The 72,089-nt window shown below is 38.6% G+C and overlaps 3 protein-coding genes and 2 non-coding genes across 5 annotated transcripts; 3 read left to right on the top strand and 2 right to left on the bottom strand.

Annotated features, from left to right (window-relative positions):
• Nucleotides 1-21,158: 21,158 nt before the first annotated feature.
• LOC145571194 (uncharacterized) lies at nucleotides 21,159-22,423 on the top strand. The gene is made up of 2 exons (XM_081630267.1): nucleotides 21,159-21,490; nucleotides 22,060-22,423. The coding sequence occupies exons 1-2, from the start codon at nucleotides 21,159-21,161 to the stop codon at nucleotides 22,421-22,423; spliced, it is 696 nt and encodes a 231-aa protein (XP_081486393.1).
• Nucleotides 22,424-22,750: 327 nt separating this feature from the next.
• LOC145571189 (uncharacterized) lies at nucleotides 22,751-23,410 on the top strand. Its single transcript, XM_081630262.1, has 2 exons — nucleotides 22,751-22,963; nucleotides 23,072-23,410. The coding sequence occupies exons 1-2, from the start codon at nucleotides 22,751-22,753 to the stop codon at nucleotides 23,408-23,410; spliced, it is 552 nt and encodes a 183-aa protein (XP_081486388.1).
• A 12,276-nt stretch (nucleotides 23,411-35,686) lies between these two features.
• Nucleotides 35,687-41,800, top strand: LOC145597991 (uncharacterized). Its single transcript, XM_081654278.1, has 4 exons — nucleotides 35,687-36,244; nucleotides 39,061-39,144; nucleotides 39,218-39,307; nucleotides 41,232-41,800. Exons 1-4 carry the CDS (start codon nucleotides 35,828-35,830, stop codon nucleotides 41,493-41,495), a joined length of 855 nt encoding a protein of 284 aa, XP_081510404.1. The 5' UTR covers nucleotides 35,687-35,827; the 3' UTR covers nucleotides 41,496-41,800.
• Nucleotides 41,801-50,116: 8,316 nt separating this feature from the next.
• LOC145606855 (small nucleolar RNA R71) lies at nucleotides 50,117-50,223 on the bottom strand. The gene has a single exon (XR_014105449.1). It is a non-coding gene; the product is annotated as a small nucleolar RNA R71 (small nucleolar RNA).
• Nucleotides 50,224-66,679: 16,456 nt separating this feature from the next.
• LOC145607109 (small nucleolar RNA R71) lies at nucleotides 66,680-66,786 on the bottom strand. The gene has a single exon (XR_014105504.1). It is a non-coding gene; the product is annotated as a small nucleolar RNA R71 (small nucleolar RNA).
• Between the last annotated feature and the right edge of the window lie 5,303 nt (nucleotides 66,787-72,089).

Here is a 72,089-nt window from a genome sequence, read left to right as displayed (position 1 = left end):
TGAAGGAATCCACTGGATGACGTCTGTTGAAACGCTTTCCATGCCTAAGGAAAGCTGACTGAAGAGTTTGGTACCTTTCTAAGCCTGAAGAAAGCTACCGGATAATACTTTCCATGCCTGAGGAAAGTCGACGAACGAATTTGGTGTCATTCTATGCTTGAAGAAATCCACCGATAATGCCTTCCATGCTTGAGGACAGCAGACAAAGGAATTTGGTGGTTTTCTATACTTGAAGAAAAATCCACCGATAACGCTTTCCAAGCCTTAGGAAAGCCGACTTGGCGGTTTTCTATACTTGAAGAAAAATCCACCGATAACGCTTTCCAAGCCTGAGGAAAGCCGACTTGGCGGTTTTCTATACTTGAAGAAAAATCCACCGATAACGCTTTCCAAGCCTTAGGAAAGCCGACTTGGCGGTTTTCTATACTTGAAGAAAAATCCACCGATAACGCTTTCCAAGCCTGAGGAAAGCCGACTTGGCGGTTTTCTATACTTGAAGAAAAATCCACCGATGACGCTTTCCAAGCCTGAGGAAAGCCGACGATTGCCGAAATTGGTAAGTGTATGATGGTTCGGTTATCCCCGAACGTGGGCCGCAGATGATTCACAATTTTAAGCCGATTATCCGACCATATTAAATGCTTAAAATGCCGAAAAATAGACTTTGATGCTTGACAGAGGTAAAATGGTAATTTTAGTCCCCTTTAAGTATCAGTTAGAATTTTCCGCGTAATTCTAGCGAAAAATAACTGTCTGATTTATGCAAGAAATCGTGCAACTTCAGTCAAAATGTCAGAATATTCGCAAATAATTTGAACAAAAACGTCGTGTCACAAGAAAATATTCCCGTGACACGGTCAGGGGCCCCCGTCACGCGGAGCTACTTCCCGTGACACGGCAAGGGGGTCCCGTGTCACGGGAACCGAATGGCTGAAAAACGGTCAAAAGAGCATCTTTGACCGGTCAAAGCTTGTGCACCACACAAAAATCTGACCGTTACATGGGAACGGGGTCCGTTGCACGGGATTTCTTGATTTTAAATATCAACATTTTTTTCATTTTAGCCATTCTCTTCCTCGTCTGATTCTCACTCAAAAAAAACTCAAAATTTTTTCTTTTGGTTTGTCGTGCCTCGTCGACAGATCACCGGGGCCCGGTTTTGTTTCCCGTCGGCCGGAGTTCACCACCGTGTCACGACGGTTTGCCTCTTCTCTTTCATTTTTTTTTATTTTTTTGCAACCCGCTGCTGCTGTCGTTTCGTGCTGCCTACTACTGTTGCTGTTGTTCGAAGTTGATGACAGAGTCACTGGAGCTCCGGCAACTTCAGTTATTGTCGTGACACGGGACTAGGCCCCCGTGACACGTCACCCTTTCACCGTGCAGCGGCCAAGCTCAACCGTGTCACGACGGCTGCGCGTTTTTTTTTTCAAATTTTTCGAGCCTTTGGAGCTCGAATTTTCACCAATTTTGCTCTAATTTTCTACTTCCTTCCTCATTTTCGACTCTCTACAAGGATCTATGTAAGTTCCTCTTAATTTTTATCTCAAATTTGCTTCAAGAAATTTCATGAAAAACCCTCAAAAATCAATTTGGGGATTTTTAATTTTGAGGTTTTATGGTGAAATTCTTGCCATGATTTTACTTTTATATGTATATATGTGTGTTTGTGAGAAATTTGAGACAAAAAATTACATGATTTGATGGAGAATTGAGCAAATCACCATTTTTGGGTACTACTTTGTGAAATGATGTTCATGTTATTTCTTTTGTACTTGAAATGGTGAAAAAACGGTGGTAAATCTTGTGAAGTGTTTCATGATATGTTGATTCATTGTTTTTGTGCAACTTCGAAACATATTTTTCGTATTTACTATATCATCATGGAGAACATAGTATCATGCGGCTAGGAGAACTGTAGTATTAGTTTGTCATGGAGAAACTAAATACCATAATTTTGCCAATTTTTAGCCTGGAGGTAAAAATTTAGCATATAATTCAATAAATAACTAAATAACTTAGGAAATGATGCTAAGTATTTAGATTTTTATAAATATGCAACTTGAATTAAATGTCTTAGGAAATGATGCTAAGCATTTAGATTTTTATAATAGCATGCCTAGGCGACTAGATTGCGATCTTTCTACCCACGGCCGGCGTCGGGCTTTTCGGGAGGACACTCCCAATGTCCCTGAGGGCATGGACGACGATGCCTTAGAGTCCGAGCCTCGAGCATTCGCGAGTAGAGGTAGGTGGGTTCCACCTCCGTGGACTCCAGACTAGTTGGTTTTCTGCCGTGAAAACCATGTCTCTCATCGCCCACTCTCCGGCATAGTCGATGGCACGCTTCGCCACCACGGTTCTGGAGCCGGGGATTTGATCCCTCGACTTCACCAGATCATTACGAGGGATCCTGCTACGAACGCCCTATGGGAATCGGCTGGTTTAGTAGATTTCTATACGACGGTTGTAGGGTTTCGTAGCCCCCGGGGTTGCGGTGCGACGGTCGTTCGCGCATTGTTGGAGTATTTCTGGGATACTACCAACACTTTTCATTTTGCTTGGGGGGAGATGACGGTGACCCCTCTAGACTTCAGTATGATTAGCGGGCTGCGCTTCACCGACCGGGCTGTAGGTCAGATGTCCGGTCTATCTTGGGGATCGGCTGAGGCAGCTAATTTGTTGGGTCCGATCGTTCAGCACATCAGGACCCGACCAGTGTCTCGAGGTGGCCCTAGGAGCGGACGATCGGAGCTGGCTTCAGTTTTAGCTCGTGGCTTCGACATGGAGGATACGACGGCTGAGCAGCGAGTGCGGATCTTCATCCTGATCCTGAACTCTATGACCCTTTCTCCTGATAGGAGTTCACGCGTACTCCTTTGCTACCTCCCCTCTTTGGCCAGGATCCATGAGATAGGATCCTATAGCTGGGCCAGTCTTGGGTATGCGGATCTTCTTTTATCGTTACGTCATGGCTGTCAGCAGCTGAATAACGAGTCTCCCATCACCGTCTATGGTCTGTGGAGAGTCGTAGAGGTGATGATCTTTTCCTTTTGTTTCACTTTATCTTGTTCGACTCATGTGCTAAAGATTACTTTTCATCGCAGCTATGGTTCTACGAGTACTTCCTAGGCTTGGCTCCTCGCCGCCGTCGTGGAGCGGTCCATGATTTCCCTGTCGGGGCCAGCTGGCGTGATCGAGGAGAGTCGCGGGTGGAGTCCGTCCCTGCACTGCGTGGGATACTACGCCGAGGCACCTCTTCTGTCGGCGTAAGACTCAGTTTTGTTGCTGTTATTTTCCCTCTGACGTTGTTTCTGTTGTTTCACGCCGACTTTTTATGGTTTTCAGGTTGCCATTGATGTCCTGTATCGTCCTTGGGCCGGGATGACTGATCTACCTGAGGCCTTGCGTCTTTCTGCGCACCGCACCATTTTGGTTGGTACTGGACGCTTTGTCTGGTATTTGGGGGAGCGAGTCGTTCGTCAGCATAGCGGCGATCGTTTTGTGGTGCCCTCATCTCCACCAGAGTCGATGCAGGACTCACGCTTGATCAGAGAGTTGATCAACAGGGGAGAGCGCTATAATTTTCCATGGCAGGAGCTTGTACACATGGAGAGTGACTATGCGCGGGATTTGCTTCCGTCTCTGGCTCCTCCACCCCGTCTTCCTGAGGTATGATTTCTTTTGAGGATCTTCTTTATTAGTCTCTGTTTTAAATAGTCGAATAACTTGATTATTCGATCGTATTTTCAGACGACTATTCGCCCTGTGGGGAGGATCGAGATTCCTCCTCAGTCTGTCCGCTATCCAGGGCCGATTGGTATCACCGAGGACCATATTGCTGATGTGCCAGAGGGTTACAGACAGGCGCAGGAGTCTCTGCCCGAGGTCTTTGAGCCGGTGAGTTTTCTTTGATGCATTATTCATCCTTTTAACACTATTTGTTACTGACTTTTCTTTGTTTTATCCTCAGCCTAACCGCCCGAAGATGATGGGACTCATGAAGCTGGTTGACGCCCTGAAGTATTGCATCATCAAGCTTCGTCGTGGTGCGAGTTGTCGGAGCTCTAGCGACGTTCTTGAGGTATCATTCATTTTTTTACTTTACCATTTGTTTTATTTTGCATTGTTGACACCTTTTGATTTTGTATCTTTCAGGAGCGACGGAGGTCCCGCTCGCGCTCGAGGCCTAGAGGCTCGAACGAGGAGGAGCTTGGTCGTGGTAGACGATCTCCTGAGATTCACCGGCGTTCTCATTCTCAGCGAGAGCCTCAGACTACTCAGCCATTTCAGGAGGCTCAGTGGCAGCAGCCTCAGTCTTCCCAACGCTTTCCGGGCTAGAGTCAGGGGCAGCGACAGTCGTTTTCACAGCCTCCACAGCCTGAGCTTGGGTCTGTTTTGACTCCCTTGGATCCTGGTTCATTTTCAGCTCCATTGTCCGGGATTCCTCCACCGGTGTCGGGTTTGTTCTCAGTTCCGATGTATGGGACGATGCCTTCACTGACGATTCCTGCGTCTTTGAGCCGGTCTACCCCGTTTTCCGGCTGGACGGGTCCTCCCTTGAGTTTGACTACCGCTGGGGTCACAGGGACTAGTAGGGATACTACTCCCCGTACTCGGATGATGGAGGGACTCTTCGGCTCACTGTTCCCATATTCGCAGGGTGGAGATGATACTGATTCTGGCTCTAGAGACTTTTGACCGAGGGTTTTTATTTGTACATACTATGATGACACTTGACATGTTTATTTATTACGACTCTTTTGTACATTATTCACGGTTTATGTATTTATTATTGTGTGTTAGTGTGTGCTTGAAACTCCTTGTGTGTGATTGTGTAATTATTAATGACACAACAAAAAAACATAAGTGGAGTAATGGATGGTACCGACCTTCCCCAAAAGAAAAGGAAATAAAAAGACAAGCAAAAATAAAAATACCTTCCATAAAAGAAAAAGGAAGACAAGCAAAAATAAATAAAATGATAAAGAAATAAAATAAATAAATGAAATTACCTTCCCCAAAAGAAAAAGAAATAAAAAGACAAAAAATAAATAAAGTGATAAAGAAATAAAATCTTAAAGTGATGAATAAATAAATAAATAAAATAAAGATAATAATAATAAGAAGAATATAGATAAAAAAAGGTAAGAATTTTATTAGAAATAAAACTCTCAGAAAAACTGAAAAATAAACGGTGAAGATAAAATACCATAAAAAATCCGGATAGATACGGGAAAAGATGAAAAAAGAAAACGCGTGAAGTGCCGTGACACGGCACTGTGCACCGTGTCACGGCAGAACTTGCCGTGTGACGGCAAAAGTTCCCGTGACACGGTGGAACTTCCCGTGTCACGAGACGCGTATTACTCAGCGGTGTGTTTTACGCGCGTGAAAAGATAATTTTTGGGCAGTTTCGAGCGCTTTTGCTATAAAATAAGACCAGTTTATTCATGATATGCATAATTACGAAACACAAAATAATTTAGAATTTCATATTTCAATAATCATGTCTCAGAATTTTGATAATACATTGCGCGACTGGTCTTATTCTTTGACCAATGCTGAAAAAAGAGAGTTAGAATTATTTCACGTCAGGGGTTTGCTAGCCCTGCGACACGTAGCTATTGAACATGATTTTCTTAGGGCAGCATTAGATTATTGGAGTCCAGAAACACACTGTTTCAAATTTGATTATGATGAAATATGTCCCTTGCCGGAGGAATTCGGCGCAATCTTTGGATTTCCTGCTAGAAATCTTATTGCCATGCCTACCCTACGTGAATATTATTACCAAGATTTTGAACGCCATCTGAATCTAACAGATCTAGATTTAAATAGAATTGTTTGTGGTAATGAAGTAGACTTAGAAAAACTTGCTAATTTATATTTTAATCGCCCTATCTCTGAGTCTTATCATCTATATCGTAGAAGGGCATATATTTTTTGCATGTTTAGCAAGCTCTTATTCGCAAACGGTAGGGTAGGACATGCTTGTCTAGCGTTTGTGCTTGAACATGTCGAATCGGGAAGATCTCCTATGCCGACGTGCCTTTGAGAGACATTTCGTGGCCTTGACGAGGCAAAAGCTGACCGGAAAGCCATCAGGAAGGGCTCTCTGGTACTACTGCAGGTAAAAACACGCTCCGAGTAGCCCCCGTGACACAAAACAGGCACCGTGTCACGGTGGGTGTCTGCCGTGACACGGCAAAACCTTCCGTGTCACGGGAATCTGCTTAATAATTTTTTTTTTTTTGTCGTGACACGGGAACTTCTCCCGTCAGACGGGATGAAATCCCGTGTCACGGGAATATTTTACATTTTTTATTTATTTATTTATTTATTTTTTTTCGATTGATTTTTTTTTCTTTCTTTTTTTTTTTTTTTTTTTGCAGATTTGGTTGATGGAGCGTTTGGAACTATTTGAAGCCCCCGACGATGTTAAAAAATATGGCCCTAACGACCTAGTCCGCAGGAAAAAGAATTACTCTGCGAACATGTCGTATGAAGATTGGAAAAATTTCTTTGCAAAAAGAGAATTTTCCATTCGTTGGGTGGTGCCTTGGTGGAGGCTTACTAGGATGGTTGGCACGAATGATACTCCATATTGCCGTGTTCCTAGTATCTCAAAACTGACCTTTTATTGCCCTTCTCGACTGATGCGGCAGTATGGACTTGAACAAGTAATTCCACGCTATAACGATAGTCCTCGTGAAGTATCGTTGCATGAAAGTAACATTCACAAGTACGAGGCTTATTGGATTGGAAGACCTTTGTGGACCGTTTCTGCAAGTGACCAAGCTCCTCCTCCTTTATCTAGTGCATACAAGGCATGGTTGAACCCTAGAAGTAGGAGGGAACGATTCGGATCACGCAAGTCTGATGTGAAGGGTTGTCTTGGAAATAAGAAAGCTCCTCCTAAAGATCGTCTAGGTCCGAGAACATAAGGGATTGAGTTTAAGACTACTATAATGCCAAGAAAGAAGAATTATGTGAAAGGAAAGGGTAAAGAAAAGATGGTCTACAGGGAGAAACAACCGAAAAGATTCAAGAGGGGTGAAAGGGGTGAAAGTTCGACTAGGGGTGTGACGGTTCGGGCTACGAAAGACACATTAATGGTGAAGGCCGACCTAATTGACCAAGAGAAGGATATTCCTAAAGAGAAGAGAGATTAGATCAATAGTGCTTTGCTTTTTATGATTTATAATTTTTATTTAAAATAAGGCATATGATGCCAATATTTGTAGTCGCATTTAATTTAATAATAATAGCACATTTATTTCAGCCTTAAAAAAAATAAAAGTTACAATGACTTTTATTTATTATTTATTTATCCGAGTCAAGGAATCGGACGCAATGGAAGAACGAAAATAAAAAAAAAACTTGTACAAACAATGAATTCGCAACGAACGTGTCACAAAAAAAAACGGAAAATCTGAAATTCCACCGTGTCACGGTGAAAAATCCCGTGACACGGTACAAATTCCCGCGCCACGGCAATTCCCCTTTTTTTTTTTTTGACGCAATGCTGAACTAACGCGCATATTTGGTCAAAGAGGGAGGATTTTTATTTTTTAAAGTGGTCGGGCCCCCGTGAGGGGTTGCCTACGTATCCTAAAAAGGAATCAGGCCAAACGTAGCTCTATTGGGTCATGAACCCATGCGACTACGCATAGAATTTCTTGAGTTGATCCAAGTTGGTTAAATTATGGAAGCCGTTACCGTCAATGTCTACCAATTGTGCCGCTCCGCCAGACAGGATGACTTTAACAATGTACGGGCCTGACCAGTTCGGTCTGAATTTTCCTCTTGGATCTAACACATTTTTACGAAGTGCCTTAAGCACTAGGTCACCCTCCTTGATATTCCTGGTCTTGACATTTTTATTAAAATGTCGCGCCATACGCTGTTGGTAGGTTTGGACATGATGCAAAGCTGCCAAGCGTTTTTCATCAAGTAAGACCAGTTCATCGTATCTTGCTCTAATCCAGTCGACTTCATCTAGTTGGCTTTCCAATGCGATTCGAAGAGAAGGGACTTCGAGTTCGATTGGTTGTACAGCTTCAACTCCATAGACCAAAGAGAAAGGGGTAGCCCCCGTTGATGTACGAACAGAGGTTCGATAACCCCAAAGGGCGAAATGTAGCTTACTTGGCCAATCCTTGTAATTTTCTGTCATCTTTTCGATGATAGTTTTCACATTTTTGTTGGCCGATTCGACTGCACCATTTGTTTGTGGTCTGTAAGGTGATGATCGGTGATGCTTGATATGATATTTTTGTAATAATTCCGCGCATTCGGCTTGGAAATGTGTTCCATTGTCACTGATCATCTCATGTGGTACCCCATAACGGCATATGATATTTCTCTCAATGAATTGAGCTACATGTTTCGCTATCAGCTCAGCATATGAGGCCGCTTCGACCCATTTTGTGAAATAGTCGATTGCTACGAGAATGAATTCATGCCCCCCTTGTCCCGGTGGTGTTATTTTTCCAATGATGTCGATGCCCCAAGTGGAGAAAGGCCATGGAGAAGTATATGTGTAGAGAAGCGAAGTTGGAACATGCTGTAAATTTGCGTAGACTTGACACTTCATACATTTCTTGACGTAGTCGTGACAATCTCTCTCCATAGTAGTCCAATAGTAACCTTGTCGTTGAATCTTTTGGACTAACATTTTCGCATTCATGTGTGTTCCACATATACCGGCATGAAGGTTTTCCATGGTTTTATGTGCTTCTCTCTTGGCTATGCATAAGAGATTTCTTCCCATTGCAGTTCTCTTGTGGAGTTCTCCCCTGATGAGCACATACTGTGAGGCCAGGAGCCTCAAAGCACGGCGTGCCCTTTTATCAGTATTAGGAGGGTATTCTCCTCTTGTCACATAATTAAGGATGTCTGTATACCATGGCTCTTCATCTTCTTCCTGTGGTTCTTGTTCATCGTCCAGTGCGTGAACATAAGCCGGCTCATATCTTCTTTCTATGGTTAGTGGAATTCTAATTGTATTAGTTGGAATTCGCACCATTGATGCTAATTTAGCTAGTGCGTCGGCGAATTGGTTTTCTTCTCTTGGCAATTATGTATATTCCACTTCATCTAGTTGCTCCGTGAGAGTTTCTAGATGAGCTTGATACGTGGCGAGACTTTCGCTTCTCACTTTCCATCTCTTGGAGATTTGGTTAATGATTAGTGAAGAATCACCATAGATTCTAAGTTTCTTAATTCCCAAGGCGACAGCTGTTTCTAACCCCAAAATGCATGCTTCATATTCTGCGGCATTGTTGGTGACATCAAAGTCGAGCTTCATGGAAATTGGGATGTGTTCTTCATTGGGTGATACGAGCAAGACTCCTTCACTGGTTTGAAGCTCCATCGAAATAGAGTGTCCAGCTATCATCTTCAGTCATGAGTAAATCTTCGTCAGGGAAATCGTACTCATCTTCTTCTTTTTCAGCTTCTTCTAGCGGAAAGTCTGCTAAGAAGTTAGAAACCGCAGAACCTTTGATGGCTTTTTGTGGCACAAATCTCAAGTCAAACTGAGCAAGATTGACTATCCACCTTGATAATCTGCCATTGAGTGTTGCTTTTTCAAACAAGTATTTGAGAGGATCCATCTTGGACACGACATGCACTGTATGAGTGAGCATGTAATGTCTTAGTTTCTGTGCGGCCCATACAAGTGCGAGACACAACTTCTCAAGTGGTGTGTATCGCGTCTCATATCCTTGAAGTTTCTTGCTCAAGTAATAGATTGCATTCTCCTTGCTGTCGATCTCTTGTGCTAGCATTGCCCCCATCGTTTCTCTTGTGACCGTAAGGTAGAGTCGAAGAGGAAAGTCAGGTATTGCTGGCGCTAGCACGGGTGGGTTGGCCAAATACTCTTTGTTTTTGTCGAAAGCCTTTTGGCAATCGTCATCCCATGTGACTGGGACATTTTTCTTGAGCTTCTTGAATATAGGTTCACATATCGCTGTGAGCTTTGATATGAACCTACTTATATATTGCAACCTTCCAATGAAACCTCGGATCTCCTTCTCATTTTTGGGTGGTGGCATAGCCATGATCGCCTTTACTTTTGTAGGATCTATTTCAATTCCTCGAGAACTGATTACGTATCCAAGTAATTTGCCTGACGTGACTCCGAATGCACATTTTGCTGGATTTAATCTCATGTTGTACTTACGGAGTCTTCCAAAGAACTTGCGAAGTGCAATGATATGGCCTGGGCGATCTTTAGACTTAACGATCATATCGTCAACATAGACCTCCACCTCTTTGTGCATCATGTCGTGTAACAATGCTGTAGCTGCTCTTTGGTAGGTGGCACCTGCGTTTTTCAACCCGAATGGCATTACCGTATAGCAATATGTACCCCATTGCGTGATGAATGTTGTTTTCTCCATGTCTTCTTCGGCCATCAATACCTGATTATATCCGGCGTAACCATCCATAAATGACAGGAGTGCATGATTTGCTGTATTATCGACCAGAATGTCAATGTGAGGTAGAGGGAACCCATCTTTTGGGCTTGCTTTATTGAGATCCCTGTAATCAACACACATTCTGACTCTTCCATCCTTCTTTGGAACTGGAACAACATTTGCTATCCATTCCGGATATTTGGATACCCTGATGAAACCTGCGCCCTACTGCTTCCTGATTTCTTCCTTGATTTTGAGAGCCACATCCGGTTTCATACGGCGCAGCTTTTGTTTGACAGGCTTCATACCTGGAATGAGTGGTATCGTATGCTGAGCTATATCCCTGTCAATTCCTAGCATATCTTGGTATGACCAAGCAAATACATCAACAAATTCACTAAGCAAGTTAATTAGCTCTTTGCGTTCATCTTGACTTAGTGTTAATCCAATTTTTACTTCTTTAACAGTCGTATCATTGGAAATGTTAACTGTTTCTGTATCTTCGATAACTGTTGTTTTATTTTTGTGTTCTTCCATTTCTTTTATTATTTCTTTGTCATTTTTATCATTAGCAAAGCAATATTGATCATGGCTAGGGGAATGACACGCATCATAAGCAAAGGTACTCATTTTATTGAATTCATTGGCTAATACATCAAGAGAGGCAAGGTCGGCTGCGACCTCACCGGAATTATTAGGACTAGAAAGAGAGGACTCAACAAGGGACTCAGGATTGAACTCTATAGCAGAAAGAGGGTCGGCCTCAGACTCTAAGGACTCGTCTACAGACTTAGACTCAGACTCGGACTCGGACCCAGACAATTAAGACTCATCAAACATAGGACCCTCGCCAGCGGTTATTTCCAACTTCTCTCCACTCGGCGTAGTGATCCTCAATGTCTTGCGCCATCCCCTTGAAATGTCGTCAGCTTGGACGATTAACTCGAAGGGGTCAAAATCCTTGTTTGCTATGACAGCTTGAACGAGCTCGAAGTTACCATTGCGGACCATCTTGGACTCATTTTTCTCCATTCCAAAAAGAAGGTTGATTCCTAGATCATCAGAGTTCAGGCTATCTGGCTTCTCGGTTGTGAAGAGCTCTTCGTCTTCATCAACGAAGTCACAATCGAGGAACACCTCGAATCCTGGTTCACGGATCCCATCATGGACGAATGGCTCAGGGAATTCATAGCATGGGAAGTCTTCCCCTTCTTTTATGTACTGGCCATTGAGGGTGAACGGATATGGATCCATGGCCATTTCTATCTTCGTGATTCGAGCATTATTGCGAGCCTTCATCTTCAATGAATCTTGTTTCAGATCTTCTTTTGTTGGCTTGAATCCCAAGCCATAAGTATCCTTCTTGAGTGCACCAGGATGGCCCCAAGATTCAGCCATTTTCTTCTTGAGTCCAAGGGTCATTCCAGGGAAATGACCTTGCTTCTTCAGAATGGCATTGATACTGGTGTTTGAATAGGGATCGAAGTCGAGATGGCACTTTTCCTCCTCTTCAATCACGAGAACATCATCTAGTGAAAACCCCCAAAGATCTTCATCTTCTTCGTCTTGTTCAACATGGACGATAGGAGTATCAATAACTTGAATGCGCATAGGAGAAGCATCGATAGTAATTGGAACCCCTCCAACTATGGCTTTCACTTTCTGGTGAAGCGATGATGGAATCGCCTTTAGCTCATGAAGCCAAGGACGTCCTAACAACAGATTGAAAGAGGCCTTAATGTCCACCACCTGAAATTTGGTGCGACGTTCAATGGCCCCATTAGTTATATTCAGTATGATAGTACCCACGGCTTGACGGCGAGTATTATCATAAGCACGAATCCCTTGAGTGGAGGGAGTCAATTCTTCATTCTTTATGCCAAACTTCTTTGCAGTACGGAGTGGGCACACATTGATTGTAGAGCCATTATCAACCAGGCTCATAGGAACATTCATCTGCCTACACACCACAGTGAGGTGTAAGGCCTTATTATGTTGATCCCCTTCTGGGGGCAGATCCTTATCAGAAAACGAAATCAGATTGCTAGTACTTGGCAACTCAGTAGTGAGAAAGTTGACCAGTCCTTGAGGAGTCATGTCATCATCAACTCCTATCTTCACCAGAGCATTCATCACAGCCTTTCGATGCTCGTGGGAAGTAGCCAAAAGCTTCCATACATTCATCTCCACCTTGGTCTTTTGCAGTTGTTTGACCACATCGCTGTTCACAGGATCGATGGGATCAACTATCGGATGTGATTGTGGTGGAGGTGAAGGTGGATTAGGTTGTTGCAACCGTCCACTTCTGGTGAGAACCTTGACCTCAAAGTCCCCCCAAACGTCTTCACTGGTTCCAAGATATGAACAGGCTATATCCTTGAGATAGACGTCTTCATCATCACAATCCCAAATTCCATTCACTTCTTCAGTACTTGAGATAAATACAACTTCCGGCAGAGGTTCATTCACAGGTTGGATGAGTATCGACGGATCAAAGGAGACTTCATCTCCCATGATAGCCAAAGTATCAGAAAGAGGACCTGTTTGAATGTTAGGCTTCTTGCCCCCTGGAGGGACAGTAAGTTGATTAGCATCGATCAGGTCTTGGATTGCATCCTTCAGCCTCCAACACTTCTTAGTGTTATGACCCTTGCCTTGATGAAACTTGCAATAAGCATTGGGGTCAAAGCTAGCGGTCCTATTCTCAGGTCGAGGCTCTGGAAATGGTCCGATTGGCATAATCAGTCCTTGACCATGCAAACGGTCATAAGCAGTGTCATAAGTCATTCCCAAAGGCGTGTAAACCCTCCTTTGCCTTTGAAATCTTTGGGGAGGAGCATTAAGGGTCAGCACATCATTGATACTGATATTATTGGTAGCATTATTGGGCTTAGAAGACGAAGAAGAAGGAGTGTCGTTCTTCTTGTTTTTTCAAGTGCTGTTGTTATTGTTGCTACCAACAGACTTCATCAGTTCATCTTCGATATTGATTCCAATATCGTATACAGCTTCAAAGGTACTCAGAGGCAGAAACTTCAAGTGTTGCTTGTACTTATGAGTCAGATTGGCAATGAACAAGCGAACCATAACGTCCTTCTTCTATATATATGAAAAAGATTCAGAAAGAGGTTTATCAAAATAATGGCGTGCAAATTCTTTCAAGTTAACTATGTTTCCATACACTATTTTTGATAAATCCCTTTCCTTTAAATTAAAGAAGCGCTCAAAATCCTTATAATAGTATGCGTCTACTCTAGGGATTACTACAAGGTCTATTGCAGGGAAGCCTAAAATAGCACCAAATTCCTCTGGCAAAGGGCTAATCTCATCATACCCTATTCTGAAACAATGAGTATCAACATTCCAAAATTCTAGAGCGGTATGTATGAAGTCTAGGTCAAGATCTACCCCTTTGATGCCATAAATTCCACCCAAGTGAAATAAATCTAATTCTTTTTTGTCTCTAGCATTAAGAGATCGACACCATTCATGAGTGTATTGGGTAAAGGTTTTGGTGACTAAAGACATGATTATTATTTTTTCTAAAGCAGAGAATTATTTTTTATTCGCTGGAATTACGAGAAGAATCGGTTGGGCAAGGGGATATTTATACACAAATTGCGAAGAATTTTAATCAGAATGAAATACAGAATCAGCGTCAATTGGCGTCAAAACCCCGTGATTGGCGCCAACCGCCAGCGCTTGGCGCCACATGCTAAGTGTAGCGCCTGGCGCCACGCGCCATAGTGTGGCGCCAGCTGGCGCCAAGTTGCCAAATCAGCCGCGCGTGCTCAACTTGCGTTTTTAATATTAAACTCGAGTCGGTTAATGACTTTATGGCTCCGTTTAATTCTCCTAAACATCCTTTTTTATCCTTTTTCTTAATTAATTAAATATAGCTATTATTTTTAATTTATATTATTCCTTTTGGAATTTATTTTAAATTCCAAACACCCGACATTTTATTCGATTTTTTCCTTTTTTTTATTTTTTCTTTTTTGGGGGAGAGAGTCGGATACCCTCCATCAATAATAAAAATGACGGAATATTTGCGCAAAATTGTTTGTTACACTTTCCTTGCACACACTAACATACACATAATAATAACAATCAAATAAACTCATAATAACATAAATATACAAAATGTATAATGAGTTTAAGGCAAAGTTCTAGGAAAAGTCAAAATAAAATACACACAGGAACAAACTACGGCGCCGGAGGACGTAGGCCCATCATATCATAAAAATGCGTTGTACGAGGAGTCACCTCTCCACCAACTCCAGCTCCAGCTCCAGTCTCCGTAGGAGGAGGAAGACTCAATATAGGACCACTCCAGCCAGGATCAACCTGAGGCTGAGGCCGCAGAGGCTGTTGCGATGACGAGCCTATCTCGTACATCCCACCACCTCTGAAAGCCGAGGTAGCCTCTCCTACCGGTGCAGCGTGAGCACCCTCAGAAGAAGATCCCGAGCCCTCTGCAACGTCAGCTCAAGCAGCCTTAGAGCGACCGCCTCTATTCCCTGACGAAGTGCGGCGACGTCTCGAGCTAGACCTCGCTGGATCCCTCCGCCCCTCAGGTCTTGTGCGGGTGTGAGAAGCAATAGGCTGGCCCTGCAAAAAGAATTAAATCAGAAACAAGGTAAAATTGAAGCAGCAATGCAAAAATAATGAGTAAAGAAAGGCTACATCTCGGATGACGTCATCCCGACGGCAGGTGGCCGCATTCCTCATCCGGACGAGTTGGCTCCGGAAGGCATCTATGCATCGTGCCATCGCTGAAACCACCTCGCGTGAAAACTGTCAGAAAAATAATTCAGTAAATATGCATGATATATGAACACAAAAATTCTGAAAAAACTAGGCTTACTCCAGTCTGGTGGCGAGGAATCGACCGCTCTACGAAGCTCTCGCCCTCGGGAGCCGGAGGAATCATCTCCTCGATCGGCCCGTACATCCCCTGGTAGTGGATGGACATACGGGGTGGCACGAACTCAGCAGCACCGTCCTGATAAAACAGAAAAAATCAGTAAAGCATAACTTGGGGGCTACTTAGTGGAAAGTAAAGCTGAAAAAAAATCTTACCCTCACATCCTCAACCGGTACGGGGGCTGGAGCTAATAAAGGTAGTAGCTCCTCAGCATAACACCGCCCGAGGATCACATGGGACCGCCAAGGGGTACCAGCTCCCTCAGACATGCTCGACAACCGCGCCTCGTCGAACATATGACGTGGTGGAGCAGCAGGAACGACGAAGACATCAGAAGAATGATGTCTAGCGACCCTCTCTCCCAAGTACGCGATCGCTCTATAAGTCCCCAGAAAATAGCGACGCTCAGCAGAATACTATGCGGCTAACCCAGGGACTGTCCAACCACCCCACGGCCGGTATACCACCTCAGGTCCCTATAAAGAGCATCAATCAGGTAAGAATATGTCTAAAGCACCGCGGAAAATCAAAATAAACAATAAAAGTTGTACCGAGATGATCCAGTTCCGGACATGTGCAGTAGACATATCCACATGATGACTGCCCCAAGAGGCGCTCACTGGAAATCCCCGCGATGATGGTCTCGCCGGCACAGCATAAGGAAAGTACTCATAGAACCAGATCTACAAGGGTTTAAAAATGTGAGTAAATGCTAACTAATATGTAAAGCTAAACCTTATAGGGAATAATGTTTACCTCTACGACCTTCCAAAAGGTAGATAAAGCGACGTTCGTCCCAAAGGACCGGTGTCAACACGAGTCCCTCAGCGCACGAACGAAGTCAGCATAGGCCACGCTGGCCTAGTCATAAGTCCCGATCCGGTGAAGATCACGGACAGCAGGAAGATAGTAAAGCAACGCCCTACTACCTTTGTTAGGGGAGAATGTCCCTGACAACAACATCAGCGCAAAGATGCGCACCCGCTGCTCTCGGGTGGTCGCATCGTCATCAAGAGCCGCTGCTAGTGTCGAGCGGCAAATTCCCCTAGCGCTAAACTGAGTCGTCTCGACTTCAGCTCGGGCCCAAATAGCGATCGGCCCCAACAGCTCCTCGGCCTCCGAAGAGAAGACGTCGACTCCACTGTCAAACGACAGTGGCACAGAAGTGAACTCCAGTCCTGTGATGAGACTGAAGTCCGTAGGGGTGACCATCATCTCGCCCCAGGGGAAATGGAAAGTGTTAGTGGTGTCCCAGAAGAACTCCACCAAAGCGCGCACTACGTGGTGACCCCCGCTGGAGGCAATCATAGCCTCGGAGGTCTCGAACAGAGTAGCTAGTCCGCAAGACTCCCATAGGAGCCTCGTCTCAAGATCCCTGGCGATGTACATCCTGTACAAATTGCCTAAACCATCACAGCCGGAGCCGTGATGCCGCGTCCTCCCGGGCGTGATGCCCCGTCTCACCCTCTCAGAAATGTGGTGGACAGGGGCGAAGAACAGGGTCCGCTCATCCCACTCCGGAAGCTGACCAAGCGAAGTGGACGGCTCAGCATCGTCCTCCACGGGCTCATGCTCCCGTCTAGTGTTTCGGGACCGTGAACCCGAGCCTCGTTGTCTAGCCATGCTACATTCTGCAGAATCATCATAAATTAAGGTTCTAGAGTATCTAAGGTTCGCCTAGCCGCATGATACTATGTTCACAAAAAAAAAAAAACAGAGCACAAATTCGAATTGAGCATAACAGCATTTTTCAAGCAATCAAACAATTTCTTGCAACACTATAGTGATTATTGTGACAAATTGAACAAGAATTGCTAGCAAAAAACATCAAGAACAAGTCACATTGTTCTTCACGACCTTAAGAGGTCCAACAATGGCAAATTGCTAATTTCTTCACCAAATTGAGTCAAACAAGTCTCAAATTACTCCCAAGGCAATATACAAACATAATCAAGCAATTTCATGGCATAAAACTTGACAAACAAAGCAAATTGAGCATTATAAGTTTCGAATTTTCATGAAATTCGTGAATAAACATGCCAAGAATTCATAAAAACTAATGTGAGTTTGAAGAAAACTTACATAGATTAGGAAAATAGATGAAAAGAGCTTTGATTTGCAACAAATTTGAGCGAATTCGGTTGAGAAACGAGCAAGCACCGAGCAATTGAAGTTTTCGGACTTTCTTTCGAGCAAAATCGCGACGAGCAGCAGCAAAATGAAGGGAAAAGGGGTATTTAAGGAAGTCCCCATGCTGGCTCCAAGCCCTATGCATTGGGGTCACAAATTAGGCTTGGCGCCTGGCGCCAATATCAGCACCTGGCGCTAATGCTAATAAGGTGGCGCTGATGGTTTTTCAGCGGCGCCAAAGCACCCAGCCACCTAATGAGGTTGTGCTAGCCTTATGCAACATATTTTTGGGTTTCTTGGTACGCCAGTTAGCCCCTCTAAGCAATTTGACATGATTTTGTAATCGGCTTGATTACATGAAGTGATCGACCTGATAAGAGATCATCTCACTTAGCTTAAAGCGCCTAAGCATTGGCTCATTAGCAAAAAGCACCGACATATAGGTTCAAAAGAAAAAAAGCGCCGACATACAGGTTCAAAACAACGGAAGCGCCGACGTACAGGCATAGCGGGAGCAAAGTTCAGGCGAACTTTTAAAGATCGACAGACGTGGATCTTCGGTAATTTCTTTTGGAAAATTATCGCATCAAATGAGGATGACTTCAAGAGAAGATATCTTCGACAGCATTCCCTAGCTTGCGGAGAGTTGTCACGAACAACTGGAGGTAATTTCGGGCGAAGTTATCTTCGATAGTATTCCCTTGGACGTGGAATATTATCAATACGGATGAGGGTTTGTTTCAAGAGAAGCAATCTTCGATGGTATTCCCTTGGACGTGGAATATTATCATAGCGGAGGAGGATCGTTTCAAGAGAAGCAATCTTCCAATTTGGAAGCAGTTACAGGCGTAGCGGTTTTCAAGCGGGATGGCATTCTCTAGCTTGCAGGAGGTCATCGAAACAACAGTAAAGCGGCAACAATCAGTTACTTTCAGAGACGTGTGCTCGACGGTGCAAGATACGCGTTTCTTAACTCTTTTATCTGTTTTAACTAATGCTAGTTTTGCAGGTATCGGCGTTACAAGATTGATTTAGGATCGCAGAACGTTCTGAATCATTCTCCGTCCCTATCGATACTTTGACTTTTGTTTTCGAAACTTGCGTTTCTCCAAACTCAGTCAAAGTGGGGGCTTCTGTAGACACCCATTTGTGTCTCCCCAAAATCAGACCCGGTGATGAGTACCTTTCACGTCGAATCATAATCGAATGAAGTGAAAGTGTGGAAAGTCTAGTGTTGCGGAAAGTTTTAATTCTTTTCTCTTCTCTATGTTTTTGAAAACTTATTTTAAGAAAACAGCCAATCCAGTTTGGTTGGTCCATGATATGGGTCCAATAGTAGTGTAGTTGGATAGGGCTTGACAAGAGCTTTCCAACGATATATTATAAGCCTAATTCCGATGAATATTGAGGAAATTATGGCCAATTTACTAAACTGGGCCCGGTTTGAGCCTTATATGCGGCCCAATGATCTAGGGGAGGGCCTAATGTGATTTATCATTCCTAATGCAATTAGGAATGGTTTTAGTCTTCTAGAATCTTCTAGAAGGTTCTTTTCATTCCTAATTCAATTAGCATTGATAAATTGACTTTTGACTTTTCAGAGTTTTAATTAAAATCAAATAGCATTTTCGAGGAAATTATATGATTTTATCCTCCAGTACGGCAAATTTATCTGATTTTCGAAAACGCGTTAAAATCAGGCTTGGCGCCTAACCCAGGCCTTGGCGCCTGGCGCTAGTGTTGGTGCCTGGCGCCAGTTAGCCAAGGGTGGCGCCAGCTCTGTTTTCTGTGCGTCAGACTCTGTTATGTTTGTTTTATCTTTTTGGCTGATTTTCTCTATAAATATCGTATTAAAAACTCCGTTTTCATTCATTATCTACATCCATCATTCACCTACAATCAGTTTTCATTCATCATTAAATCTCTAATTCTCTCTTAATTCATTCATCTCTTTCTTTCTTTCTTTAAACTTTGTTTTCTCATACAAAATTCCGCATTCACAAGATTTAGAAACACCTAGCCATATTCGAAGTTGCCTTTGCCCTAGACGTGAAAGGTTTAATTTCTGGGGGTTTGGTCCCAAATCTCTATTTCCATTATTTAATTTAATTGTTTGATTATTATTTTCCTTGAAGTTACTAACGTGTGTATTTTGTTATTAGAAAGAAGTACGAGGCATCAAAGTAAGTACTTTATTGGTTTTTATTGATGTTATAATGTAGAAATCATGTTTAAATTGTTATTATGATATTCCTAGTATCATGTTTAGGGAAAAGGTTATAATATTAAATATGAATCCTACGATGCTTCTTATGTTCTTCCTAATATTTATTCATGTTAGTATCATGTTAGGATTAAAGATTTGATTTTTATTGCTTAGTGACATGCTAGGGTTTGTTATTAATCTTGTTAGTATCATGCCAAGGATCTTGCTATTATTATTATGCTTTAACATGATCTATGATTATATTTATAATTGTTATGATTATAATTTTATTGTTGTTATAATTATTATTATTATGATTAACATGATTATTATAATTATTATTCATGATTATGATGATTTATTATGTTACTTGATATATATTATATATTTATTGTTATTGCTTGATCACACCTTTTATGCATGTTTAAAGGGAATTTGTATTTGTAATCACGCTTAATAAGATAATTATTAATCTTGTTAGGGTTAATATGATTATAATTCAAGAGATCACCAATAATAGTTTATTTGTGCATTATATTCAACCAACATAGATAAACAGGTTTAGGGTTAATCCTAATGATTGCATGTTAATTAAAAAGCTCACATGAATACGATCAGAATAAAGTAGAGGTCTATTATTAGGGCAGGTTCAATCTCTTTTAGGTTGGATTTGTACCTTCATCCCCGAACCCTTATTTGGTTCTAGACCTTATGGAGTTGACGATCTCTTGGATCGTTAAGGGGTGTAACCTTCATCCTATGAACGGTTTACAAGTTCCTAAAAAACTTGTTGGCGACTCTTTTGCTCTATCTTCTTCCCTTTTGGACGCCACCGTACTTAGTGTATGATCACAGTGGGGTTCGAGCTAGTGGAATTAAAGCTTGAAATTTATTCCCTACACCTATTAAAATGCGACACGTGTCTTATAACCTTAGAAACCGGTTACTAAAATAATCCAACCGGTTAGGGACTGTTATTGGAAGATGGGGGTCAAAGGTTGGATTGTTTCTGGAATTTCAAAAGGTGGGATTGTATATGGAATGCCGACTAAAGGTGGGATTATTATATTACATTTTTTCATTTTTAAATGAATTAGGATATGTCAAGTTCTTCAAGCAAGTCTAGGACAATGGGAAAACAAGTAGATCTTCGTCAAAAGTTTTTTAAAAAATTAAAATCACAAGATAATTCTTGTTCTTCACCCACACAAAGTGAGACACCTCCTAATCATAATATGCAAAATGGAACCATTAGTATTGAACCAACTGATGTGGATGAATTAATTGATGTGAATGATGTGGATGAATCAATTGATGTGAATGATGTGGATGAAGAATTTAATGTGGATATAGAAATGGGATATTCAAGTACTAGTAATGAATCGTTTGAGGTAGAGGGAGAGGAAGAAGAAGAGGAATTGGCTTATGATGTTGAACTTCTTCCTCATGATCCGGGACTAAGAATGGACTAATGGACTATCCCCCTAACCAAAGAAATCTGGTGAGGAGAGCCTACATTCTTAAAAAACCTTGTCTACCAAAAACTCATAATTTCCCTCAAGGACAATGCTCCAGAAAATGTCGTGTTAGTGTGAACTGGTTTAATAAAAGAGATTGGCTTGAATATAGTATTTCAAAAGATGCCGCATTTTGTTTTGTATGTTACTTGTTCAAGCATGAAGTTGAAAATAATTGTGGCGGTGATGCATTTGTTAATGGAGGATTTAGAGCATGGAATAAACCGGAGAGGTTTGATAAGCATGTTGGTGGAGTGAATAGTGCTCATAATGTTCCTTATGAGAGGTATGTGAATCTAAGAAGAGGAAAAAAAATCAATTGTCAAAATATTTGACAATGCAAGTGAGGCATAGTACAAATTCAAAAATATCATATTCATTTGAAAGCATCATTAATATGTTTGAAATTTCTTTTGGGGCAAGGTTTGACATTTCGTGGGCATCTTGAAAGTGAGGAGTCATAGAATCAAGGGTAATTTCTTGAACTTTTGAAATGGCTAAGGGGAAAAGTGGAGGAAGTTAAAAATCATACTCTAGAAAATGCTCTTAAAAATTGTGTATTGACTTCTCCTAAGATTCAAAAAGACATTATAACTTGTTGTGCAAAAGAAACAACTAGGCGTATAGTAGAAGAGGTTGGTGATGATTACTTTGCAATATTGGCGGATGAGTCAAGTGATGTGTCCGAAAAAGAACAATTAGCTCTTGTGTTTGCGTTTTGTTGATGGAAAAAGTGGAGCGGTAATGGAAAGATTTTTAGGCATTGTTCATGTTGGTGATACTACTGCTTTATCTTTTAAAAAATGCAATAATCTCTTTGCTTATGGAACACAACTTGAGTCCATCAATTATTAGAGGTCAAGGATATGATGGGGCTAGTAACATGAAAGGTGAAATAAACGGGCTTAAGGCTTTGATTATGAATGACACTCCTAGTGCATATTACATTCATTGTTTTGCACATCAACTTCAATTGACTCTTGTTGGCGTTGCTAAAAAAAATTATAATTGTGGTTGGGTGTTTGAGATTACTACAAACTTGTTGAATGTAATTGGGGCTTCTTGTAAAAGAAGAGAAATGATTCGAAAAAGTCAAGCTCAAAAGGTTGCTCAAGCATTGGAAATAGGGGAAATTGATAGTGGGTCGGGATTGTATCAAGAAGTTGGTTTGAAAAGACCCGGATACACGTTGGAGATCACATTACAAATGTGTTCTTAGCATTATCTCCTTCTTTCCTACAATTGTTGAGGTACTTGTGCACATTGGCAAACATGGTTCATCGGAGGATAAGTTCAAAGCTCAAATTGTGTTGGGTTCGTTAGAATCATTTGATTTTATTTTCATGGCTCACTTGATGTTGACTATTTTTTGATACACTAATGATTTGTGTATTGATTTGCAAAGAAAAGAACAAGATATTGTTAATACCATGAGACTTGTTACTTCTACAATGAAAGTGTTACAAAAAATGAGGGAACAAGGTTGGGATATTCTCTTGAAAAAAGTAACTTCATTTTGCAATAAACACAAAATTGATGTTCCAATATGGAAGCTAATTATGTTCCACATGGAAGATCAAGGCGTTTTGTTGAGAAAGCTACAAATGAACATCATTTTCGCGTTGGAATTTTCTTGGAAGTGATTGATTTGCATCTTCAAGAACTTGATAATCGGTTTGATGAGAAGAACATGGAGCTACTTACTTGCATGGCTAGCTTAAGTCCTAAGGATAACTTTTCATCCTTTGACAAAGAAAAGGTACAAAAGCTAACCTCATATATAAAAGATACTTGTCTTATTGTTATTATATATTAATACTTGTCTTATTGTTATTATATATTAATACTTGTCCATTTTTCTTACAAGGTGCTTAAACTTGCTTCTTTGTACCCCGAAGACTTTTCACATAATGAGTTGTTGAGTTTTGATGATCAACTTAAAGTGTTCAAGCAAGTCATGTTAGATGATGGAAATTTTCGAGATTTGCATGACATTAATTCTCTTTCAAAGATGCTTGTCAAAACCAAGTTGCATGAGACTTATCCTCTTATTTATTTGCTTATCAAGTTAATGTTGATTCTTCCCATTGCTACGACAAGTGTTGAAAGAGTCTTTTCGGCAATGACATACATCAAAAATAAATTGAGAAATAGTATGGGTGATCAACTTATGAATGATTGTTGGTTACTTTCATTGAGAAAGTAGTGTTTTTACAAGTCCCCGATGAAGATATCATTGATCGATTTCAAAGAATGAAGACTCGGAGGATATTTTATTAGTAAATGGATTTTGGGATTGTAACTTTTTAGTATTAAACAAGTATGTACCCGAACTATTTGTATATTGTACCCGTTTTTTAAAAACAGGTTTATGTTAGTTGAATTATCGAAATTGTCCTCCCTTTGTCAAATTTCTAGGTCCGCCACTGCCCGGATCGCCCATCTTCAGCGACCTCCTCCACCACCAGACTACCCTCCCTTTCCCCCTGATTACATCCCAACAACCATCTCCTTGATTTTGAAAAACCCTAGAAAATTGATTTGGGGGTTTTAAATAAATTTTGTGCATCTTTCTTGCAATTGATGCTTGTTTTGGCTTTGATTATGTAAGTATGTGATGCTAGGGTGATTTAGAAACAAATTGGACTTGATTTGGATTTGATTTGAGCATGTTTAAGTATATAAGATCCAAATATTCGAAGGGAGGTGGTAGTCGCTGTAGGGAATAATTTCAAGCCTTTAAAAATCCCACTAGCTTGAACCCCACTGTGATCATACACTAAAGTACGGTGGCGTCCAAAAGGGAAGAAGATAGAGCAAAAGAGTCGCCAACAAGTTTTTAAGGAACTTGTAAACCGTTCACGAGGTGAAGGTTACACCCCTTAACGATCCAAGAGATCGTCAACTCCATAAGGTCATGAACCAAAATAGGGTTCGGGGATGATGGTACAAATCCAACCTAAAAGACATTGAACCTGCCCTAATAATAGGCCTCTACTTTATTCTGCTCGTATTCATGTGCGCTTTCTGATTAACATATAATCAATAGGATTAACCCTAAACCTGTTTAATCTATGTTGGTTGAATTTAATGCACAAATAAACTATTATTGGCGATCACTTGAATTATAATCAAATTAACCCTAACAAGATTATTAATTATCTTATTAAGCGTGATTGCAAGTACAAATTCCCTTTAACATGCATAAAAGGTGATCAAGCAATAAATATAAATATCAAGCAACAATAATAATAATCAATCATCATCATAGAAATAAATTATAATTGAAATAATCATGATAATAATCATAAAAGAAAATAATCATCATATTAATATTAATTGAAATAATTATCATAAATAAAATAATCATCAAAATAATAATATTCATAATCATTATAACAATTATAATTATAATCATATTCATGTTAATATTAAAGCATAATAATAATAGCAAGATCCTAGGCATGATACTAACAAGATTAATAACAAACTCTAGCATGATACTAAGCAATAAAAATCAAATCTTTAACCCTAACATGATACTAACAATCATAAATATTAGGAAGAGAATAAAAGGCATCATAGCAATCATATTTAATATTAAAATTACCCTAGACATGATACTAGGAATATCATAACAACAATGTAAACATGATGTCTACATCATAAATCAATTAAACCAATTAAAGTACTTACTTGGATGCCTCGTACCTCTTTCTAATAACAAAATACACACGTTAGTAACTTCAAGGAAAATAATAATCAAAACAATCAAATTAAATAATTGAAAGAGAGATTGGGGACCAAACCCTTAGAAATTAAAACCTTTCACGTCTAGGGCGAAGGCAACTTCGAATATGGCTAAGTGTTTCTAGATCTTGCGAATGCGGAATTTTGTATTAAAAAGCAAAGTTTAGAAAAGAAAGAATGAATGTAAGAGATGAATGAAAGAAATTGAATGAAAAGAATTGATGAATGATTCGATTGTAGATGAATATTTGCGAATGATTTGTGAATGAATGAAGAAGAGAATTGATGATTCTTGGTGAATGAAAACGGAGTTTTTAATACGATATTTATAGAGAAAATCATCCAAAAAAGATAATTTATCAAAACAGAGTCTGAAGACCGCAAAACCATCTTGGCGCCAGCCCTGGCTAATTGGCGCCAGGACCAGTGGCTAGCGCTAGGCGCCAATGGCTGGCGTCTGGTGCCAATCCTGGTTCCAGGCGCCAAGGCCTGGGGTTGGACGCCAAATTGGATTTCAACGCGTTTTCGAAAATCTGATCAGTTTACCGTACTGGAAGATAAAATAATATAATTTCAATCGAAAATGCTATTTGATCTTGATTAAAACTCTGAAGAGTCCTAATTGAATTAGGAATGATAAGACCTTCTAGAATGTTCTAGAAGACTAAAACCATTCCTAATTACATTAGGAATGATAAACTATATTAGGCCCTCCCCTAGATCATAGGGCCGTACTTAAAGCTCAAACCGGGCCCAGTTTAGTAAATTGGCCATAAATTCCTCAATATTCATCGGAATCGGGCTTATAATATATCGTTGGAAAGGTCTTTGCAAGCCCCATCCAACTACACCACTATTGTACCCATATCATGGACCAACCAAACTGGATTGCTGTTCTCTTAAAATAAAGTTTTCAAAATCAGGGAGAAGAGAAAAGAAAATAAAACTTTTCGCAACACTAGACCTTTCCACACTTTCGCTTCATTCGATTATGATTCGACGTGAAAGGTACTCATCACCGGGTTTGGTTTTGGGGAGACACAAATGGGTGTCTACAAAAGCCCCCACTTTGACTGAGTTTGGAGAAACGCAAGTTTCGAAAACGAAAGTCAAAGTAACGATAGGGACGGAGAATGATTCAGAACATTCTGCGATCCTAAACCACTCTTGTAATGCCGATACCTACAGACTAGCGTTATTTAAACAGATAAAAGAGTTAAGAAACGCGTATCTTGCACCGTCGAGCACACGTCTCTGAAAGTAACCGATTTGTTGCTGTACTGCCGTTGTTTTGATGACCTCCTACAAGCTAGAGAATGCCATCCCGCTTGAAAACCGCTACGCCCGTAACTGCTTCCAATATGGAAGATTGCTTCGCCTGAAACGATCCTCCTCCGCTATGATAGTATTCCACGTCCAAGGGAATACCATCGAAGATTGCTTCTCTTGAAACAATCCTCAGTTGTTTGTGACAACTCTCCACAATCTAGGGAACGCCACCTTGCTGTTTCGATGTTCACTCGTCTCTGAACAAAAAGCTTCTTTTTGATATGACTCTAATTTCCGTTGTGATAGTCTTCAAAAAGATCACTGCTTCTTAATGTTTGTTATGTCAGTACGTCGGCGCTTTGCTGCTTGTGAACCAGTATGTCGGTGCTTTTGCTGTGATGACAATCCTCTTTTCTTTGGGAATAGTTGCCAACACAACTCTTGTATGATGTATGACAATCCGATTTAGGGAAAGTTGTCAATGCCACATAACAATCCATCCTTGGAAATGTGGTCACGATGAAGCGACAATCCGTATTTCGGAAAATTTGCCAAAATCCAATTTTTGGGAAAAGTTGCCAATGCTTCGTAACAATCTTTCATAAGAACTTTGCTACGATCGACAATCCACATCTTGGAATATAACTCTTGAAAGCAATCCACCTTGGAAATTTGCCAACGCTATGCGACAATCCTTTTAGGAAAAATATTGCCACTATTGACAATTCGCGTCTTGGAACATTTGCAAAAAAAAAAGAATCGATCGACAATACACTTCGGGAAAATTTGCCACTTGCTGAAATGAATGACAATCCACGCTGAGGAACTTTTGCCGATATTTATGATGAATAGAAACCTACAACAATCCTTTGGGAAATTTTGCTATATGGAACTGGGTGCATGACAATCCAATCTCGGAAAACTTGCCAATGAGCCGATGAACGTACGACAATCCGAACTTGGAAAAACTTGCCAAACAAAGAAGGAGCACGACAATCCACGCTTGGAAACTTTGCCAGAGATGACAATCCAATCTTGGAAAAATTGTCGTTTAAGAAGAATGCGCGACAATCCATATTTGAAAATATTGTCGTTTAAGTGATTGTAATGAGCCAGTGTTTTAGGCGCTTAAGCTAAGTGAGACGATCTTTTATCAGGTCAATCACTTACTACGATTGTAATCGAGCCGACTACTAATCATGTCAAATTGCTTATAGGGGCTAACTGGCGTACCAAGGAACCCGAAATTGCTGCATGAGGTCAAAATCACCTTTCTGAGAGGCTTCGAGCTCTGTCGTTGTTAAGATATCTCTGGCGCCAAGAATTGGAGTAGGGTCTTCCCTATTTTGCTGCACCTGTATTTATTTTTTACTATAGAACTTTGCCAATCTTTTTAATCATCTTAGGGTTGACCTAAGGTTTAGCGTTGCTTGACTCATTGACTTGACACGACTCAAGGTATAAACTTGACTCGATGTGATTGGCTGACTCGAGGTTGACTCGACTCAAAGTGAAATGACATGTGTGACTCAAATCAAAGTGATATGACATGACATGACTCAATTTGTACATGACTCGTGTGTGCATTGTAATGTGATCGTGCGACTCGAAAATACCAAAAAAGCAAAAATTTTCGAAAATGCCAAAAAAGCAAAAATTTCCGTCATTTTGTGGAGGGTACCGACTTTCTCCCGAAAAAGAAAGACGCGAAAAAGAATCGAAAGTGAAGTTTGAAGATGCATGTTGAATGAGCTTAGTCAAACGTTGTTTGATACTGTCTCTCAAGGTTCAAGGATTAATTCATCCTAGGCTATCTCAACTGTTGACTCCATGATGAAAGTATTTGGGTAACTTAGGCACGGAGGCTAAGCACTTCATACTTCGTGATGTAATGACAATTATGGTGATGTTGACGAAGCATGCTTCAGCGTTAAGATTTCGTGACAAAGGGTTCCTAAGGGAAATATATTTGGTCATGTATGCGTGATGTGTGTGATAGTGACACTAAAGTTAGGCCGCAAGAGCTAAGTGTGTGGAAAAAAAATATTATTGAAAAGAGTCAAATGGTGGTGACTCTTAGGCTAGGTAAGCTAATGATGTAGGGATCAAGCCCCCAAGTCTAGCTCTAAGTGAATAGGGATGAGCATTGGAGATCCCTTGATATGATCATGGTGTAAGTGTGTGAATGTGAATATGAATGCATTTTTATTACGGCCGCACCTCGATGTGGGGTTGCCTACGTATCCGTTAGGAATCAGGCCGAACGTAGCTCTAGCCAAACCTCGCACAAGTGTGTGTATACCTCAAAAAGGTTTTTTTAAGGGTTGTAACGTGGTTAGGCTAAAGGTTTAAAGAAGAAGGGGATAAAGGCTCAAGACCCTAGATAAGCCCTCAAGGTGTGCAACCTTGCTTTTGAATATTTGTATTTTCATGCTTGAGGTTTTCTACTCGTTTTTTTTTTTAGCTCTTTCTTTTGCTTTAGCATTTATTTTATTTTTATAAGGTGGGCAATCCCGATCATGCGGTCTATCACTCACTTGGCATTCATGTTTCTCAGGCACGGTACCGAGCACTCGATAAGAGACGCAATCTGAGACATGTTCTTATCGAAGATACTTTCATATCAAAGACATTGGAACACTTACCCTTTTGTACACTTGTTTTCGTTTTTTATTATTGCTTATTTTTTGCTATTTCTTTCTTTTGAATTTGCTCAAGCTTTCTTTAGAATTGCATAAGTTGCACGCCATCCCATCCCAAGGTTAGATAGATGTAGGTTGAAAAAAGAAAGGTCTATCGTTAGACGAGGCTCAAAGTGGTTTATGAAGAAAGGATTTGTAAATTAGAAAGGCGAAAGGAGATATGATGTGGCTACAAGGGGTGCCTCAAATCATTGGTATACCTTGTGCTTAATTCGACATGGATTTTTTTTTTTTTTAGGGAAATTCTCTCTGATAATCACGAACTTTATTTTTTTCTCAGTGGTAAAACCTGAAACTTTTGATTATCAATGGTAATCACGAATTAATAAAATTAATCTAATGGTAACATTAATGATATTAAAACATCATTAAACAATTAACCAGGGTTAATCTTAGGTTAAGTAACAATAGATTTACATTAATACCCTTCAAAATATTTTTTTTAAACAAAATAAAAACAAAAAATCCAAACCCCTCCCCGACCACCAGCCAACCACCAGCCCTCCTCCCTTTGCCGGCCTTCAGCTTGGTCCGGCTGACGCGTCTCAACCCTCTACCCCGCCGGAGACCCCCACCAACAACACTCCAATCCCAAAACGAGTTCCCCTCCCTTATTCCCGACTCACCCTCTCTCTCCTATCATCACCACCAAATTAAAACCGCTTCTCGGGGACGCGAAAATCAGCCATCCTTCCTTGCCGGAATCAACCACCCTCCTCCCTTCCCCGATTTCGTCTCGTTTCCCGAATTTGGGTTGAAATTTCAAGGTTATTTTTGGTGATTTTGGGGTCGAATTTGTTGATTTTGGGGGTCGAATTTATCGAAATTGTTGATTTTAGGGTCGAATTTGTTGGTTTTGGGTTCGAATTTGTTGGTTTTTGGGTCAAACTTGTTGGTTTTGTGATCGAATTTGTTGATTTGGGGTCGAATTTGTCGATTTTTGGAGTCGAATTTGTCGATTTAGGGGTCAAATTTGTTGATTTTGGGGGTCGAATTGCTACTTTAAGGGTCGAATTTGTTAATTTTTGGAGTCGATTTGGTTAAATATGTTGATTTAAGGTCGAATTAGTGGTCGATTTTGTTGATTTTGGGATTTAATTTGTTGGTTTTGAGTCGAATTTGTCGGGATTTTGTTGAATTCGGGGTCTAATTTGTTGAATTCGTTGCTGTCGCCGCATTTGGTGCTGCCGCCGCCCTCTTTTTTCCGACCTTAACAACAGTTTAACAATGGTGGTGGTGGCTTTAATGGAAGAAGATGGAGGTGGAAAGAGCTGAGAAAGGAAGAAGATGGAGGAGGAAAGACATAAGGGTATTTATGTCTTTTTACTGTCCAATAGCTAAACCATGGTAAAGAAATTAACTATTTGTTTAACTTAAGTTACCATTAGTTTAAAAATATTAATTTGTGATTACCATTGATAATCAAAAGTTTTAGGCTTTACCACTAAGAAAAAACAAAAGTTCGTGATTACCAGAGAGAATTTCCCTTTTTTTTATTATATTTGATGCAATATAATGAAATGATCATATATAAGGAAATAAATGCTCATTTTATTAAAAAGGGAAAAAGGAAAACTCTACGAAATTAATCTAAAGGAAAAGAAAAGGTGCCTATGCTAGACTTATTGGGGAAAGAAAAGATGAAAAAGAAATAGAAAAAGAGGCCATGAAATCTTGTCGTTGCAGCTCGCCTCTTGTCTTGTGTCATTCGCTTCATCATCACCCAGTCTTCTCGCTAGCTAGAGGCAATGGGACCTTGTTTGCTTCTATGGGGTCATCGACTTTAAGTGCGAGAAGTTTCAGTGTCTCGGTCACAGTAGCCAGTTGATTCTTAAGATTATTGACTTCTTCTTAAGTTGCCATTATCTTCTTAGCCCTCCTCTTTTGACGAATCGGTTTATCAAAAAGCTAGACCTGAATAAAGAGGTTGTCCTTGATTAATCGCCCTTCTCTCCTCGACCAAGTACTGTGGAAAAGGAAATTGGGGATATTTATTGTTAATTATTTAACTCAAACTCTATTCGACATGCAATGGAAGGAGGAAGTGAAGAAAAATTGGAATAGAATGTGAAAGAAGATTTAGGTGGAGGGGTGTGAAGAATTAGGAATAGAATGTACCCTCAACTAAAATGACGGAAAAAACCGACTCATGCATGGACCTAAGACATGGCCATGGTGATGTATACTCAAAGTGTGTGCTAAGACTAGTGAGTGTAGGTGACATGTTGAGACTTTTGTCATGACCATGTGGCTAGACTATGTGAGTAAGACTCGATTAATGACTCGATACGGTGTTATTGACAGCAAAAATTAACCGAACTAATTAGCAAACTGGTTAATTAGAACCTAGGTGATGACTCGACAAATAATCCGAACTGTCGGCCAAGCGACAGGACTGGCGTCACACTATGGTGATTGGCGCCAGACTTTTTAGTAAATGTCTGGCGCTACACACCATACAGTGGCGCTACAGCTCAGATTTTGGCACCAATATTGGAGCTTTGGTCTGGGACTGTTTTCGGTATTATTAGTCAACTGGGGTATGCCTAAAGTCGTACTAGGTCAATTCCGATTAAAAGAAGAAAAAAACTTTATTGACTCAAATTAATTAATTAATTAATTAGGCAAAGTTCTTTAAGTCATTAATTATAATCTCAACACAAATCAACAAACGGTTAAGAGGAGCATAGAATATATATGCACAACCAATAATGCACAATTAGTCAAGTAGACACAATATGATGCAATGAGTTCGCAACCTAACCATGGCTCTAATTCTCTAAAGTTTGGGATATGGTTTAGTCAAATAGGGTCCATGGTTAATTGTCCAGATGCACCGCGTAGAAGCCTAACCGTGAAGGGTTAACGCGTGTGGATAGGACACCGCGAGTTTTTAGAAAAAACTCACTTCCATGGTTTGGTGAATTCAACCTCTCAGATGTACCCTTTGTTGCCAGAAGCGTTCAATCGGGTAGATAGAGCATGAATTCCCAGAGGGTTATGTCCATATGTAGAACACATATGGGTTTCAGAAAAGTGAGAAAAAAAATTCAATCAGGAAGTAGGATCGAGCAAACAATACGAAAAACCGGTCGAAATTAGAACGCATATTTCTGGCTCGGTATTGAGGGAAATTGGCGCCAGCAAACAGAGACTGGCGCCAACTTTTAACTGTAGTGCCTGGCGCCAATACTGGCGTCTGGCGCTACGGCTAAAAGTTTGGCGCCAAGCTCTGGCCCCTGACGCTACTTCCCACATGCCTCAGCAGCTTTCTGTGCTCAATAAAATCATCAAGTTTCGCGCGGTGTTATTTCAGTCCTAGTTGTGAAAGACATTTCTCAAATTTCCTACGTGTAAAATCCTATGTTTTTGACTCATTACGGATGGTCTTTCCAATGAGAACCTTTTTATGCATATGACACAATGTTAATCAAAATTACGCACATGAAATACTTAGAACTTTTCGAGTCTCATCCACTCATTCTAAATCATTGCCGAAACAAATTCAGGAATTAAAATAGAAATCCTCCCCAGTGGAGTCGCCAAAAACTGTAGGGAATAATTTCAAGCCTTTAAAAATCCCACTAGCTTGAACCCCACTGTGATCATACACTAAAGTACGGTGGCGTCCAAAAGGGAAGAAGATAGAGCAAAAGAGTCGCCAACAAGTTTTTAAGGAACTTGTAAACCGTTCACGAGGTGAAGGTTACACCCCTTAACGATCCAAGAGATCGTCAACTCCATAAGGTCATGAACCAAAATAGGGTTCGGGGATGATGATACAAATCCAACCTAAAAGAGATTGAACCTGCCCTAATAATAGGCCTCTACTTTATTCTGCTCGTATTCATGTGCGTTTTCTGATTAACATACAATCAATAGGATTAACCCTAAACCTGTTTAATCTATGTTGGTTGAATTTAATGCACAAATAAACTATTATTGGCGATCACTTGAATTATAATCAAATTAACCCTAACAAGATTATTAATTATCTTATTAAGCGTGATTGCAAGTACAAATTCCCTTTAACATGTATAAAAGGTGATCAAGCAATAAATATATATATCAAGCAACAATAATAATAATCAATCATCATCATAGAAATAAATTATAATTGAAATAATCATGATAATAATCATAAAAGAAAATAATCATCATATTAATATCAATTGAAATAATTATCATAAATAAAATAATCATCAAAATAATAATATTCATAATCATTATAACAATTATAATTATAATCATATTCATGTTAATATTAAAGCATAATAATAATAGCAAGATCCTAGGCATGATACTAACAATATTAATAACAAACCCTAGCATGATACTAAGCAATAAAAATCAAATCTTTAACCCTAACATGATACTAACAATCATAAATATTAGGAAGAGAATAAAAGGCATCATAGCAATCATATTTAATATTAAAATTACCCTAGACATGATACTAGGAATATCATAACAACAATGTAAACATGATGTCTACATCATAAATCAATTAAACCAATTAAAGTACTTACTTGGATGCCTCGTACCTCTTTCTAATAACAAAATACACACGTTAGTAACTTCAAGGAAAATAATAATCAAAACAATCAAATTAAATAATTGAAAGAGAGATTGGGGACCAAACCCTTAGAAATTAAAACCTTTCACATCTAGGGCGAAGGCAACTTCGAATATGGCTAAGTGTTTCTAGATCTTGCGAATGCGGAATTTTGTATTAAAAAGCAAAGTTTAGAAAAGAAAGAATGAATATAAGAGATGAATGAAAGAAATTGAATGAAAAGAATTGATGAATGATTCGATTGTAGATGAATATTTGCGAATGATTTGTGAATGAATGAAGAAGAGAATTGATGATTCTTGGTGAATGAAAACGGAGTTTTTAATACGATATTTATATTGAAAATCATCCAAAAAAGATAATTTATCAAAACAGAGTCTGAAGACCGCAAAACCATCTTGGCGCCAGCCCTGGCTAATTGGCGCCAGGACCAGTGGCTAGCGCCAGGCGCCAATGGCTGGCGTTTGGCGCCAATCCTGGTTCCAGGCGCCAAGGCCTGGGGTTGGACGCCAAATTGGATTTCAACGCGTTTTCGAAAATCTGATCAGTTTACCGTACTGGAAGATAAAATAATATAATTTCAATCGAAAATGCTATTTGATCTTGATTAAAACTCTGAAGAGTCCTAATTGAATTAGGAATGATAAGACTTTCTAGAATGTTCTAGAAGACTAAAACCATTCCTAATTACATTAGGAATGATAAACTATATTAGGCCCTCCCCTAGATCATAGGGCCGTACTTAAAGCTCAAACCGGGCCCAGTTTAGTAAATTGGCCATAAATTCCTCAATATTCATCGGAATCGGGCTTATAATATATCGTTGGAAAGGTCTTTGCAAGCCCCATCCAACTACACCACTATTGGACCCATATCATGGACCAACCAAACTGGATTGCTGTTCTCTTAAAATAAAGTTTTCAAAATCAGGGAGAAGAGAAAAGAAAATAAAACTTTCCGCAACACTAGACCTTTCCACACTTTCGCTTCATTCGATTATGATTCGACGTGAAAGGTACTCATCACCGGGTTTGGTTTTGGGGAGACACAAATGGGTGTCTACAGTCGCCAACGGAGATAAGGGGGAAAGAGATGGTCCACCGGCGGTGGAGGTAGGTTGTCGGAGGTGAGGGGATCTGGGCGGTGGATCTGGTGGGTGAGGGGTTGCTTCAAAGGGAGGGGGAAAGGGAGGAAGAAGGGGAATGGTGGTTGGTTGGTAGTTAGGGTGGTGGTTTATTTTAATGTATAAATCATATAACTAATAAATAAAGATAAACTATTAGCTAGACGAAGAGGTAGTGACACTTGGCGTTCCAACTTTTCGCCAAGTGTCGTGTCACGTAGGATAGACTTATATAAAATTCAATTTGTAGGATAAAAAAGTTAGTTTAGAATTTTATTTCAATTAAATTTGGATAGAATTTTAGGATAAAATTGTTAATTTAGAGTTTTATTTTTGATAAAATACCGATATGTTTATCATAGAATTTTATTTTTTTAATAAAGTACAAATTGAATTATAATTTTATTGAAAAAATAATTAGATTATAACTCTCATAAATTATCATATAAATTTATTTTTTGTATCATAATATTTTTCTAGAGCGAAGGAATTAGTTCAAAATGTACCACATCCATTATTTATAATATATTCTAATCAATTAAAATAATATACTTCACAGTCTAATATAATTTTATTATTGTGTGTAGACCTGTAAATCAGGTCGGGTTAGCAGTCATTTTAGGCAGGGTCATTATTTTAGGTTACGGGTCAAGAAATATTTTTCACCAATATTATTATTATTAGTCATTTCATGTCTAGAAGTTTAAATCATCACAAAAAATACATCAATTCCTAACTAATTTTGTATCAATAATATGTTTTAAAATTTAACATATAGATTAAAAATATATCTTAAAATTTAATAAATAACCCGGGCATCACACGAGCACAAAACTAGTTTTATATAATTATTAAGTAATTGGATGGATTAGTGGTTAATTAGAAAAAATGGGAGGAAATTAGAGTCTAATTAAGTTAATTAAAGGATAATTAAGAAAATAGGTTTCTTAAAAAAAAAAAAAAAAAAAAGAATGTGGTGATTTTTTTAACCAAAAATCTTTTAAAATGTTTTTTTTTTTTTTTTTTTTTTTTTTCTCCTCTTAAACCCTATTTCTGCTGTTCACTCTCTCTCTCAAAACTCATTGATCGATTCAACCATGAAATCAAACTAATAATCCCTCTACACTTTCATTTCTTACTCAAATTTCTCACTTGCATTCTTGGTACAATCTCCCATTTCCAAAACTCCAATCAATCTCCAAAATGCTTAGAAAACGACTTCAATCATTCTTTTCCACTTCAATCCGCTCTTTCTCCAACCCCAACATCCCCTCTTTTCCTACTAAATCCGCAATACCCATCTCAAATTTTCTCTTGAAAAGCTCAAATTCTTCGAATATTTGCTCAAATGGAGCGTTTTGGGGAAATGGGTATTCAACTACGAGGTCATTTAGTAGTGTATTAAGCTTGAATGATCTGAGAGATAACCCAGGTGCAACAAAGCAGAAGAAGAGGAAAGGTCGTGGTATTGGGTCTGGTTTGGGGAAGACTGCTGGGCGTGGTCATAAGGGTCAGAAGGCTCGTGGGACGATGAAGTTTGGGTTCGAAGGTGGTCAAACCCCGTTGCGCCGCCGCCTTCCCAAACGAGGGTTTAAGAACCCCTTTAGCCTCACTTTTCAGGTGATGTGAGTTTCAACCATTTCTTTAAAATTGTGTTCTAATTGGGTTTATTTGGTTATGCTGGATCTGGGTTTTGCTTTCTTTTAAATTATTGTTGAATCTTACTGTATGACTTTTGTTTGGTTTGAGAAATGAGAGGGAATTTTGGAATGTAAAAATTTTACTTAGAGATTAAGCATTTGCGAGGTTTTAATGATATTCGAGTTCGAATGTGATTGCCGCTTAAGCATGTCAAAATGTTTGTAAGCTGATAAATTGTGATGGAATGGAAGCTATATATCATATGCCTTTGATTGGAGTGGCAATCTTTGTTTTTATCTATGGCCATTATCATTGCATTCGGTTTTATCATGTGCTCGCAAAGTAGAATGTAGCTAGGACACCTTGTGTGTGCAACTAAAAATGTCAGTGGGTTTCTCTGTTGTGACTCATTAAATTCCAATATTGAGTAGGACTATCCCAGTGCTGAATGTTCATCCAATTAATTTGAGTTTTTGTTACTGTTTTCATGTGAAAGCCATATATTGGCAAGTAACAATGTAATATGATTTGTATGGCTGAATTGTCATTTTTGTAATTTCTTGGAACCTGTTAATGTTGAAGTTTTCTTTGTCGACTTGCTAATGTTCAGGATAGGGATTGAACCCATTAGAAGTTGGAGGAAGGGGTTCATAATCAAGTAATGGTTTTGTTAAGTCTTCGGTTATAGAATAGAACATTTCAATCAATAGTAAACAAAGGTTTGATAAATGTTTATATTATTATAATAAATACTAAGGTGGTGTAAATGTTAAATTAGTAGAACTATGATTTTCTATAAAGATGGGATCTTTGTGGAATTGTTTTTACTCTACATCAATTGGCTTTTGGAGAACATTGAAGAACATTTGAGAGTATGATCAAAATAATTGAGTCTATGGAGTTTGGTAGTTTTCATCACTGTTCATATTTTTAGACATTAGAATCTTTTGGAGTACACTTGATCTTGATGCCTAGCCATTTTGAATCTACAAAATATAGATCAATAGACTGAAAACAGGGCAAAAATTGCTGATAATGGACACCATCACAGTCATTTTCTGTCAGTTAAGTGGTTGTAATGTTGGTATGATCTTTTGAATCGATCATGTAACATGATTACATAGTTTAGCATTGCTAAGTTCATCGATCTTTGCTGAAGATTGATATGAAACACTTCTTATAAATTAGAACTAGCAGTTTGCAATTGCATGGGGATTACGGTTTGTAGGATAATGGAGAAGGACAGTAATTGATGTTGATTTTTCCCTGTTTTGTGAATGACACCAATGCTGAGAATGTAGATTTAGTATTGTTCTTGAATATACAGAAAGACATAGCTTTCAAGTGTGTTTCTAGAAGACTACCTTTCTTACTTATTATAGCTATTATATATATATATATATATATATATTAGAAATTATGTGAAATAAACTTTTGAGACAGACATATCTTAGGCATCCATTATTTTCTCAAATGGAGATGTGCCTGAGGGGTGAATTGAGGGGTAACCGGCCAGAGCCCCAAGAGGAAGGGGTCCCAAAACTCAATATCATGTACGTACTTCATATACAAATTATGGTACTTTATAATCAATGCCTACAACAGCTCAGTTGGTTACTTGGATATAGGCCAAAACTGTAAATTTTGCAAGGGTTTGCATCTTATTGTGGAAAATTTCTTCAGCTATCTTGTTTTATAAAAAATTATTTTTGCTTGAAAACTTTGACATTTTACTCATATTCCCATATTACTATTATTTGCTTGAACAAATTAATAATTTTTCTAATATAATTCCAAAATAGATTTAATTTTTTTCCTCCTTTTTTTTTATTTATTTTTTTATTTTTTATAACTTAAGAACTTTAAATTTCTACTTGAAGGTTATGTTCTCTTTATTTTGGTGTTGCTAAACTCAAATTTCTTTTACTACGAAGTATTAAAACTTAACCCACCTAATAGTATATATTAAATACATAACATTATTGTTTCACCTATGGGTGCCCCTATATAAGTTTCGCTCCTGGCCTATAATATATTAGGAATGGCCCTTGATGTGCTTATGAAGATGAGTTTACTTGGATGCGTAAAAAATAGTGAGGAGAGTTTTGGTTCTATTCATTGCCATTGCCTTATGCGGCCGACCCCAATAAAAGTATCCATGTTTAGCCACTATCTCCAAATTAAACATTTACAAAATGGGACAGCAGACAAGCTGGCTAAAAAAAACAATGAATACACTTGTTGAATTTTTTAAAGATTTTTAGTATGTTGTTATAATATCAATTAATGTGTAATTCAAAATAAAAAGGGAAATTTCATATTTCTTTTAAATATAATAATACTTATAAGCAAAGTGGGAAAAACAGAGGGACAGAGGAGTGGATTGCAGGCTTGCAGCAGACTAGCAGCTGCTTCCATCCCTTTGTATTATCAACTCGCCTGTTGCCATTCCAATTTCTGACCTCTTGCCTCATCAGTTGTATTGTGAACTGGAATTTCCTTATTCCCATGAAATGTGCCTCTATAGGTTGCTAGATACAACTTGTATAATAATAGATCAATGATGTTATGAACCAATAATGTCTTGATGAAATTTGTATATATATGATTATATGACTTGGTATATCATGTGGATATCACTTATTTGTCTGCTTGATTGTTTAAACCTTGATTATTTTGAATTGCTTAATTTTTATTAGATGGTATTATGGACCTAGAATTCCACATTAATTATATGAAGCTGTAGATTCTTAATGTTAACTTCTTTTAAAATATTTCTGGTGTCTTTGTGGCAGCCAGTAGGGTTGGGAAAGATTGCAAAGCTTATAAATATGGGAAAAATTGATTCATCTGAGTTGATCACAATGAAAACTCTCAAGGTTCGTATGCTCTATTCTTATCCCTACTGTTGATTCTCATTGGCTTTACATTTAAAGCATTTGCTTCCAATAGGAGGCTGGAGCTATTGGGAAGCAGATAGAGGATGGAGTGAGACTGATGGGACGTGGTTCAGAACAAATAATATGGCCGATCCATCTTGAGGTAAATTTCTGTCAGATGATATTAACTAAAGAATGCTGTTTCTGCAGTACTCCTATCTGCCTACCCTTTCTGCATCATTCTTCACCTGTATTGAGAAATTTGCAAGTCCAATTTGTGCCAGCTATATAGATTTACATGTTTATTAAACCTTGTTGGGAGGACATTCTAATATATAAGACCAAATGTTATCTAATATAATAAACTTATACCAAGGTTATTTCTAAGTGTTAAATTGTGCCACCTAAGCTTTCATTTAAGAAAAAAAAAATGCATAGATAATTTTAATATCATTTATTATGATAAAAGATTTTAAATATGGAGTTTCATCCTAGTGATAGTACCCATAATCAGCTATAACTTCTATAATCATTCGATTAATATAGAAAACTGAAAAGTACTCCGTATTTTACGACTAGATCCATTTATAACATTGTAATTTAATGTTACTTTAGGTATTGTTTACTTAAAATCAATACCAAACAATTTTAGATTAATAAGATATATTTTAGATCCATTTATAACATTGTAATTTAATGTGTATTTAGATATACTATTAATACAACTAGTTTGTGTAATGATAAATTGTTACCAGTGAAATCAAATTAAATATGATTAGTAATTAGTTAATATGACATTACAGTTTGTTTATTCCTAAAAAACTAACATAATAGAGTTTTAAGGGGTAATAGTCTACATAAACTTAACCAATTTTGAATATAACAATAAGTGTAACTCCCTCGAAATTATTTTACCCACATTTTTGTTATTATACTCCCCCAATTACACATCTCTTTTTTTCTTTATCATATTTTGCTATTTTTCCCTCTTTATCAGAATAATCACAAAAGTCAATAGTTTGACTGTTAACCACATAACTCAACAGTTAATGGAATGGTTTCAAATGTGCTGCTTTGGTGAATTCCTGTTATAAGTATGTAACTTAAGTTCATGGAATGGTTTCAAATGTGCTTTTGTAAATTCCTATTATAAGTATCTAACTTTAGTATAGGTAATTTATTTTTATTTTTTACCAAAATAAAATTCTAGCTGTTACAAAATTGATAATACTCCATCCGTTTGCTCAACTCACTTTTTGATTTGGGTTGTTTTATAAAGTTCGATTTACTTGTATATATATTCATTTTTGGCTAACCCCTTTACCACCTTACTCAGCTTACCCTTCACTATTTTTTACCTTTCTACTTACACTTTCTAGTTTACTCGCCTTTCTCTTACATCCACTTATTTTTTTCAAACTTTCCCAGAAACAAGAATCTACACTAAGTGAGTCGAACTTTTGACCATTTTGATTCAAATATCAAAATGAAAATCAAAGTAACCAACATTTGGTGGCATAGTTAGACATGCTCAAGTAATTTTTAGCTTTTTATACCAGTAGGTTCGTTTAAGAATCACCTTAACATTGGATCAATAATTATAATGATCAGTTTTCACTGTTAGTATCACATATACTCATCTAGGCTGAATTGAAAATATGTTACAAAAAGAGGATGGTATAATTAATTATGCAATTTCACTTTCTTTTCCAAAAGGTCATAATTGTTGTTGATGTAACAACTTGGGGCAATGATCTGGGCCATCAACTAGTTTAAATTTATTTTGTATTTGTCTAAATGTGTATATTTAAGCACTTAAAAATGGTTAGATATGCTAATGTTCTAAGAATATTTCCTAAATTTGCAAGTGTGAAAGCCAATACAGAACAAATTAAAAAAAAAAAAAAACAACAGAGATTATTCTTGAATTTCAACATTTCAAGATAATCTATATAATAATCAGATATTGAGCAATCCCTTTTGGATGTGCCAAAACTAGTAATTCACAATCAAACTAACTCAAGCTTGTTAACACTGTTTAAGATTTCACTCTTAAGTAAACACTTTGGTTGAATATGCTGCTGCAGGTGTCTAGGGTGACAGTAAGAGCAAAAGCTGCTGTGGAGGCTGCTGGAGGATCTGTGAGGAAAGTGCATTACAATAAGTTGGGCTTGAAAGCATTGCTTAAGCCTGAGTGGTTTGCCAAGAAAGGAAGGCTGCTCCCAAAAGCAGCACGGCCTCCACCAAAACTTGCAGATAAAGTTGACAGTATTGGGCGTTTACCTGCCCCAACAAAACCGATACCTTTTGTTGTCAATGAAAACGTGGCAGCTGCTCCCTCACCTTGCTGAAGACCAAAGTCACAAACTGTATTTCTTTTGGTTCAGTTGAGAACAACAAGTTAGCAATTATAAATCGGTCAAAATATGATTCATGGTCCTGTTTTATTCTCTTCTAGCCATTTTTTTTGTTTTCTCAAATGGTTTCTTTTTATGGACCGTTGATACTCTGTTAATTGGCAGCTGATTTCTCATATACGAGTCAGGGTATCCCTTACAGAAGAATAAGTCTTTTTGAAGTATAACTAGATAAAGAAGTGGAACGATCTTATTCATGAATCAGATATGGAACAATGTGATGGTCAATTTCTATTTGATTATGATTGTCCTTTAGTAGTTTGAGTGTTTGACCAACAAGTGTGGCATATAACCCCTTCTTTATAATCATGTGAGCTCAACCAAGGAGCACCAACAAAGACGATATATGGTCCTTCCTGCAGAGTAGGAATACCACACAGATTAGTTTAAACACTGCCAAATTAAATATCTATCTATAGTAATATCTATACTCCTATATAAAGAGAGAGAGTCTTTTGGGTGGTAAATTTGTCTTTCCCCAAAATGTCCTTCTCAATTTACAAAATTACTTTTTCACTAATTAATTAAAAAAATTCATAACTACTCACAAAAGAAAAAAAAAATAATTCTTTTAGATAAAAAAAAAAAAAAAAAAAAAAACTAACTACTTACAAATCAAAATTACTATCACTAACAACAAACCAAAATTATCTACTTTCCCACAAACCACGTTTACTTCTTTTATTTATTTATTTATTTTTATTGAAATAACCATGTTAAACTTTGTTAGAAGATAACTGTATCATAATTTTATTAAAATAAGAAAATTAATACCGATATAGTTCCCTCAAAAAAATCTAATATAGGCAACATATACCACATTCATCTATGTTACCAAAAAAAAAAAAATAACATTTATTAAAAAAATAAAAGGAAAAATTTTACATCTATCTAATCTATACACGTACTGTTATCGTAGATCTTTAATCTATAGTTTTCAATCTTTTATATAAAAAACTTAACAATCAACAATATTTTTTAAGGTTTATTGAGGTATACGAAGTGGAGTAGATGTGCCGTTGATAATTTATTTTTTTCATTCTTAAATGTAAAGTTATGTAAGTATTGATTTAAAAAAAAAATATAATAACAATTTTATGAGTAAAACAAAAGATTTCCTATATTATACACGCGTAGCGTGTGTCTCATAGCTTTTACTAGTATAAAGAGAGGGGGTTTTGAGTGATAAATTTCACTTTTCAAAATTACTCCTCTTAAATTGCATAATTACATTCTATTGAGTATAAAGTGAAAGGGGGTTTTGAGTGATAAATTGCATAAATACCAATATAGCATGAATTGTTGAAGATTTGAGTATTAACGTGTAATTCATAGTACAACAGAGTAGTTTAATTATTCACTTGATTAATTTATTCAGTTTTGGTTATGGTGCATGTTTGTGAAAATTATGGTCCTCAGGGTTACTGATATGAGCACAAGAATGAATATGATTCACATTGCAATATTGGAGGCAGTTGCTGAGCTGAAAGATGGAATGGGCAATGCTGAGCTGGATAAGTATGAGAATCCGTTATTTTGGGAAGAGAGAAAAGGGAGTGTATGAGAGAATATTGTTGTAACAGATTATATTCTCTAAGTTGTTACTTCTTGCTTAGCTGTAATTAAGTGAGCTGATTATGTAAGCCACACCTTGGTAATGTTATGATTATGCATTAATGAAATACAACCTTCCCTCTTAATCTCTCTCTCTCTCTCTCTCTCTCTCTCTCTCTCTCTCTCCCTCTCTAAATTCTTCTGTTATCTCCATTGGTGAACCTCTCGAAGGATCCTTTCTTAATCTGGAATTCTTCTTAGCTCATCATTCCTGGTACTCATATCTGTTAAGGGATTGGATCAAGATTTCTATTGGGCAATCCGTATCATTGGTATCAGAGCTTGGCCTGTTCCTCGGCCAAGATGCCTCCTAAGAAGAACACTGAGCAGAGGAGGTTGAAGCAGCATCTGCTGCAGATCTTCAGAAGCTGGAAGCAACTCTGAAGAGCTTGCTGGAAGATCAGAGTAAGACCCTCACTGAGAACTATGCTCATAACAATGCTAGTATTGCGCAAAATACTAAATCCATTGCTGAAATTAATGATATGTTGCTAGGATTATTTGTACAAATAACTAAATTAGTTGCAGATAAGAGCAAAACTAATGATGATTTAGTAATTTTGGGAAATGGCAATGACAAATCTGGTGATAAATCTGGGGAAAGGAGTAAATCAAACAATTACTATTTCACCAGGTTAACTAAAATTGAATTTCCAAAGTTCAATGGGGATGATTTGAAATCATGGTTATACAAGTGCAACCAATTTTTCGAACTAGATGATATTGAAGATGATAAGAAGCTTAAGCTTGCTGCTATTCATCTAGGAGGAAGGGCATTGTTATGGCACCAGAACTATGTTAAAATTAGCTCACCTAGAACTTGGGATCAATATGTTCATGACATAACCAGTAGATTTGGTGATTTGTATGATGACCCCATGGCTGAGTTGAAAGCTCTAAAACAGACTGGTTATGTACAAGAGTATCATGATGCTTTTGATGGTATTGCTAGAAGATTGAGTATGTCTAAGGAGTATTTGCTGAGCTGTTATTTGGGAGGAATGGAGGAAAAAACCCAACTCTCTGTAAGAATGTTTAACCTAACCACTCTGCAACAGGCTCATTGCTTAGCCAAATTGCAGGAAGCCACTCTTAAAGCCAGAAAAACCAAAACACAACCCAAATCCCTACCACCTCTTTACCTACCCCAAAACACATCCTACCTAGCCTGGAATTTCACAACCATGGAGAAATAACCAACAAAATACCTATAGACCAAACACAAACAGAAAAACCCTCACTGCAGGTGAAATGAGTGAGAAAAGATGTAAGAACCTTTGCTACTGGTGTGATGAAAAATTTGAGCCTGGGTATAGGTGTAAGGGAAAGAAACCCCAGGTGTTTCACATTGAAGTAGAGGATGAATTGGAGGAGGAAGAGGAAGTGAATGAGCAGTTGGAAGCTAATGGCAGTACTGATGGGATAGATGACCCTAGAATTTCTTTGCAAGCTTTGGATGGGAACTGTCGTTTTCACACTATGAGGATGAGAGGGCAGCATGGTAAACATCCTTTGCATATCTTGCTTGATAGTGGAAGTACACATAATTTTGTAGACACCACTACTGCTCTGAAGCTTGGGTGTAAGGTGGAGCAAGTTACTCCCATGTAGGTGAAAGTAGCTGATGGTGGACAAATCAAATGTGATGTTGTAACTAGAAATTTCACTTGGAAAATGCAGGGTTATACGTTCAAGGCAGACATGTTGTTGCTGCCATCGAGTGGTAGTAGTGTAGTATTATGGGATTCAATGGTTTTCCATTCTAGGACCCATATTATGGGATTTTAAGAATCTCAAGTTCAAGTATGATTGGAAGAAGGTGAAGCTTAGAGGTTAAATTGTGAAGGGAATCAGAGAAATTAACTCTGAACAACTGAACAAAATTATGCAGCAGACAGGTGAATTGTCCATGTTACAGGTGGTACAATCCACCAATGATTGGACACCTAAGCTACAGGACCAGAATGTTGTACCTGAGGATATTCAAATGCTGTTAAACTCTTATCCTGAGGTTTTTCAAGCAATTGAAGGGCTTCCCCCAATCAGAGAGCAGTTTGATCATAAAATACCTTTGAAAGAGGGTACTGGTTCTATCAATATTAGACCCTATAGGTATCCTGTCACTCAAAAGAATGTGATTGAAGAACTGGTTCAGGAACTGATAGATCAAGGCATGATCAGAAACAACAAAAGCTCATTTACAGCACCAGTTGTTCTAGTTAAGAAGAAACATGGGGGATGGAGGATGTGTGTGGACTACAGGGATTTGAATAAAGCTACTGTAAAGGACAAATTCCCTATTCCAATTATAGATGAATTACTTGATGAGTTGCAAGGATCTGCTTTCTTTTCTAAAATTGATCTCAAGTCTGGTTACCACCAGATCAGAATGAATCAAGATGATATTCACAAAACAGCCTTTAAGACACACTTTAGGCATTTTGAGTACTTAGTTATGCCTTTTGGCTTGACTAATGCTCCCTCTACATTCCAGTCTATCACGAATCAAGTATTCAAGCAGTATTTGAGGAAAATTATACTAGTTTTCTTTGATGATATCTTGATATATAGTTCTTCTTGTGAACAACACTTGTATCACTTACAATTGGTGTTAGAAATCATGAAAGTTAACTCTCTCCATTTGAAAAAGTGTACTTTTGGAGCAACTCAAGTGAATTACTTGGGTCATATTATCTCAAAGGCAAGGGGTTACTACAAAACCAGAGAAAATTCAAGCCATCCTAGATTGGCCAATTCCCAAGAATATGAAGCAATTAAGGGGATTTTTGGGATTGACTGGTATTATAAAAGGTTTGTGAGAGATTATGGTAAGATATGTAGGCCACTTACCAATCTCCTGAGAAAGGATGCTTTCTCTTGGACAGAAGAAGCCACTACAACTTTTGATCAACTGAAGAAAGCTATGACAACTCCACCCGTCCGGGCACTTCCAGATTTTCAGCAGCCCTTTGTTATTGAAACTGATGCATCTGGCACGGGAATTGGTGCAGTGCTAATGCAGGGAGGGCACCCAATTGCCTTTATAAGCAAGTCATTGACAGAAAAGAACTTGTATCTTCCTTCTTATGAAAGGGAACTGTTAGCCATAGTATTTGCAGTCAAGAAATGGCAGCATTATCTTATGATATTTCCTTTTGTGATAAGAATTGATCAACAAAGCCTCAAAAATCTCCTTGATCAATAGATAGCCACACCCTTCCAGCAAAAATGGCTATCTAAACTGGCAGGAATGACTTACACTATTGAGTACAAGCAAGGAGCTGAGAATAAAGTGGCTGATGCTTTATCTAGGGTTAGTGAGGCTCAATTAATGAATATGGTGGTTTCCACCATTCATGTTGATTTACTGGAAGAAATTCAGAAATCTTGGCAGGATGATCCAAATGTCAAAAAGATAATTGAAGATTTGGAAAGAGATCCTCAGTCACTCAAACAATTCAAGTGGAAAAATGAGCAACTGAGAAAGAATGGAATATTGGTAGTGGGTTACAATGTTGACTTGAGAAAGAAAATTTTGCTCTAGTTACATAGCTCTGCTCTAGGTGGACATTCTGGCATTGAAGCTACTTTGAGAGGAGTTAAGTGTATCTTCTATTGGACTGGACTCAAACATAGCATTATAGAGTTCGTACAGTAGTGTGATACTTGTCAGAGGTGTAAGTATGACAATAGTGCTTATCTAGGGCTGTTACAGCCTCTCCCTGTACCCCAGAGAGTGTGGGAAGAGGTTACTATGGATTTCATTGATGGTCTGCCAAAGTCCATGGGAAAGGAGGTCATCTTAGTAGTCATAGACAGACTGAGAAAATATACTCATTTCATTCCTTTAGCTAATCCTTATAGTGCTGTAAAGGTTGCTAAGGCTTATTTGTATTATGTGTACAAGTTACATGGCTTCCCTAAGGCTATAATTTCTTATAGAGACAAGGTATTCATTAGTACTTTTTGGAGTGAGCTGTTGAAGTTACAAGGGGTGCAGCAGAAAATGTCTACATCTTATCACCCTCGGACAAATTGCCAATTTGAGGTTTTGAACAGATGTGTAGAAACCTATCTTAGGTGCATGTGTACTGAAATTCCCCAAGATTGGGCTAGGTGGTTGTCTTTGGCTGAATTTTGGTATAATACTTCATACCACTCAGCTATACAAACTACTCCTTATGAAGTATTATATGGGCAAGCTCCTCCAGTGCACATTCCTTATTTGTCTGTTTTAAGTTCTGTTGACAAAATAGATAGAAGTTTGCAACAAAAAGAGCACACTATCACTTTGCTAAAGCAAAATTTGGCTAAGGCTCAGAATCACATGAAACAACAGGCTGACAAGCATAGAAGTGACAGGGAAATTTCAGTTGGTTCTTGGGCTTACTTGAAGCTCCAACCTTACAGGAAACAATATGTTGTTCTGAGGCCAAATCAAAAGCTTGCAGCAAAGTACTTTGGGCCTTTTGAGGTGGTTAAGAAGGTTGGCAAGGTAGCTTACACTCTCAAGTTACTAGCAACATCAAAAATCCATCCAACATTCCATGTTTCTCAGCTCAAGAGATATCGTGGTCTTGTTCCTCCTATAACTAGTATAGTTCCTAGTATTCCAGTTGATTCTGCTGAGAATTATCCTGTAGCTATGATTGACAAAAGAAGTGTCAAAAGGGTCAGTCACGCTGTGGTTCAATGGCTCATTCATTGGTCCAATGCTGACCCTACTAATGCCACTTGGGAGGATGCTGCTGACATAGAAGAGAGGTTCCCTGATTTTGATCCTTAGGGGTCAAGGATTCTCTCAAGAAGGGGGCATTAATATGAGCACAAGAATGAATATGATTCATAATATGTCCATTTTATATAGTATTTTACCCCTGTCCCTTGGTCATTATTAGTAGTGTTTTTGGCTCTTTCGAGCCACTTTTATTACATACTAATTTGTGTTTTCTAGTGTTTTCGTAGTTTTAGTTGTATTTTACAGGAAATTGCACTCTTGGAGCATTTTCCCGGGCTTTATGGATCAACTACGGAAGCTAGAAGGACACGACCACTTTTGAAGCCCAGGATCGGTGAGAGCCAGTGATTAAGGGCTCGGTAATTGGGATCCTAAGGTATTTGGACAGTGTATTAAAGACCCAAAGAGGAAATCCGGATTGGGCCGAGAAATCAAGCCCAATCGAAGTCCGAGCCTCAAAGTGAAGCAAAGGGCCCGATCGGGTGCGGCACGACATTGGTGCTGTGCGTGCTTATAGCGCGCCCAATCGTGCGAGCGTCTAGCACGATCGGGCGATGCTGCGGAGAAAGGAACGCGAAGAAAAAGGCGGGCCCGATCGGGCGGCCCTTCGCCCGATCGGGCGCGCGTTTTTATAGGACCTGATTAGTTTAGTTTTAATTTGTATTCTAGGAAACGTTTATATACGAGTTTTGTACGGAATTTTGTGGATCTTCTCTTCTTAGACTTTCTCTATCTACTTAGGATTTCTCCCTCTCTTAAATTTTCTCTCAACTCTTGTTCTTAATTATTTTCCATTAATACAAATTAGTTTGGTAACTATTTCTCTTCTCTTAATCTTAATTGTTTATTTTACTTCTTTCATCATGACTTGTTTTATTGCTTTGATTAGTTTAACTTCTATTATGTGTGAGTAGTTTTCATTCTAGGGTTTGTGGGGATCCATAAATAATATGAAAGGGTAATTTATTGTTGTTGATTATCAATGCTAGATTAATTTCCTATTGATTGATTTAATGCTCTGTGACTAGATTAGGCCTGATATTTTATGCATGAGTTTGACAATATTGATTCGAGATTCGACAGATGAGAATTGATGTTTAGGTCTAGTTTCAATAGGCAGGTTAATTTACAAATGGTTAGGTCAAGATTCGAAAGATGAGATTTAATACCGATAAATTAATTGTGTGATTATAATACGTAGCGAAAGCCCTTTATGATCTGATTAATTATGCATTGATGAATGATTATTATATTCAACCTTGGAATATTATTTATTGGTGAACCTATGCCCTAGATCCTTTTATATATTATTTTCTCCTTATTTTTGATCTCCATAGTTTAGTTTATTATTAAAATATAAATATTGGTTACCTCATAATCTAGATTATTTTAGTTAATTAGGAATAGAAAGATCCGTTTCTCTGTGGATTCGACCCTACTTCCCTATCTACATTAGTTAGAGGATTTAGGAATTACTTTTGATTTGGGGATACGACTTAACCCTGTCAAAATTTGGCGCCGTTGCCGGGGAAACAGTTTTATTTTTATTTGTGATTGTTTTTGTAGTCTAGATTATTTTCCTTTTGTCTCAGGGAGCGTTAGTTCTCTTAGGATAATCTCAAATTGCTTCTAGTTTTTGTTTATGCCCAGGTGTTCCACATCAGGTTACATCCCATTCAATCTTGAGATCGAACGTTCCTTCGATAGACAGAAAAATCTCTACAAGCAAATCCTGGCGGATTCTGGTGATAATAACAATAATCACCGAGACCCTCCAACTGGTTCTAGCGATTCAGAAGTATCATCAGATCCAGAATCAAAGATGACGGCTCCAAAGAAGCTTAGCGATTATTCACAACCAAAGCTTACGGATTTTCCACATCTCACCCCTACTCCGGCTCTTGATGGGGTTCAATTCGAAATTAAACCTCAATTTATAACGATGATAGAGAGGAAGCAATTTAGTGGAGTCAAGGGTGAAGACCCGAATCTTCACATTGCTGACTATTGTCAATATTGTAACACCATCAGGCAATCCGGGGTCACTCAAGACCAGATCAGGGAGATTCTCTTTCCCTTATCTTTAACTGGAAAAGCTAAATTGTGGTTTAATGGCTTAAATAGAACTACACTTGGTATAACTGACTGGGAAACTCTTGTTTTGAATTTCTATAACAAGTATTATCCTGCAGAGAGAACAGCCGTACTACGAAGTGCGATCCAGAACTTTGCCCAAGAAGCCGATGAATCTTTATATGAGGCTTGGGAGAGGTTCAAGGATTTACAAAGAGATTGCCCTCACCATAATTTAGCGCAATGGCAGTTAATCCAAGCCTTTTATAATGGCCTTGGAAATTCTTCTCGAATAATTTTAGATTCTGCAGCTAGTGGGAGATTTATGAATCTTGATGTTGAAGATGCAGGTCAGGTTATTGAAGACATGGCGATACACAATTCCCAATATGGGAACCCTAGAGGATTCGCTAACAAGGGGAAGCATAGTGTCGACTCTGTATCCTTTTTGCAAGCTCAACTGACCTCTATTTGCCAAAAATTAGATAATCTGAGCACTGCTAATGTAGCTAATGTTTCTGCAATTAATAATAATTCTAATGAGGCTTTTTGTGAAAATTGTGGTATTGTAGGTCATTGGGAGCAGGATTGCAGGAGTTCCGTGGAGCAAGTTAATGCCTTTCAAGCCTATAGGCAGAATAACCCATACTCCAACACCTACAATCCTGGGTATCGGAATCATCCGTACCTTTCCTACCAGAGCACTAATGTTCAAAATCCACCACCACAAGAACCACAGGCGCCACAACAACAGCAGCAGAAATATTACCATCCCAATGCCAGTCAGAAGAATCAACCACAACAACCCTCCTCACCTTCTGACCCTTCTCTGGTGGAAATAAGAGCAATGTTGGTTAATATGCAAAAGCACATGGAGAGTAGAGATGCGACAGTTGATCAAATTCTAGCACATAATAAAATTGTAGATAATCAAATTGCGCAACTCTCTGCTACTCTACAAGCCCGCCAACAGGGAGCTCAACCGGCACAGCCGACCCGGCCTACGGATCAAGCATTTGCAATTACTCTAAGGAGTGGTTCAAACTATGAAGGGCCCCCTATGCCCAGAGTTGATGAACCTGTTTTATTAAATAATGCTAATCTTGATTCCGTTAAATCAAACAATGTAGTTGATAGCCCTGTAGGGCTAAAGGATAGTACTAACATATCTAATTCTACATTGCAGGATACGACTCCAGAGAAGGTGGCTACTCCAGACAAGAGAAATAATGCTCCAAAGCCAATTATCAAACTCCCGTTCCCCAATCGTCAATTGAAGACAAACTTGGATAAGCAGTTTGGTAAGGTGGTAAAATATTTGAAGGTAACAGTTCCCTTCACCGAATTAATCACACAAATCCCCTCGTATGCAAAATTTATGAAATAAATATTGACGAGGAAAAGGTCTATTAGTGAGGTAGAGACAGTAGCCTTCACTGCAGAGTGCAGTGTCGTACTTCAAAATAAGTCTCCACCCAAATTAAAAGATCCGGGTAGTTTCTCTATCCCTTGTCATATTGGCAATCTCTTGATTGATAATGCATTATGTGATTTAGGTGCTAGTGTTAGCGTCATGCCACTATCTGTGTGTTCTAAGTTGAATATGGGTAAATTAAAAGCTACCAATACAACTCTACAAATGGCCGACCGTTCTTTCAAATACCCCTTAGGTGTTTTAGAGGATGTTCCCTTTAGAGTAGGTAAATTTTATATACCTGTAGATTTTGTTGTTCTTGATATGGCTGAGGATATGCAAACCCCAATTATTTTGGGTAGACCATTCCTTAACACTGCAGGAGCGGTCATAGATGTTAGAAGTGGTAAGTTAACATTATCAGTAGGGGATGATCAAGTTGTTTTTAATCTGAATAATGCCCCTAAAAGCTCCATGACTGAGGAGAAATGTTTCAGTATTAATGTGGTTGAAAATTATTCTAACAAGCCCCAAGCTCTTGAAAAAGATCCCTTGGAGGCGGTATCTTGTGTTGCATCCCTTTAAGATGAGATAGACAAATGGTAGAAGGAAGTCGATGCAATAGAAAGAGCACTCTACAATGTTGGTCTTGGTTTTGAGGATGAAAAGGTGGAACCGATCAAGGAAGTTGTAAGATTTGAACCTACGGTAAGTGTTCCGTCAGATCGAGTTGCAAGTGTTGAGTGCACTGACAATTTGAAGCAACCTTCGATCAAAGAAGGATCTTTGGTGCGTAGCATTGAAGAACCCCTTACTCAAGTCAAGGAGGATCCACCCGATAAAGTGAATTGGCGTCCCACAGGGCACGTCAGGAAACCGCGTCGTATCCTAAACACCGCTAGACCGGGTGAGAAACCACCCGATTAAGCGTTAGGCCAAGGATCCTAGTTATTAAAATGTGGTAAGAGGGTCGTGCGGGACCTAGATAAACCAGCGCTTTGCGGGAGGCAACCCGTATTTCTTGCTTTCTAGACTAGTTCTCCTTTTCTTTATTTTTTTTTATTTTTTTTTATTTTAGAGAGGCGAGGAGAGTGAAATTTTACCGTTTATAAGTGTTTTTGTACATGTATAGGTTTAAGAGGTCAAAAGACTTAGGAAAATTTTAAGACGAAGAAAAAGCTAAGGGCATCTGACTGGGTACGGGCTCGATCGGGCGAGGTTGCCCGATCGGGCGCGAAAGGAGAGTTGGAAATCGAGCAAATTTCGCTCGATCGGGCGAGGTTGCCCGATCGGGCACAAATCGAGTGAAGGAAAAGAAATGTCGGTGGAGTGAAAAGGCGAAATTTTCATTCGTATTCGCGCCCGATCGGGCGGAGCTCGCCCGATCGGGCGCGCAACTAAGGTTCTGGAAATCAGCATATTCGCCCGATCGGGCGAGGCTTGCCCGATCGGGCGCGCCTATTTGGCCGTCCTCTTTATTCTTTTCCTCTTCTTTCTTTCCTCGCTTTCTTCTTCTTTCATCTTTTTCACCATTATTTTCTCTCTCTAAAACCTCCATTTTTACACCTTCAACTACACTTTCAATCCAAGATCTCCTCAAATTCATCTATCAAAACCTCAAAATTTTTACATATTCTTAATCCTCACATCTTCCTCTATATTTCCCACCTATTTTCTCCCACTTTCTCTCATACTTCCTTCAAACCCTTAGAGAGAGAAAGCTCCAAACATAAAATTTTTCCACATAAAATGGCCTCAAAACGTTCAAGGACACAAAGGGGTGAGAGTTCGAGGGCACCACAACCAACGGTCAACCCGGACCTTCAAATTCCGGGATGGGAGGAGGTTGTCATTACCTCGGAGGAGCAACGGGCTAGGATGTTAAACCTCATCGATCGCCAGGTAATTTCTACCCGTTTTATTCATCATCCCACACTAGTTAGGTTAGGCTTAGATAAATATGTGGAAATTTTTTTCAAAGGTATAGGCATGAGTGATTTCTTTCAAATGTGCCATGATACGTATGACTATTTAACATTAGAATTTATTTCAAGTTTAATGTTATTAAAATGAATTCACTAATTACTCATGTACAATTCCGATTATTAAACAACAATGTGAGACTAACTCTTAAAGAATTCGGAAAGTTGATTGATTTGAAATTGGATAAACCGATTGAACCCTCTCAAGACCACACCGCCGTGGTCTATAAGAGGCTAACTGGGGAGGATTTAGTTAACCTCCAACATGCTAAAGGGACGTGGATTAAACATCCCGTCCCAAAACTTTGGCAAAGATTTGTCGGCCTCACTATTTTTGGGAGGCATGAACCGGCAAATGTCAGGAGAGATGAATTGCAACTTTTGGCATCCTATGTAATTCTTACCGTCGAAAAATTTAACATACCTCATAGGATAGCCAATCACTTCCAAAGGGCGGCCAATGCGGCCGAGGCTAGTAGGTCTAGGGCACCTATTTATTTTGGGGGGTTAGTGACCCACATTGCTAGAAAACACCTAGGTTGGAACCCGGATGGGCATAGGAAAGTTGTAGGATCAAACCTCATGGACCTAGCCTATTTAGGGAGTTTGAACTGGGTGCAACCAGTGGGGAGTGACACTTGGTGGATAGTCCACCGACAATCGGGTAGGAGGGACCAAGCCTTCACCTTACCCAACCCCGCCTTGACCAAATTTGAGAAGGGGAAGCCTTCTTATACTTTCGAGATTAATGGTCAAGGTGAGGTTCGACCACCCACCCTTCACCACAACCCCACCAATCTCCCCTAGACCATTCCCCCACTCACCATTCACCACACTACCCACCACCTCCACCCTTCACCTATGGCATACCCACTTCCTCGGTCGACTATAACGTCGACCCCAATGCCCCTTATGACTTTTCGGCTTTTAGGATCCAATTAGACCGTATCGAGACGGGGCAAGGGAGAGTTGAGGGTATGATGCAAAACCTAGATTCTAGGCTAAGCACCTTGGATGGGCGGGTTGGTCACATAGAGAGGAACCTCGGGAGGGGCCTATACCCCATGTATGATGATTATGCCCGTCGGGGGGCTATTCCCCCCGATTCACTTACTCCCGATTGGTTCCAATACCCCCAAGGAGGGTATTCTCACCCCGGTGCGTATGGTACTTATGTGGACTACTCTTCAGTCCACGGATATGGGGGTGATGCTCCTTTTGGGGGTATGGGGGGGGGGAATGTGGACCCTAGCTACTTTGCAGGTGGTTCGGGTTATGGTGGTGCCGGCTCGAGCCATGGAGGAGGATATGAGAGGATGGATGACGACGAGGAGTAGCTCCTCCTAGCTACCCTCCCAAGTCAATGAGGACATTGCTTGATTTGGCTTGGGGGGAGATTTCTTGTATATATGGTAACCTTCTTTCTCTTTTCTCTATTTATTGCTTTCCTAGTGTAGTTTTTTTATTGCTTTCTTATATATGAAAAATACAAAAAAATTGAAAAATAAAAAATTCAAAAATACGTTCCAATGAATTGTAAATTATGCTTCCCTATGCCCCTCACTTGAGAAATTTTTTTTTTGATTCTTGGTATTTGACGATAGGCATTGTGGATTAGTTGATCATGATTTGATGTTTGATTGCCTTGAAACCTTTACATGCGTCAATTTTGTCCAACTACTTGTGAATATAGTGCTTGACTAGTTGATTTGGTAAGGAATGTGTGATAGTTCCATAGTTCTTGGTATGCCAATGAATTTGAGTATTGGTTTGCAACTATTAGTAATGTTTATATGATTCATTATTATGCACATTGTGGAGGACGAAGGCATTTGTTCTTTTAGGTAGCCTCCAGATATTGTAGATACATTTGTTCCCTTCTTGCTACCCATGTTGTTGCCTTGACTTTTTGTTGTTTATTAGCCGCATTACAAGCCTATTTTTCCCCATTGGTTACTAGTCCCAAGCTTGGCTTTGGGGAGCTATTAGTGAGTGAGGTGAGGGAGTTTGTAGTGTGCTTATTATTTGCACAATTTGGGTGGGTTTTGAGAAGTTGTTTTGTTGTTGATCATGTTTATTTTTGATGAGTTTGAGAGTTATATTTTCTTAAAAAAATAAAGCATGATGTTATGAAAAGAAAAAAAAAGAGAAGTTCAAAGAAAAAATGTGAAAAAAATAAGTGAACTTCAAAAGAAAAAATGTTCAAATGTTCTAGTTGGAGGTTGATCAAAGAAAAATAATTTTGAGCTTCAATGAAAAATTCAAGTTTGGAAAATAAGTTTGTTTATTCACTCCACTTCTTCATTATTATATCTTATGAGTGAAAATGTATGAGTTGGGGTTGTTTATTATGATTGGAGTATATTTGGTTGATGTTTGAGTTGGTTATGTTGTTGGAGATGTATTGATCATTATTTATTTTGATCATGAGTTTTATTAGGATATGGCTCCTTTAAGCATAGCTTTTCTCTCACTTATTCCCAAATTTATCCTACTCTTTACCCTAGCCTTACATTACAAGCTTTCAAGACCTTCCGACCTTTGTGCATAGAATTGTATGAATGTGAAAGTGTCGTTTATCAATGCAAGTTATAATTTGGCATATTTCGAGTCGACTAGTAGGATTGAGCGTTCATTGTTTTATACACACGAGAGTGTGAGTTGGGAGGGCATTGTTCACATAAAGGGGTTGTTTGGAGAGCGATCGAGTACATCTTTTACTCGCCACAAAAAGGAGAGTTGAGTGCGTGAGCACTAGTCTTGAATTCTATATGCTCTTGTGGTTTGCTCTGTTTGATAATTGTTAAGGAAGATTGGTAATTAGATGGATTTGATTGGTTGATTTTGAAGCATGTTTATTTGATTTATCTTGAATCGTTGGTGCTTGATTTTTACTTTTGGGGTGAAGCATATTTATTGATTCATTGATGAGATCTTTGCTTAGGGACAAGCAAAGGTTTGGCTTGGGGGAGTTTAATATGTCCATTTTATATAGTATTTTACCCCCGTCCCTTGGTCATTATTAGTAGTGTTTTTGGCTCTTTCGAGCCACTTTTATTACTAATTTGTGTTTTCTAGTGTTTTCATAGTTTTAATTGTATTTTACATGAAATTGCACTCTTGGAGCATTTTCCCGGGCTTTATGGATCAACTACGGAAGCTAGAAGGACACGACCACTTTTGAAGCCCAGGATCGGTGAGAGCCGGTAATTAAGGGCTCGGTAATTGGGATCCCGAGGTATTTGGACCGAGTATTCAAGACCTGAAGAGGAAATCCAGATTGGGCCGAGAAATCAAGCCCAATCGAAGTCCGAGCCTCAAAGTGAAGCAAAGGGCCCGATCGGGCGCGGCGCGGCATTGGTGCTGTGTGTGTTATAGCGCGCCCGATCGTGCGAGCGTCTAGCACGATCGGGCGATGCTGCGAAGAAAGGAACGCAAAGAAAAAGGCGGGCCCGATCGGGCGGCCCTTCGCCCGATCGGGCACGCGTTTTAATAGGACCTGATTAGTTTAGTTTTAATTTTTATTTTAGGAAACATTTATATACGAGTTTTGTACGGAATTTTGTGGATCTTGTCTTCTTAGACTTTCTCTCTAATTAGGATTTCTCCCTCTCTTAACTTTTCTCTCAACTCTTGTTCTTAATTATTTTCCATTAATACAGATTAGTTTGGTAACTATTTCTCTTCTCTTAATCTTAATTGTTTATTTTACTTCTTTCATCATGACTTGTTTTATTGCTTTGATTAGTTTAACTTCTATTATGTGTGAGTAGTTTTCATTCTAGGGTTTGTGGGGATCCATAAATAATATGAAAGGGTAATTTATTGTTGTTGATTATCAATGCTAGATTAATTTCCTATTGATTGATTTAATGCTCTGTGACTAGATTAGGCCTGATCTTTTATGCATGAGTTTGACAATATTGATTCAAGATTCGACAGATGAGAATTGATGTTTAGGTCTAGTTTCAATAGGCAGGTTAATTTACATATGGTTAGGTCGAGATTCGAAAGATGAGATTTAATACCGGTAAATTAATTGTGTGATTATAATACGTAGCAAAAGCCCTTTATGATCTAATTAATTATGCATTGATGAATGATTATTATATTCAACCTTGGAATATTATTTATTGGTGAACCAATGCCCTAGATCCTTTTATATATTATTTTCTCCTTATTTTTTATCTCCGTAGTTTAGTTTATTATTCAAATATAAATATTGGTTACTTCATATTTTAGTTAATTAGGAATAGAAAGATCCGTTTCTCTGTGGATTCGACCCTACTTCCCTATCTACATTAGTTAGAGGATTTTAGAATTACTTTTGATTTGGGGATACGACTTAACCTTGTCAATTCACATTGCAATATTGGAGGCAGTTGCTGAGCTGGAAGATGGAAAGAGCAATGCTGAGCTAGATAAGTCTGAGAATCCGTTATTTTGGGAAGAGGGAAAAGGGAGTGTATGAGAGAATATTGTTGTAACAGATTATATTCTCTAAGTTGTTATTTCTTGCTTAGCTGTAATTAAGTGAGCTGATTATATAAGCCACACCTTGGTAATGTTGTGATTATGCATTAATGAAATACAACCTTCCCTCTTAATCTCTCTCTCTCTCTCTCTCTCTCTTTCTCTATCTCTCTCTTTCCCTCTCTAATTCCTCTGTTATCTCCATTGGTGAACCTCTCGAAGGATCCTTTCTTAATATGGAATTCTTCTGAGCTCATAATTCCTGGTACTCATCTCTGTTAAGGGATTGGATCAGGATTTCTATAGAGCAATCCGTATCAGTTACATTAGAACCCCTAATGTACTCTAATAATATTTGTTTTATTTTCTTACATGAATTCCTTTTTTTTAAATGAAAGAAATTGATTAATTAAAGAAAATCATATTACAACCAAGCAGCCAAGTCATCAGCTTAGCTCCGCCCAACCGAAAGTTCATACTACTACTGAAATAAAGATTAAAAGTACTAATCAAGTTCAAAACCTAGCCTACAGCATAATTATAAGCATGAAAAAGAAAAATACCTCTAGCCAGCAGGTTCTGCATATCCCTTAGGATGGCTACAAACTCGTGAGTTCCATTCTTCTCCACTGCTTCAATGGTAGTCTTGAGAGAGAGGGCGTTAGTTTCAATTATGACATCCTTTAGGCCTGCGTCAATTGCCATTTTCATACCACCACAGATAGCAACCAGCTCCGCCTGAGCAGCGCTACCAGCGTTTATCTGCTAGACATTCCTAAAGAACCAAACCCCGTTTGAAGTACGAGCCACTGCTCCAGCTCCCGACCTGTCTTTCTTTCTCCATTCCCATGCACCATCAGTGTTAATCTTAATGGTATTTCCTTGAGGTCTTTGCCATCTTGTTTCCCTTATAAGGAAAGCTGGAATCCTCCCCTTCCCCTGAAAAACAGTGAGAGTAGTATCCAAATCCATCTTATATCTATTAAACAAAGTTAGAGGATGATAGACAACAAGTTGGAAGACCGTGTAATTTCTAGCTTTCCACAAGTGCCAAATAACCACCGAAAAAGTCACCCTCCAAGTATTTCTCATATTCATGTTATAATTCATCTAACCTTCCCAATTAATATTGTAAAAAGTTTGAAAAGTGAAGTTTTTATACATTTTCTTAAGGCTAAAAATTCTAGACCATAAAGTCCTAGAGTTAATGCAATCTCGAAACAAATGCATATGACTCTCCTCCCCCCAGCTTGCATCTAGTACAAATGGGGTTAAAATTATCGATTCTAGTTGCGAGGATAGTAGCAGTAGGAAGGATTTGGTGACTTGCATTCCACACTATCATTTTGTACTTGAAAGGAATAAGAAGGTGCCAAATCTTTTTCCAATTAATAGAGGGAAAAGTGGGATGAGCAGAAAAATTAGAAGCCAACTTGTAAGCACTACGAATACTCAATTGACCATTAGATTCAATTCCCCAACATAGATTATCCTCAATCGAGGCAACCAAAGGTAAGCGAATGGCCTCAATTAGCTTACAAAGATACCCGGGAATAATATAATATAATTCACACTCCAATGGGCCATATAATCGGGAATCGGATTGTCAATGACTAAATAAATTGGTTTGTCACCCACCCAATGATGGTACCAAAGACAAATGTCCTCCCCATTCCCAATTTTATAAGAAACCCTTTTCATAAGTAACTCCTTGCCTTTAAGGATATCTCTCCAGAGGGGAGAATCATTAGTACTCTGAATACTATTAAGGAAAGAGGATCTCTTAAAATATCTAGCACGAAGGATTCTAACCCAAAGCTTATCCGGATCATGAATAATTCTCCACTCAAGTTTAGCCATAAAAGCAAGATTCCAATTTTTTAAGTTACGCATTCCTAAACCCCCTAATCCCGAAGGAAGGCAAACCTTTTCCCAACTAGCTAGTCCTAGGGAGATAGTGGGTTTTATCTACCTTATTCAATAAAAACCTTCTACCACTCTTTTCCAAATCATTAATGATAGCACTAGGAAGCAATGTAGTTTGCATAACATAGAGAGGATAAGAGTTAAGAACGGATTTAATTAAGGTACACCTATCGGCCATATTAAGAAGGTTGGCTTGCCATCCCTTAATTCTGTTTTTAGTCTTGATGAGAAGATCAACATAATCCGCCTTTCTAAGTTTTTTAGGGCTAATTCTAACCTCCAAATACTTTCCAAAAGAAGGAGCTCCCTTAATACTTGAAGCATCAAGGATAGCTCTCTTAAGAGAAAGACACATCTTGGGAAGGAAAATAACTTTAGACTTAGTAAGGCTTATGAATAAACCCGGCCGACTTATTACCAAAGTCAAGAAGGACCTTTTTAATGACCCCGACCACATTCTCAACCGAGGCCCTACCAAACAAAAAGATGTCATCTGCATAAAAAAGATGGGAGATTCAAACCTCACTATCAATTTTAATAGGCAACCAATTACCTTCTCTTACCTCTTGCTCAATCATTAGAGAAAGTATTTCAAGGAAAAGAACAAAAATATAAGAAGAAAGGGGATCCCCTTGTCTAATTCCTCTCGAAGGTGTAAAAGTATTAGTAACCTCTCCATTCCATAAAATGGAAATTGAAGGAGTAGTAATACAACTAAGAATTAAATTAACAAGGATATTAGGGAAAGAGAAGGTATTGTGTCAGTCCGGACTGGCGAAATGTTTCGTCAGTTCGGACTAACAAAATGCAAATTGTTAATATCCTCAATTAGTATAATGATATTCTCTATTGGCTGGATGATATCCTCTATTGACTTGATGATATCTTTTATTGGCTATATGATATCCTTTATTGACAGGATGATATTTCTATTGGCTTGATGATATCCTCTATTAGGTGGATGATATCCTGTATTGGTTGTATGATATATTCTACTAACTGGATGATATTCTTTATTGGCTAAGCTATATGGTATCCTTTATTGACTGGATGATATCCTCTATTGGCTGGATGATATCCTCTATTAGGATGATATCCTCCATAATCCAACAAACTAATAGAGAATATCATCCAGCCTACAAATGATATCATATAGCCATTAGAGGATATATATCATCCATCCTATAAATGATATAATTTAGGAAATAGATGATATCATCCAGCTTATAGATGATATCATAGAACCAATAGAGGATATTATCCAAACTATAGATAATATCATGATATCACTAAACTAATAGAGGATATCATGGAACTAATACATAATATCATCTGGACAATGGATCATATAATCCAACTTATAGAGGATATCATTCAACTTATTATAGATGATATAATCAAGAAAATAGAATTTATTTTATAAAAATAATTAAAAAGTCAACAATGGTGGAATCACCATTGAAGGTCCCGTATTAAGCTCATGGGTATAACATAACATGCTCATTTCTCAACCAAAATACATGCATTTGTTATCAAAACGCTCACAATTCAACATACAATCATATAGAACAATCAATTTCAACAATTATACATCACACAAGAAAGCCTCAAATCGATTTTTTGGGCTATTTTCGAAAAATCCGAGAATCTCAATCAATTTTCAAGCCATTTCAAGCATAAATCATGGACAAATATAATCAACAATATTTATTTTCACCATTCTTACCATCCTCTTCAATTCAAGCATGAATTATGATCAAATAAAATGGAGTAATTTAGCAGGAAGTTGAGGAGAGAGAAAATAGGGGTGGGTTAAAGGTGAGGGAGGAGAGAGAAAGTGTAGTAGGATTGAGTGAGAGTATTGTTGGTGGTGGTGAGTGGAAATGAGGGTGTGAGAAGTTTGTAATGTCTTACAGAAAACAATAGATGGACTGGCAAACTATTTGGTCAGACTAGACTGACCCAATAGTTTGTGTTTGGGAAATTAAGACCTATTAAAGTTTCACGAATAAACCCCCACTCCAAGTTATCATAGGCTTTAGAAATATCGATCTTGAAAGCCATTAGGTGTTTCTTGCTTGCTTTTTTAAAAAAGTGAGCAGCTTCCTTAATGACCAACACGTTCTCATCAATACTTCTTCCCTCTATGAAACTTGATTGAACCGGATTAATTAAATCACCTAATAAAGGTTTAATACTATTAGCTATGACTTTGTTGATAAGTTTATAAATCGAGTTACATAATCCTATCGGTCTAAAAGCATTCATTTTTTCCGGTTGATCAATTTTAGGGATAATACAAATATAAGACTCATTAATATAAGTCGGGATTTTTCCTTCCTTAAAACAATTGGACACAAAATTAACAATGGAAGTTCCCACCACATCCCAATATTTTTGGAAAAATTTAGGTTGAATACCATCCGGGCCCGGGCTTTTCATAGGAGCCATCATATTTAACGCACCCCTAATTTCCATACTAGTAACTTCGCTAGCAAGGTACACCATATCATCATCCTTAATATTGCATTAGGAATAAAATTGACAAGCTAAGTCTAGATTGACAGCTTTGTTTCGACTCAAATATATTCCTAAAATAATTAACACACATCAACTTAAGCTTATCTTGGTCATGAACCCAATCCCCATTGTCGTCCTTAAGACGCAATATTTTGCTTTTGCAATTTTTAATCTTAACCAGGATGTGAAAGTATTTTGTGTTCCAATCTCCAAATTTCCTCCAATCTACCCCAGCCTTTTGAGCCCATAAAATTCTTTCAATTTTAAGCACTCCATTTAATTCTTTTAGGAGAGTTTTCTCAAGATTAATTAGGAAAGAAGAATATCTAGTACAAAGTACTTTTTGAATTCCATGAATACGAGCAATGAGCCTGTTTTTATTTTGGATGGCATTGTTAAAAACATACTTATTCCATAACTTGACTTCCAAGGTGAAACTGTTTTTAGAGTCATAAAAATTATCCCCCTTCCCTTACGAATTAGCAAAAAATTCGTCAAAACTAGGGTTTTGTAGCCAAGCCTCTTTGCATTTAAAAGGATAATTAAAATGCCTCTAATAGAACCAATATCAATTAAAATCGGACAGTGGTCAGAATAGGTTTTAGCTAAATGAAATGCCTGATTTTGAGGGTGCACCTTCATCCACTCAGCATTCGCAAGAGCCCTATCAAGCCTTTCCCTAATTAATTCCGTTCCTTCTCTTGCATTGTGTTTTAGATCGATCAGTCCCTCGGAACCAGTCCATTTCAAAAATTCCCTCTCTTGGGAATTTGTAACCGGTCTTCCCCCCATTTTTCGGATTGGGAAAGCACCTCATTCATATCACCCAAGATAAGCCAAGGAGTGGTAGTAGCAGGAGAATTCTCGCCAAGTGCCTTCCATAACTCCTTTTTTTCCTTCCAAGAAGATGGAGCATGAATCCCTGTAATAAGTACCTCGGGGTCGGAGGGTGAGACCTTAAAAAGGGAGTGAATCACATGAGGAGAATCAGTAACAAAATCGACTAAAAATAGCCGGTTTTCGCCAAAAAAAGTCATATCCCTCCTTTAAGCCCATTAGTAGGTAATGTTCTAAACTCCTCAAACCCTAGCCTCTTACACACGCCTTTGACAATATCATAAGTTGACTTGGTTTCCAAGAGATACAAGATATCAGGTTTATGTAATATGACCACCTCTTTTGCATGGGAGACAAAATCCTTGCTGGACGCACCTCGCACATTCCATAGAATTGTCTACATATTAACAGATGGCAGGGGAAAATTCGGGAAGGTCCCTCAAGATTGCTCAAGGTAGTTATTGTTGGTTGGGAACAACATCCCCCAATCCCTCCATTGGTCGAGCTTCCCCATCGCCCAAATGTCCTCCATTGATAGCGGTTGCGCTATCATTTTGATGTCTTGAATCAAGTTGCCCGTCGACAGGTAGGTCAGATTCAATTCGATCCCCACTACTTCTCTTCGAGTTTCCAGTACTACCAAAAGATTTTGGTGTTCCATAAGATTTAAAATTTGGCTTGCTAATTGTAATGTATAAACTGGAGGATTTCTTGGTGGTGCCTCTATAGGGGTGAAAAGATTTTCGTACTATTATTATGTTTAATTCTCTCTCAAAGGATCTATTCAATGATTGTTAATTTTATGGAAGAAATTTTTATTTGATCATTGATGTGTCCAATTTATATAGTGTTCTACCCCCGTCCCTTGGTCATAATTAGTAGTGTTTTTGGCTCTTTAGAGCCATTTTTATTACTAATTGGTATTTTCTAGTGTTTTTGTAGTTTTTCTTGAGTTTTGTAGGAAATTGCACAGTTGGAGCGTTTTTCGGGTTTTTCATGAAGCATATACGAGCATTAGGAGGACACGACCATCTTTGAAGCCCAGGACCGGTTAGAGCCGGTGATTAAGGGCTCGCTGTGTGATACCAGGGCATTTGGACCGAGTATTCAAGACCCGAAGAGGAAATCTGGATTGGGCCGAAGAATCGAGCCCAATCGAAGTCCAAGCCTCGAGAAAGAGACCGGGCCCGATCGGGCAAGCTTACGCCCGATCGGGCGGGCGCGCAGAAGAGAGCACCAACAAGAAGGTGCGCCCGATCGGGTGAGCATTAGCTCGATCGAGCGCGGCTGCCCAGGAAGATCGTGAAGAAAAAGGCGGGCCCGATCGGGCGCGTGTTTTTGGAGCTGAGATTTTTAGTTTTCAATTAGGATTTGTTTTAGGGATGTTTAAGTACGATTTTTGTACGTAATTTTGATTACCTTCTCTTTTAGACTTTCTCTCTCCACTTAAAATATTTTCTCTCTCTTAAATTCTCTCAACCTTGTTCTTAATTCCATTCCTTAATAATCCAGATTTCTTTTGGTAACAATTTTTTCTCTTTTAATTTCAGTTATTTTCTTTAATTCTTTAATCATGTCTTATTTTATAGTTTTGATTAGTTTAGATTTAATCATGCTTGAGTAGTTTTATTTCTAGGGTTTATGGGGATCTAATATATAATATGAAGGGGTAATTTGTGATTATTGATTATCAATGCTTGATTATTTTCCTATTGATTGATTTAATGCTATACAATTAGGTTTGCCAGATTTAATTGTATGAGTTTAGCAATATTGATTCGATATCCGAGAGATGAGAATTGATGTTTAGGCTTAGTTTCAATAGGCGGACTAATTTATAAATGGTTAAGTCGAGATTCGAGAGATTAGATTTAATACCGATAAATTAACTCTGTGATTGTAATACGTAGCGAAAGCCCTTCATAATCTGATTAATTGATGTATTGATGATTGCTTATTATGATTTACCCTGGAATATTTTTTATTAGTGAACCTATGCCCTAGGTTCTTCCTTTATTGATTTACATCTTATTTTACTCCCTTTCTACTCTTACCTTTAGTAGTTTAACTAGGTTAAACCCCCGTGCAAATGCACGGTTGTTGAATAATTATGATAATAATATAATTATATAAAAATTAATGAATCGATTCATCAGGTATTAAAGTGCATGAAATATATTAAAACAATTAAAACATGTGAGAGAAAATATTTATAGCTATAATGTGCAAGTTGATATTTTAGGAAGTTTATTTTAGATTTTATAAAAAAAAAAGGTCATAATCTAAATGCAATCTTTATTTTTATATAATAACGATTTTATTTAGAAAGTAATTTTGGCGGGAATTTTTTTAATAATATGTTGCCAAGTGTTCCTACAGATTCGCTTTTAGTAGTATGTAATTGATAAAAATTAATGAATCGATTCATCAGGTATTAAAGTGCATGAAATATATTAAAACAATTAAAACATGTGAGAGAAAATATTTATAGTTATAATGTGCAAGTTGATGTTTTAGGAAGTTTATTTTAGATTTTATAAAAAAAAAAAGGTCATAATCTAAATGCAATCTTTATTTTTATATAATAACGATTTTATTTAGAAAGTAATTTTGGCGGGAATTTTTTTAATAATATGTTGCCAAGTGTTCCTACAGATTCGCTTTTAGTAGTATGTAATTGATTACCATTTTACAACAAATTTGGTTTCTTGATAATTTAGATTGCTTCTAATTAATTAGGATTAAATTGACCTGTTTCCCTGTGCTTCGACCCTTCTTCCCTATCTACATAGTTAGTGGATTAAGGTTTTATCTTTGATCAGGTGTATACGACTTGAGCCTGTCAAATTTTGGCGCCGTTGCCGGGGAAACGGTTTTATTTTTATTTTCTGATTTTTTTTTTGTAGTATAGATTATCCCCTCTTGTCTCAGAGAACGTTAGTTCTTTGAGGCAATTCTCATATTTGTCTTTTAGTTCCTTGTTTATGCCCAGGTGTTCCAGATTAGGTTACATCCCATTTGATCCTGAGATCGAGCGCTCGTTTCATATGCAAAGGAATCTTTATAGACAAATCCTGGCGGAATCTGAGGAAGACAATAATCGAAGAGACCCTCCATCTGATTCTAGCGACACAGAAATTCCTTCAGATTCAGAATCAGAGATGACGGCCCAAAAGAAGCTCAGTGACTACTCGCAGCAAAAGCTCACAGATTTTCTGCACCTTACTCCAACTCCGGCCCTAGATGGAGTACAATTTGAAATCAAGCCTAATTTATCACTATGATAGAGAGGAAGAAATTTAGTGGAGCTAAGGGTGAAGATCCTAATCTTCACATTGCAGAATTCTGCCAATATTGTAACACCATTAGACAAGCCGGGGTCACGCAGGACCAAATCAGGGAGATTCTTTTTCCCTTTTCATTATGTGGAAAAGCTAAATTATGGTTTAATGGTTTGAATAGAACTGCACTTGGTATTACTGACTGGGAAACTCTTGCCTTGAATTTCTATAACAAATATTATCCTGCAGAGAAAACAGCTATACTAAGGAGTGCTATTCAGAACTTCGCTCAAGAGGCCGATGAAACTTTATATGAGGCTTGGGAGAGGTTCAAGGATCTACAGAGAGAATGCCCCCACCACAATCTAGCACAATGGCAATTGATCCAAGCTTTCTACAATGGACTTGGAAATTCATCTAGATCAGTTCTAGATTCTGCAGCTAGCAGGAGATTCATGAATTTAAATGTGGACGATGCCGGACAGGTTATCGAAGATATGGAAATACACAATTCCCAATACGGGAATCCGAGAGGGTTTGTGAATAAAGGAAAATATAATGTCGATTCCGTATCCTTTTTGCAAGCTTAATTAACATCTATTTGTCAAAAATTAGATAATCTTACTGCTACTCCTAACTCTGTAGCTAATGTTTCTACTGTTGCTAACAATGAAGCTTTTTGTAAAAATTGTGGAATTGTAGGGCATTGGGAGCAAGATTGTAGGAGTTCCATGGAACAAGTTAATGCCTTCCAAAACTATAGGCAAAATAACCCATATTCTAACTCTTATAACCCTGGTTACCGGAACCATCCATATCTTTCGTACCGGAGTACCAATGTACAAAACCCTCCACCTCCACAACAACCACAACAGTAACCCCCAACCACAGCAGAAATATTACCATCCAAATTCTGGCCAAAAAAACCAAGCACAACCCTCATCATCTTCTGACCCTGCTATGACAGAAATTAGAGCAATGCTTACTAACATGCAAAATCATATGGAGAGTAGGGATTCGCAAATTGATTCTATTTTAGCCCATAATAAAATCATGGATAATCAAATTGCACAACTTTCATCTACCCTACAAACCCGTCAGCAGGGAGCTCTACCATCACAACCGATCCATCCCACAGATCATGCCAATGCAATCACTCTAAGAAGTGGTTCACATTATGATGGACCTCCTATGCCAAAGGAAGATGGACCAGTTCCTGATCCAGATTCCTTTATACCAAACGTTAATCCTGCTAACCCTGCAGGGCTACAAACAGATACTAACCCTTTTACTGTTTCTTTGCAGGGTAAATCTCAGGATAAGGGAGGAGATGTGAAAAAGCCCAGTTATCAAACTACTGCTCCCTAATAGACAATTGAAGAGTAAGTTTGATAAACAATTCGATAAGTTCTTGGAGGTTGTGAAAAACTTGCATGTAACAATTCCTTTCACTGATTTAATCACTCAGGTTCCTGCATATGCTAAATTTGTGAAAGACATTCTGACTAGAAAAATTGCCTTTAATGAGGTAGAAACTGTAGCTTTTACAGAGGAATGTAGTGCCTTATTGCAAAATAAATCCCCTCATAAATTAAAGAATCTCGGTAGTTTTTCTATCCCTTGTCATATAGGGAATGTAGTGCCTATGCTAGAGGAAAATTGTTGTTTTATTGATGTAATTGATATAATGAACGATATTTGTGATGATAGCTTGCCACAGGTTCTTGCAAGGGATCCCCTGGAGGAAATTCTTTGTGGGAATTTATCTGCAGATAATGCAAGTGTCTAGGGTAATGAAGTATAGGATATTGAAAGAGCTCTTTCCCTAAAAGAGTTAGACCCCAAAGAGACAATGAAGGTAGTAAATTTAGTTCAGGAATCGAAACCTGCAGAGGTCAAGAAACCTGAACTAAAACCTCTCCCTTCTCACTTAAAATATATTTTTCTAGATGAGCAGGTACTATACCCCGTGATCATTAGTACTGCACTTGATGACCTACAAACTTCCCAACTTCTAGGGGTTTTTCAAAACCATAAGAAAGCAATTGGGTACAGTATTCATGATCTCAAGGGTATTAGCCCTGATTTTTGTATGCACATGATACATTTAGAGGATACCTATAAGCCCTGCATTCAACCTCAGAGAAGATTGAATCCTAATATGAAGGAAGTAGTCAAGAAAGAGGTTATGAAATTACTTGATGCAGGTATTATCTATCCTATTTCTGACTCCAAGTGGGTAAGTCCTGTGTAGGTAGTGCCAAAAAAAGGTGGGATGATTGTGATTACTAATGAGAAAAATGAATTAATCCCCACTAGAACTGTTACAGGGTGGCGTATGTGCATTGATTATCGTAGACTAAATATCGCCACTAAAAAGGACCACTTCCCCCTCCCCTTTATAGATCAAATGCTTGAGAGGTTAGCTAACCATAAGTTCTTTTGCTATTTGGATGGGTATTCGGGATTTTTCCAAATTCCAATTCACCCTGAAGATCAGGAAAAGACAACCTTTACATGCCCTTATGGTACTTTTGCATATCGTAGGATGCCCTTTGGTTTATGTAATGCCCCCGCTACCTTTCAACGTTACATTATGAGCATTTTTTCTGATTTCATAGAGTCTATTATGGAAGTCTTTATGGATGATTTTAGCGTGTATGGTTCTTCATTTGATTCATGTCTAATAAATCTCGCTAAAATTTTGAAAAGATGTGAAGAATGCAATTTGGTATTAAACTGGGAGAAATGTCACTTTATGGTGACAGAGGGAGTAGTCCTAGGTCACATTGTATCTGACAAGGGCATACAAGTAGATAAATCTAAGATTTCAGTGATTGAGCAATTACCTCCCCCAATTAATGTTAAGGGATTTAGAAGTTTCTTGGGTCATGCGGGGTTTTATCGTCGCTTTATCAAAGACTTTTCTAAAATTGCTAAACCACTGACTTAGCTTTTACTCAAGGATGCCTCTTTTATTTTTACTGACGAGTGTCTTGAGGCTTTTAACAGTATTAAGCAGGCTTTGATATCGGCACCCATCATATGTGCTCCCGATTGGAATCTACCTTTCGTGATTATGTGTGATGCAAGTGACTTTGCACTAGGAGCCGTGCTCGGACAGAGAAAGGACAAAGTTTTTCATGCTATTTATTACGCAAGCAAAACTTTGGATGAAGCCCAAGTCAACTATGCCACTACGGAGAAGGAGTTTCTTGCTGCCATATATGCTTTAGAAAAATTTAGATCATATCTTGTTGGTTCTAAAGTCATTGTCTTTACTGACCGTGCAGCTTTAAAGTACTTGATAGCTAAGGCGGAATCAAGCCTAGGCTACTCCGTTGGGTTCTTTTGCTCCAAGATTTCAATATCAAGATAAAAGATAAAAAGAGAGCAGAGAACGTAGTGGCAGACCACTTGTCACGTATCAGGTATGATGAGGGTAAGGATTCTCTTCCTATAGATGATTCTTTCCCTGATGACAACCTACATGCAGTTGTAGAGCAACACCCATGGTATGCTGACCTTGCTAATTATTTAGTGGGTGGTACTCTACCTCCTGACTTGTCCTACCAATAGAAAAAGAAATTCCTTTCTGATGTTAAACATTATTTTTGGGATGATCCTTTTTTATTTCGTGAGTGTGCAGATGGATTATTTCGCAGGTGTGTTCCCGAATGGGAAGTTCACGGTGTGCTTACTAGTTGCCACACCTCACCATATGGAGGACATCATGGCCCCACCAAAACGGTGGCCAAGATTAATGAGTCAGGTTTCTATTGGCCTACTATGTTTAAGGATGCTAACATTTTTGTGCAGGCTTGTGACTCTTGCCAGAGGACTGGCAACATCTCACGGCAGCATGAGATGCCTCAAACTGGAATTTCGGAAGTTGAAATTTTTTATGTTTGGGGTGTTGATTACATGGGACCGTTCCCTTCTTCAACGGGAACCGCTATATACTTGTCGTCGTTGATTATGTATCCAAGTAGGTTGAGGCCATTGCTACTCCTACTAATGATGCCAAGGTGGTCCACAGACTTTTTAAGAAGACTATCTTTCAAAGATTTGGAGTGCCTAGAGCTATAATCAGTGACGGAGGATCTCACTTTCATGAGCGGAAGTTAGACACCCTCCTCAAAAAGTATGGTGTCTACCATAGGACAGGTTTAGCCTACCATCCCCAAACTAGTGGCCAAGTTGAAGTTTCCAACCATGAGATCAAGGCCATTCTAGAGAAGGTGGTGGCAAAATCAATGAAGGATTGGAGCGATAAGTTGGATGACACCCTTTGGGCATACAAAACCGCGTTTAAGACCCCAATAGGTACTACTCCATATAGACTCGTGTACGGTAAAGCATGTCATCTTCCGGTGGAATTAGAATACAAGGCATATTAGGCCATTAAGGAGATCAAATTTAGATGCCAAATTAGCGGGAGAAAAGAGGTTACTTCAACTTAACCAACTCGATGAGTTTAGGTTGACGGCCTATGATAGTGCTCGTGTGTACAAGGAGAAGACAAAGAGATGGAACGACAAGATGATCCTTCCGAGAGAATTCAAAGAAGGTGATAAAGTGTTGTTGTTCAACTCTAGACTTAAATTTTTCCCAAGAAAGTTGAAGTCAAGGTGGTCGGGTCCTTTTACTATCAAAAGGGCTAACAAATTTGGTTCTGTGGAGGTATTCGATGAACATGGTAACGAGTTCAACGTTAATGGCCAAAGACTTAAGCTATATCATGAGGGGGCTACGATTGGTGCAGTTGAACTACTTCACCTAAGCGGTTCCGGTTCATTTTGAGCTTCAATGTGGTAGGAAGGTCGTGCGGGACCTAGATAAACCAGCGCTTTGCGGGAGGCAACCCGTATTTCTTGCTTTCTAGATTAGTTTTTCCTTTATTTTATTTTAATTTTTTTTTAGAGAGGTAAGGAGAGTGAAATTTTACCTTTCATAAGTGTTTTTGTACAGGTATTAGATCATAAAGTAAGGAGTTTTCAAGAGAAAAAGTTTGAAGAAAAAGAACCACCCGATCGAGCGCACACCTAGGGGTCAGAATTCGGGCAAGGAATCCTGATCGGGCGCGCAATTTGGATTTTATCGGAGTGTTATTTTGCCTGATCGGGCGCGCAAGGAAGGAAGAAAATCAAGGGAAATTTCGCCCGATCGGGCGGATTTTTGGAGAAATCGAGTGACACAAAAAGAAATGTCGGGCGAGCAAAAATGGCAAAATTTTGTTCGAGTTCTCGCCCGATCGGGCGCGCACTTCACAACCCAGACTTACATACCTTCGCCCGATTGGGCGAGGCTTGCCCGATCGAGCGCGCCTATATTTTAGTCCGGGCATAAGTTTCTTTCTCTTCCTTTCTTTTCTTTTTCTTTCTTACTTTTTCTTCTTCATTCACACTTTCTCTCTCTAAAACCTCCATTTTCAAACCTTTAAACTCACCTTCTTTTCAAGATCTCCTAAATTCATCCATCAAAACTCAAAAATTTTCACATATTCTTCATCCTTACACCTTCCTCTACATTCTCCACTAAATTTCTACCACTTTCTCTCAAGATTTCTCAAAACCCTTAGAGAGAGAAAGCTTCAATTCCTAACTTTTTCACTTAAAATGGCTTCAAAGAGATCTAGACAACAAAGAGGTGAAGGTTCTAGGCAACAAC

This window comes from Chenopodium album, chromosome 2 (genome assembly GCF_948465745.1).
Source record: "Chenopodium album chromosome 2, dcCheAlbu1.1, whole genome shotgun sequence".
Classification (NCBI taxonomy): domain Eukaryota; kingdom Viridiplantae; phylum Streptophyta; class Magnoliopsida; order Caryophyllales; family Amaranthaceae; genus Chenopodium; species Chenopodium album.
This window is presented reverse-complemented; position numbering and strand designations above follow the sequence as displayed.

Coding starts and splice junctions, on each gene's coding strand:
- LOC145571194 (XM_081630267.1), top strand. CDS start 21,159: ATGGACTATCCCCCTAACCAAAGAAATCTGGTGAGGAGAGCCTACATT. Junction 21,491..22,059: donor CATAATGTTCCTTATGAGAG/GTATGTGAATCT, acceptor ATCAATTATTAG/AGGTCAAGGATATGATGGGG.
- LOC145571189 (XM_081630262.1), top strand. CDS start 22,751: ATGGAAGCTAATTATGTTCCACATGGAAGATCAAGGCGTTTTGTTGAG. Junction 22,964..23,071: donor CATCCTTTGACAAAGAAAAG/GTACAAAAGCTA, acceptor TTTTCTTACAAG/GTGCTTAAACTTGCTTCTTT.
- LOC145597991 (XM_081654278.1), top strand. CDS start 35,828: ATGCTTAGAAAACGACTTCAATCATTCTTTTCCACTTCAATCCGCTCT. Junction 36,245..39,060: donor CCTTTAGCCTCACTTTTCAG/GTGATGTGAGTT, acceptor TCTTTGTGGCAG/CCAGTAGGGTTGGGAAAGAT. Junction 39,308..41,231: donor TATGGCCGATCCATCTTGAG/GTAAATTTCTGT, acceptor ATGCTGCTGCAG/GTGTCTAGGGTGACAGTAAG.